At 50.0% G+C, this 70,062-nt stretch overlaps 2 protein-coding genes, 1 non-coding gene and 1 pseudogene across 3 annotated transcripts; 1 reads left to right on the top strand and 3 right to left on the bottom strand.

Moving 5' to 3' along the window:
- Nucleotides 1–711: 711 nt before the first annotated feature.
- LOC142458260 (E3 ubiquitin-protein ligase TRIM13-like) lies at nucleotides 712–2,157 on the bottom strand (annotated as a pseudogene).
- Nucleotides 2,158–12,091: 9,934 nt separating this feature from the next.
- COIL (coilin) lies at nucleotides 12,092–22,883 on the bottom strand. The gene is made up of 7 exons (XM_075561559.1): nucleotides 22,634–22,883; nucleotides 18,196–19,285; nucleotides 17,957–18,043; nucleotides 17,589–17,636; nucleotides 16,787–16,856; nucleotides 14,892–14,980; nucleotides 12,092–13,040 (listed from the first exon to the last, which is right to left on the bottom strand). Exons 1-7 carry the CDS (start codon nucleotides 22,876–22,878, stop codon nucleotides 12,954–12,956), a joined length of 1,716 nt encoding a protein of 571 aa, XP_075417674.1. The 5' UTR covers nucleotides 22,879–22,883; the 3' UTR covers nucleotides 12,092–12,953.
- An 882-nt stretch (nucleotides 22,884–23,765) lies between these two features.
- On the bottom strand, nucleotides 23,766–23,872 carry LOC142460391 (U6 spliceosomal RNA). Its single transcript, XR_012786603.1, has one exon. It is a non-coding gene; the product is annotated as a U6 spliceosomal RNA (small nuclear RNA).
- Nucleotides 23,873–33,364: 9,492 nt separating this feature from the next.
- Nucleotides 33,365–63,373, top strand: SCPEP1 (serine carboxypeptidase 1). The gene is made up of 13 exons (XM_075561558.1): nucleotides 33,365–33,521; nucleotides 37,235–37,383; nucleotides 43,967–44,056; nucleotides 46,039–46,194; nucleotides 46,481–46,555; nucleotides 49,831–49,903; nucleotides 53,192–53,229; nucleotides 55,068–55,196; nucleotides 56,207–56,300; nucleotides 57,041–57,154; nucleotides 58,404–58,541; nucleotides 59,568–59,731; nucleotides 62,796–63,373. The coding sequence occupies exons 1-13, from the start codon at nucleotides 33,455–33,457 to the stop codon at nucleotides 62,856–62,858; spliced, it is 1,350 nt and encodes a 449-aa protein (XP_075417673.1). The 5' UTR covers nucleotides 33,365–33,454; the 3' UTR covers nucleotides 62,859–63,373.
- The last annotated feature ends 6,689 nt before the right edge of the window (nucleotides 63,374–70,062 follow it).

Raw genomic sequence — 70,062 nt, 5'->3', positions numbered from 1 at the left:
GTCGTTAGAGTTCATTATATAGAGACTGGACAATATGAGAGAGATGATTTGTATATATTTTCTCCCCATTCGTGGGATGTCTTTCTTGGGGAGGAAGTTCAGTGTGCCATTTCTTTGGGGCCCTGTCATTTTGGTATCTGACCTAAGGAGCTATTGCCTAGTCGGACATCAGGCAGGTTTACATTTGTCTCCTTCTAAGAAGTCAGCACTGAAATTTAGGTGTCAGATTCATTTTGAGGAAATTTCTGTAGAAGGTGTAAGATACGGTCTAACTTCATGTTTAGGCATCCGGTACCATTCAAATACAAAGGAGAAACACAGACAGGAGGGTAGTATGAAGGTGGAGATAGCTTTCAAGATTTTAACTTGGATTTTTAGCATTCTTTTTTTTTCCTATCTCCAAATTGTAGTCTTTATTGTATGTAAGATGAACAAAGACCTCATTAATACATTAGATCACGGGTTCTCTCTCACATCCCAGTTTTTAGTATAAACACAACTCATTAGTGGGAAGGTGCTTGTCTCAGCACTTTTCAAAACAAGAGGTTCAGAATTGTACCATTAAATTACACCTTTACCTTTTAAGCACTTAACACGAACAACATACTATATAAAGCATTTTTGGAGGTATACTTTTGTACTTTTGAAGTGTCTGACTTGGAATTGTTAGCAAAACTTAACTAAGACAATAAAGGGCATCTGAAACAGATTTTATAATAGTTTGTATTTACACACAAATTCTGCCGCATTGTTCAGCACTATCAAAGTATAATTCTTGAATTGTTCACTGAAAATGAAAATTCCATCTGCCACCTGTTCCCAGTAAAAAATTGATTGTTCTAAAACATCAGCTGATTTCGTCAGATAGAGAGAACTGATGTTTGAAAGATGTCCTTTCCACGCTGCAAATTCATCCACTAGAGACCATTCCAGAGATATGCCAGGACCAAAGGAAAGGATAAGGCCAAAGAGTAAGAGTATTACAAATAACAGATAAAAATCCCAAGGAATTTTGCTAATAAGTGTGCCAGTGTCTTGAGGCAAAGAAAGTTTATCCACATCTACTAGTTTTATATCTTCCCACTGACTGGTATCAAAGTTCTTCATTAAAGGGTTTGTGGGCAGTTTCGAAGGAGGTAAAGGGGTTTCCTTGATTACTTTGATTTTCTCCCTGAATTCTTGCATCTGTTGTAGAAATACAATGGGTTTTGACGCATCTTCGAAAGCCTCGGCAATGTTAAAGGCCATTCGTTGCTCCTGCAAGATAGTATTGAGTTTGTTGATCTCTGGATCATAGGCTTGCGTAACTGCAAGTTTCATGGTCTCAAAGTCAGACAGGATTTCATTCTTCTTTTGCTCCAATGTATGTTGTAATTTTTCAAAAAAGTCCTTCCCTTTATCAGAATCTTTAGTCAGTAACTGTAGGGTTCCCTTTTGCTAGTTTCTAAGGTATCCAAGCGAGAGAGAGCATCTCCCCGACGCCAGGTCTCAAAACTCTGGAAGAGAGACTCGAAGGCATTCCTTTCCTGAGCATAGGCATCTTCCATAGAACAGAACGCATGCTTGGTGTGGTCATGCGAGTAACACAGGTCCCACACATGAGCTGCGTGTCAGTCAGGCAGAAAACGTTGAGAGGCTGCCCGACGTGTCCTTTGCATGTTGGCATTTTGGGAGAGATCTTGATTTTGTTATATTTTTCTACAATGCCCTTCAGGGAATAATTGACCTGCAAGCTATTGACTCCAGTAGCTGATGTTTCTTTACGACAGGTGGGGCACTTGAATGGAGACGGTCTCCAGAGAGAATTCCGCACATTCCCCTCTAAGAGTCCTTCTAAGCATTTTTTGCAGAAGTTGTGTGAGCAGGGCAAAACTCGAGGGTCATCAATCAGACTGCAACAATTGGGCACGTGAGGCCTTCTTCAAGCAACTCCATCACATCCTTTTGCCAGAGGAGCAGCTGGTGGGTTTGAAATGCTGACCTTGTTGATTACCTGACATCGCCACCATGTTTCCTCCGTTTCCTGTAGCACGTCTATGTATTCTTCAGGGTTACTATTTTCCAGGCCCAGACGACCAAGTTTCTTCACTTGGTAACTGTCACTCCTACTAGAGACTACTCCGGAGGAACGGCCGCCGGCCTAACAGCCACGGGGCTCGCCGGCGAGCGCCAAGCCCAGCCACGAAACGTGCCCCCCCTCCGGCCCCGCAGCTCCACGGCCCGCCTTTTTCGATTTTTAGCGTTCTATTCATGGTGTGCTTAGGTATTACTTTTTTTTTTCCATATTATTTCGGGTTGTTTGAACTTTTTGGATTTGTAACTTGAAATTTTTTCTCCAATTAGGACAATTTTTCAGGCTTTAGATAGGAGTTTCTGTTGATCTTATTTCCGAAATGGTGGAAACGGTATGGCTCTACCTCTGACCTCCTCCAATTCTCAAGGTCAATTGCCAGAAGGCAGAGGTCAGACAGGCCTCCACCTTCCATCCCTTTATTCTGAGACCAACGGTTCTTCCCCACAGCACTGCTTTTGTGATTGGGTTCGATAATTCAGTATCGTGGCCACAGAGAACTCACAGGCAATGCTCACAATGATGGGGTTTGTTTGGGAAATTAACAGATTATAATTCAGATGAGCTATTGCGCAGACAGGACTGTCTCTCCTTTGCCGTGCCTGCAGTCAGGTTTCTCTCTGGACCTCGGGCTCTACCCTGCTAGGTCAATGTTACAGAGCTCTTTTAGGGCTGCTAAGAAATGCCCAAAGGACATGCCACTCTGCTATAAGCCTCAGCCCAAAGGCACTTAGCTCCAGCCCTGTGAATCCGCACACTTCACTCCCCCAATCAGGTGCCCAGAGGCACCCCACTCCACTCCATAAGCCAGCCTCTTGTCAAAAAGCGTGCAGCTTTAGTTCTCGGTGGGCTGGGAAGTCCTCTGCTCTGCCTCACGTTCTGGCTCCTGGTTTTGTTCTGCTGTCACTGCCCCTCTGCCACTCCTCTGGGGTCAGAGCTGTCTCCTGGATCAAGGAGGTTTCATGTGCAGGATTCAGGGCCCGCAGCTCATGCCTAGCTCTTCTCCCTGGCTGGGAGTGAAGTCCTCCCCTGCCTGCTTCTGAGTTGATTGATTGTAGATGTACCAGGATGGCAGTCACAATGGTCTCGGCTAATAATCACTCCTAGCTGAATCATATAATAGAACCAGTATCTCCCCTCACCTTTTTACTCGGACTCTTCAAGAAAATGAAACTTGTTTGGTAGAATAACAAAAGTTATGGTTAGAAGAGTCATATTAAATAATTTACTCCATTACAAATATTTTTATTTGTAATTTAAATATTTTATTTTTCAGTTCTAGAATTTCTATTTGATAAATTTATATATGGCTTCCATTACTTTGCAGAGATAACCCATTCATCCATTCCTTATACTTCTATTTTCTTTTTACGTACTTGAAAGCACTTAAAATAACCATCATTTTTACCTGCCAATTCCAATATCTGATATTTTAAACTGTTCTTCTTGATCAGAGATCAAATTTTCGTGCATCTTCACATCTAGTAATGTCTTCACCGTAAGCTGCACCTTGGAGATGGCATTTTCCTTGGACGGTGTTGACTTTCGGTCTGTTGAATGAAAAGCAGATCAGATCCTTCTGGTGCTGCCATGCAGGTACATTGTATTTTTTACTTTAGCCGCAGGGCTTGGTCCTGAAATGAGGAAATATTCCCGGTCCCTAAATCATCCATTTTCTAGCATCTCATCAGAAGGTTCAAGGTACTCATAGACACCTCTCCACCAACATCTTCAAATATTGCACCCCGATGTCACCCTGCAGCTGCCCAGTCTCCCAGCTTCTCACCCTGCACCCCAAGGCAATTCCCCACGAATTTCTGAGTTAGCCTCGTGTGCACATCCATCTTCTTCAGCAACATACACGCAAATCCCCGGCTGCTTTAGTAGCCCCAAAGCCAGTAAACAGTATCACACCCTCAACTCACGAGACACCTCTCCCTGTGAGCTTTGTTCCCTGCAACACAAGTGGCCCCTGGGGCGGCTGTGAGGCTCACCACACACCACACATGCGTCCCTTCCCCCGATGCTGCGCTCCCTTCGCCCAATGCCTGAGCATGGCAGGGTCAGCTAGCATGTTCCATTCTGTAGTTCTTTCTGGTGGAAGGCAAGTCTGGTGCTAATTATCCTGTCATGGCACAGGTCAAAGATCACCATGCCTTTTTTGGGGGAGGGAGGGGGTATCAGGTTCTTTCCACACATTTTTGTTTCTCATGCCCTTTGCCACTTTCTGCTAAGACCTTGGCGTAGGCCTGGTCCAACCTGTGCGTAATCCGACAATGCTCTGCCTCCCAATCCACCTAGTCCTTGTCCCACTGTCTCCCAATCCATGTGGTCCTTGTCCCGCTCTGTCTCCTAGTCTGGAAAACGGGGAGTGTTGTCAGATGAAAGGGAGGCTATGAAGAATTTTCCTCAGTACACAATCTGTAAGGATGTTTGTAAGTGATCAGTGTTGTTTGATTGTCGTTGTAGATGAAACCAGCGAAAGCTACCCAGCTGCCGTTCCTGGAGAATTCAAACCTTGAGATGCTCTTCGTTGAAATCACGGAGGAAGGAAGGATGTCTACGAATCATCAAAGTCAGGGAGACCTGGAACCCAGCGGGCCCTGTAAACTGGAGGCCAGGGCTTGGTCATCCTGAGTAGTCTTGCTTTAGACTCATCTTTAAAATGAACTGCATTTCATACCATAAAAAAGTTATCCTTAAAAATGTTCAGGGAATCATTTGCATTGAATAGTAAAACCCTGGAAACGCCCTAATAAAGTGATTTAAATAAAGTTTAAAAAACAAACACAAAACCCCCTAGAAACCACCTCCACATCCACGCATGAGGGATCACTTAAATAAACCTGTACACCCATGTAAGGAGACAGTCTGGGAAGGGCGCACAGAAGAACACGGGGAAAGGAGAGTTTCGTGATATGAGCAGCTTGATGCTTCCATTTCGCTTGAACCTCATGAGCTACTTTGGGCGAAGGTATTATGGTCGCTTATTTAAAAATCATTTTATTGGGGGCACTTATATGGTCACTCATCTTTACAGTGTAATGTATTTTCTAAGTTCTTACAAAGAAAGTGAATAATTGTGGGGTACCAGCCCCCACAATGAAACGGGTCCATGGGGCAGTTGTGTAATTGAGGGGTCAGAGACATCAGACCAGATAAAGCATGCAAGCCCTCACCTGTGGGACGGCCATGATCTCAGCAGCCAGGTCCGCGCAGAGAGAGCACATATATTTCCAATCACGGCTTATATACATTTCAGGGACGTGCAAGCCCCCGATTACAGATAGCCACATACGTAACAGGAATGGATTGTACAATAGGCATACATACACTCGACAGGAAGGGGATGAGCTAGGGGTGTACACGTAGGAAGGGGAGGCACTAGGGACACACATGTGACAAGATGGGTGGATCCTAGATTCAAGATGGCGGCCTAACTTTGACCCTCCTTGAGTTGGCTTGACCTTGTCTCTGGGTTCTCCTTCAGGAAACAATCCACTAGCCTTATCAGCAGGGGGTGGACCCCACTTAGAGTGGGATGGACTATAATAGGATCTGACTGTTCTAGACGGCTGATAACCCTCCCTCCGGGAGGTTACGTCTAAGCAGCTGACCTCCTAGTGTACAGTCATTGAATATGTGCTGCATGCAGCATTTGACATATACTTGGGGGACAACGTGGGGATAAACCTTAGTGTATCCCACAAATATTGCTGATACCGAGAAAACTATTGTTTCTAAAGTGAGTTCAATGCCGTGAGCAAAAAGAAATCTTAAAAAGAAATCTTTTTAAAAAGTGGGAAATATGGTTGTTATTGTATCAACTCTTTGTACAGGAGACTGACTGTCCATAAGGTTAAGCAACGTCCTGCTCTTATTAAGGTGGAGACATGATTGATGTTCCTAATGTACAAACAAACAAAATTAAGTAAGCAGGTAACAAATGAATAGCATGTTCTAAAGTTTATCCCTTCTACAGGAAATAGAAGATTGGGGGGGGGGGGACGACAAGGAGCCTTTGAAGTGCATCAGGGGTTTAAGCTCCATCACTTAGGAATTCTCAGGACTCTGTTTCCCCTGTTCCTTCCGATGAGGAAAGTGGGGCCGAGAGCTATTAAGTGACAAAAAACGATGTTCTATGTTTCTGAAACGCATATCCAATGACTTAATGTGTTTCTCTTTTTAGTCAGGACAGCACAGTGGGTTGAAGCTTCATCCCAATTCTGTTAGCTCCTCTCTGAGTGTCTCCTGGACAATTAGCTTCCTGGTTCCTCAGCGTGTTAAGTCTGAAGGGGGACAGCACCTTTGGGTTCCTGTGACGATTGAGAGAACATACACCTAACAGCAGTAGGCAGGTGGCATAGATTGTCACCGGTTTTTTCCATCCTACGTGTTCACGAACGGTTCAGCTGCAGCAGTCATGGCTCCAACCACGCGACTACTGTACTTAGCTCCTGCCGACCAGTGAGCCCTGGCTAGGCTTAAAGTCCTATAGCCACTGACGTGGTGGCAAGAGCGGCCACCTTGAGTGTGCCAGTGTCCCAGCAGGGAGGACTGGAACCTGGGTAGGCGGTGTCGGTCAAATGGCCCAGTCTCTAAAGTGGACATTTTAGCCCGAGATCTCTGGATCCTGAGTATTCCAAATGTTTTCAGCACTGGGTTTGCAATTCTCCTCCAAGCCCACACAATACAAGGAGGGACATTATGGTTTCACTCCATTTAGAGATAAAATGGGCTTGTTCGGCTCCTCGGGTGGAAATACCTCGGTCCTTGGCCTCACGGGAGAAAGAGTTCACTCAGAAGCCTAGTTTGTGATCAAGTGAGTTTTCATACCGGACAGAAGGCGCCCTCAGGGCACTTCCCACTGGCTCTTGGAGACCTGAGGCCAGAGAACCTGCAGCAGGACCAGGGGGCAGCGGGGAAAACCGCTTGGTGACCTTGGATGCTAGCTTTTTCCAGGCGTGGTCGACCTTACTGCTTGACCCCATTGAATGAATTAAGCCCTCCTGGTCTGGATTGGGGCCCACCCAGGTGTACTGGCTTCGTGCCTCCCAGGCCAGAATGCATGCAAGCCTCTAGCGCCTATTCGCTCCTAACTTCCCATAAGATGCAAGGGCCGGGCCAGGGCCTCTGGAAGGACACCCCTGGTGTCTGCCTCTAGCGACCACACGGCTCGTCACCGCTGCCACACCGCCTGCCACCAAAAATCCAGGCCACGCTCCCAGGTGAGGAACCCAGAGCCCCTCGGCTCGGTCCCTGTTGTCATCGTCCCACAGAGGAGAAAACGTGATAGCGCAATGGGAAGCCTTCAGCAGTCTAAGGAGCTGCTTGTAACACGTATTTTTTAAAGGGAAAGGCGGGGTCGAGGCCGTTCCCAATGTGAGTCTTAAGAATCTGAGTTAATGGTCCCAAAGGGATCAATTACCAGGCATCAAAGAACAAAAAATCATATCATTGACTGCACACCTCCATGATAGGATCGCTGAAGACAAATGGGTGCATAAGCAAATGTGGTGAAGAAAGCTGATGGTGCCCGGCTATCAAAAGAGATAGTGTCTGGGGTCTTAAAGGCTTGAAGGTGAACAAGCGGCCATCTAGCTCAGAAGCAAAAAAGCCCACATGGAAGAAGCACACCGGCCAGTGCGATCACGAGGTGCCAAGGGACCAGGTATAAGGCATCATGCAAAAAAAAAAAAAAAGATGTAAGTGTGTGTATGTAGGTGTATATATGTGTATATGTATATATATACCATATTAAATGAAGGGGGAAGTGCAGAGTGGAGACCCAAGGCCCAAGTGTCGGCCAATGGAGATCCCCTCATAGAGGGGTTTAGGAGAGGAGATGGGTTAATTAGGGTGCGAGGTAGTACCGATGAAGAACACAGCTTTCCCCCAGATCCTGGATGCTTCCTCCCCCCAACTACCATGATCCGAATTCTACCTTGCAGGGCTGGATAGGACAGAGGCTGTACACTGGTACATATGAGGGCTGGAGGTACAGGGAATCCAGGGTGGATGATACCTTCAGGACCAAGGGTGTGAGGGACGATGCTGGGAGAGTGGAGGGTGAGTGGGTTGGAAAGGGGGAACTGATTACAAGGATTCACATGTGACCTCCTCCCTGGGAGAGGGACAGCAGAGAAGGGGGGAAGGGAGACTCCGGATAGGGCAAGATATGACAAAATAACGATGTATAAATTACCAAGGGCACATGAGGGAGGGGGGAAAGGGGAGGGAGGGGAAAAAAAAGAGGACCTGATGCAAGGGGCTTAAGTGGAGAGCAAATGCCTTGAGAATGATTGGGGCAGGGAATGTATGGATGTGCTTTATACAATTGATGTATGTATATGTATGGATTGTGGTAAGAGTTGTTTGAGTCCCTAATAAAATGTAAAAAAAGAAAAGAGAAAAAAATGATTAGGGCAAAGACTGTACAGATGTGCTTTATACAATTGATGTATGTATATGTATGAACTGTGATAAGAATTGTATGAGCCCCAATAAATTGTTAAAAATAAATAAAAGTAAAATACAAAAGTGAAAAAAAAAAAGAATCTGAGTTAAGACCAGGCATGACCCAGTGTGCATTCAGAGTTTATCTTAAGTGGGGGGACTTTCTTTTTTTTTCAACATTGCCTTCGTCCTTACAAAATTTGAAAAGAACGTATTCTTGTTGCAGACAGAGCAGATGATTCTGATGATGCGGGAGCGGGCCAGAGCGCATTCTTGGACTCCATTGTGTTTGGCTATTTTCACTTAAGGCCTTTGCGAAGGAGTGCACTCTCCGGGGGTTTGGGTCCAACCTTGGTGGAGTTTTGCAGGTGACCGGAAGGGGCGGGGCCTGAGCAGTCACCTGCAGGCAGGTCGTGCGTGGGTGCGGGTTTGCAGAGGCTGCGGGATGGAGGTCGCTGTCAGCCCCTGGGCCCCTTCCTGGGAGCCTCTCCGTGTCTGCCGCCTGCAGAAATCGTGTCCCGTGGGAACACAGCAGATCCCTTATTCTGTGCCCCCGCACCCCACCTCTTCTGACCCCGTGGGTAATAGCTGAGGAGCGGATCCTCGGGAAGAGAACCGTCCCGGCCATGCCTTCCCGCTGGGACTCCAGCAGGGCCACATCAGTCGCGACGTCATCCTTCTCTCGTCCTGCCCCCACCCCCAACTCTACAGCCTCGACGTCCTCTCGGGGGCCTTCCCACACGACACCACACACCTGGCCGAGGAGACTGGAAGGTATACAGGAGTAGCATGCCCCACCGGTCTCACTCAGGGTCATCCCTACACCATATCCAGAGCCTCAAAACAAAACTAAACGAAAACCCACCAAAAAAAAACCGTGAGTAGGAATTACAGTCCATAACCACACGCCATACGGAACGTCCTCTTCCGTATCATACTACATCCATTTCCTGCGAGGACAGCTGCCCTGGAGAAGCAGGTGGTGCGTGTTGGAAGCAGGTGGTGCGTGTTGGAAGCAGGTGGTGCGTGTTGGAAGCAGGTGGTGCGTGTTGGAAGCAGGTGGTGCGTGTTGGAAGCAGGTGGTGCGTGTTGGCCGCTGGGTGCCGTCCTGTGCTCGCTGCGTACTCGTGGGCCCGGGATTTACCCTGAAAGCAGAGCTGTTTCTGTCTCCGTTTTACAGAAGAGGAAATTGAGAGATTAACGTTGTTATGGCAATGCATGCATACCAACCTATGACTTTTTTGAGTGACAAGCTGCACGTTTTCTTTCTGGGTTTGTTTGTAATCTTACTGTTAGGGAGGGAGGAAGACGTGGCTTCGAGACCCAGGAAGCGTTACAGACTGCCCTCGAGGGCCACTGTGAGTCGCAATGGACTCAGTGGCAGGGAGACGGTAAGCTATACTTCATGCAGTGTGACAGCACGTAGTTTGCTGAGGTCTTATCTATAAATGTACATGTACTGTTTCCAAACCCGAAAGACAAAGATCAGATTTGCAAATATCATAATACAAAGCAATGATGAGAAAAATGCAATCAAGTATGTAGACCTGCTGCGTGACAGAGCCCTAGGGACGAATCCCTGCTGTACATGAGGGTCTGTGCATAGCACCCAGCTGAATTCGGGGTCTCAGCCCCCATGAAACCTCTGCCTTCTGAAAGCCCTGCACGGGATCGGCTACTCGGGGCCCTTTTTCCTTTAAAGGTCAGGCCCCAAGAAAATGCTTCATCCAGACCAGATGGAGTCAAGCAGAAATAATCAATTTAAGGTTAATTTAGTTGAGTCTAATTTAATTGACTCTAATTTAGTTGTCTTCCTAAATCAGTGCTTCTCAGACTTCGTTGTGTACGCTAGTCCCCTGGGAAAGCTGTTACTATGCACATTCTGATGCCGCATCTCCAATTGTACATTGCCAATCTGCTCTACAGAGCCACCTGAGCAGTGAGGTTCTAAGTCCCCCCATCCTGCCCTGTCCCACCAGGTAGACCAGGCTTCCTTGGCTCCCCAGACAGAAAAAGCTCAGCGGTGCCCAGTAGCAAACAGGGTGGTGCGGTCCCACTGGCGTGTGTGAGAGCTATATCCCGTCACGTCACCATGCTTATTCAGCCTGTATGCTAAGCAAATAGCCCCAGAAACTGGTTATCGGGCCTCACTAACAACCGGCGATATGCAGATGACACACCTTGGAGAGAATGGTTGCATAATTTGAAAAACTATAACCCGCCCCTGAATTGTACATGTAGAAACTGTTGGAGTAACCCAAGCTAGGTATAGCCTCAATAAAATTTACAACGAAATCAGAAATTCAAAGCTAATAGTGTCCACATCTCGAGGTGACTAGTTCTCATCATCTGTCAAGAGTTTTTGCGATGTCATCTTGAGACACAGAGGGGCCGGGAATGGAATGAGCCAGCGGACCCAAATTCGAAAGGGGTTTAAATAAAGCTCAGAGGAGAGCCATCAAGTCAGCAACCAGAGTTGGGCCCTTATGACGAGCAGTATGGCTAGAGCTGGAAAGCCAGTTTTCAGGAGGGAAAGATCCAGTGGGATACTGGACTGATGCCGTCACGGCCACAATCTTTTTATACAGTGGACTGTGGGAGTGGTGTAGTTTAGGACGCACGCAGAGTAGCGTCTGAAGGTGGGCCAGACTGATGGGGCAGAAAGGTCCACAGCCAGAGGGCAGGCTCCCAAGGATAATACCATGGAAGGTCAAGCATGAGGCGGGTTCTCCACTGCTGCTGATGCACAGAAGCACCCCAGGGAAAAGACTGTTCTCAGGGGACACCAGACTCTTCCACTAGCTGGCTATCCCTGGAAAGCTTTTGACACCGAGTTGAAAGGAGCTAAGTTTGGTCCTGTGATAGTTGCCGTGTGAGTACTTGCTACCTGCTTCATCTAGAACAGTGCCTCTGGACCCACCGGTCTAGGAGCAGAGGCAGAGCCAGCCCCTGGCCTGTACCTCTCACTGGGCACCGTGGTTTTCGCCTCCCCCTCTGTCTCACTCCTGGGAAGGATGGTGGAGCTGCTTCCCAGTCTGCGTGTAACACGACCACTGTATCCCTGTGCCCATTTGAAATAAGCGGTATGAAACCTGGTGTTGTCAACACACAGCGCGGGTTTCCTAAGACAAATGAAATTCACTGCATGTGGCGAAACTATTATTTCTCTGTCCTGTTGTGTTTTGCTACAGAAAGTTGGCTCTGACCAACCAAATTGACTTCATGACCTTGCTAATGATCGTTACTCCCGTGGAAACCACCCCGCTGTAGAGCAGAGGTGACTCACGTGGTGCAGATAGGGACTTAGAGAAAACAACCCCCGAGGCCCACGCTCCCCTTTGCTCTGGATCACACGCACTCACTCTCTTCCAAGGACGCCAGTGCTCACGCCCCCATTCACATTCTTCTCGCTCTTTCAGAATGCTGCTCATGGTGCGTCAAACCACGTGTACTTAGCAGTGCTCCAAAGACTCTCGGCCTCTAGGCAAAACTCTAGTCAAGGGACAGTCTGGTTGCAAGCCTCTAAAACAAGACCACCACTTCCTACACGGACATTTAGCTCAGTGTGATTTTATTCAGAAACTTGCAGAGCTGAAGGAGGGGTCTACACACAGAATACATTTAACCTTCTGCGCTTGGGTTGACCAGGAGGACGTGTCTACTGGCGCCCCTTGCTTCAGCACACTGGGCCAGGCGCTCAGGATCTCGTGGCGGGGAGCTTGGGCCTGGACGGAAGCTCAGTCAACAAACCCTCTGGGCCCGCGCAGAGCGCCAGTGCTTCCCCGGCACATACAAGAGGTCTTCGCGTAGCTTTACAGACGCTCTTACAAACCCTTAACTTAAAAACTGAGAAGAGCGGGGGAGCATTCTTTAATGCAATCCCTACAACAAATCCAACCACCTATGAACTCTTGCCATTTGCCAGGTATGAAATGCTTGACATTTAGAATGCGTTCCGGATTCAATGGAACAATTCAACTGTTCCGAAAAATTGGGTCACGTCGCAGCAAGCTATCCTGCTTCGAAGTGTTACTCAGTACGCCCTCGCGAGAGGAGGCAGGCAGCGCTTTCTCGGGGTGATGTTCTGGACTCCTCTGACGGTGCTGCGTGCTGGTCCGAGAAACCACAGAGAAGAAGCCATTCACAGTGGTAAAAAGATGATGCCCACAGGAATGTCACATTTAAACTTTGCTACTGAAGTTAAAGTGGGGGGGTGGGGGTGGAGGGGGAAGGTCCACAAAACCAACACCCATGTTCTTGTCAGTGAGGTAGATCTTTTTTTTCTTCCTACGCAGTAAGGTGAAGATAACAACAACAACAACAAAAAAAAGCATGCGGGTTTCAAATCTCTCTTTAAAAAAAGTCTGGTAATAGTCACTTTCAGAAAAAAACAGGGCATGTATAAACGGAGGTGGGCAGGCTGGGCTTAGGTAAGGTCGGTGCTTGACGTGGTGTTACTCGTAGAGTCAACAATTAGTCTTGGATCAATCAGTTCTCTCCAGAAAACCGTGATCTGAGGAGAAAAGTAAGAGTCAAATTCAGAGACTTCATTCAGAGATGACGTCAAAAACCAGACGTGCCATCCAGTGACCCCGGGGACAGAGTCGAACTGCCCCACGGGGTTTCCCAGAAGCAGAGGGCCACATCTCTCTCTCATGGAGCAGCTGGTGGATTTGAACTACTGACCTTCGGGTTAGCAGCTGAACACTTCACCACTGTGCCTGCAGGGCTCCTCTCAGTAAATTAAATCCGCAAGTCAAGTCCACTGCTATTTGTGCAGGATGGCTGAAGAACTAGATGATCAGCCGCAGTAAGCTCAATTAAGGCCTAAGAACTCAGTTACCTAATGTGAAGCTAAAGTTTCCATTTCACATATTTCACCTTCCTCTGGTTTAGCCAGGAAAGAGGAGCAGGGTGGCAAGTTGCATGATGGTCAGAAAGACATGCCCAAACCAAATTCCTGGATAGGCCTCTTGGGAATGAGAGGTGCCCAGATACCCGGTTATCACCAGACTGCTGGGTCCTCTGTTGGAGCTCTGAAGCCTGGGGGCCCAGTGGGTGCCCAGCCGGGCTGCTAGCCACAAGGTTCACACAGGGAGCCCCCTGGAGAAGAGGCGGCTTGCTACTCCTGAAGTGACAGCCTGGGGAACCCACACCGCAGTTCTTCTCTGCCCACAGGGTCTCCAAGTCAGAATGTGCTCCAGAGCAGGGAGTCTGGGTGCTGGAGAGTGAGGGGGGGATAAGTTCTGGTCCTTTGCTGTCCAAATACAGGAGGTTTCTCACAACTCAGAGAAGAGCAGCTCGCTCGCCTCTCTGAGGGAATGAAGGCCATCTAGTGTCAAGAGAGGTAACTGCAGTCTTCCTCCTGTACTTCGGGCCCAAGAGGAAGCCACCAAGGGGCAATTTTCCAACACAGCTTCCAGGGAAAAAGTAGGGCTGCCTATAAATTGAGAAGCTGCCAATCCCAATATATATTCTAAAAATGTGTTTCTGGCGTGAATCCCCCAGAGTGCCATCTAATTTGGAAAAAAATAGAACATTCTGCTTAGGGTTTCCACCAAGTATGCAGCTCAGATAAAGTGTAAGTTTGCAATGCTAAGTTTACTGAATGTCACCCACTCCCACTGCAAACATCCAACACCTTTAGAGAAGCGTTTTCTTAACGACAACCTCTGTTCACAGTGATGCTGCACAGACCAGTGAGCCAGGCCTGGTGGGAAACCTGGCGGCCAGCGGCGACTATGAAGGAACGGCCTGAGCCTGCTCTCCTACTTTCTACACTGGCAAGTTAGGGATTTAAACAGAATGCTCGACTTAAAAACTCACGGGCATCGACTTGATTCTGACTCAGGGACCCTGTAGCACGGGGAGAACTGCTCCTGTGGGTTTCTGGGACCGTAACTCTTTACAGGAGTAAACACCTCATCTTTCTCCCATGCAGTGGCTAGTGATTTCCAACTGCTAACCTCATGGTGAGCAGCCCACTGCAACACCACTATGCCACCAGGGCTCCAGGATCAAGGACAGAATGGCTAGTTTATGTCTGTCTTCAAAATCATGATTTTGTAAGTCAAGGCCGAGGTGGGGGTGACAGGAAGAGGGTGCGAAGGGGCTCCTGGGTAGGTATGTGGGTACGCTCATTTGTGAATGTCGCTCAGGCTGTATGCACACTTTCTGAAGTGCGTGACTCGACAAAAAAGCTTTCAGAGCACACTCCTCTGGGTCGTTTGTCTGCTCCCAGGCAGAGCGAGCCCTTCATTGGTTAACACAGGCAGTTCGGGAAGTTGCCATGTCACCTTCTAAACCACAGGTGAGCAGCAGCACAGGTGAAACCGAGCAGTCCTGAGAAGAGAAGGCCGCCTACCCTCTTCTCCTGTGTCACCGCATACTCCACCACCTCAGTTCCATTCTCGTTGTGATAAACCAAATCAAACTTTCCAGGTTCTTTCAAAGCTGAAAGCAGACAGGAAGGAGACAGTAAGGCCTTTCTCTGAGAACTGGAATGCCCCTCTCCAGAGAATGTACGCCATGAGGACAGGCACTCGGCATGAGGGATGCATGTGCGCACACGTGCACGCAGTTCAGGAGACCCGTGCACAGCACGCCAGGGCTCCTTGGCTGCTTGCCCGGGTGAACTGCCCTCCCAGCCGTGACTAGTACTCTTAAGATGGGGCACCAAAGAGTCTCAGCCACTGTCATCCCAATCATCGTTTCCAGGTTTCCTGGCGGACAGGCCACAGAGTACTGGGCAACCTTCGTTCATAATGATGCGTGCCCACTACGCAACAAGAAGGCCCTCAGACGACACTCCAGGCATCACCCCCTCGGGTGTCTAGGCTGAGCTTTCATCTCGGTTGACCCACACTCCGTTTCTGTGTGTCCCCTTTCCCTCCTCCTACTCTGTCCAACACCATGTGGCTCGATCACTGAGAGCGAGACAAGGAGACAACAGCCACGTGGCCTGCAGTCTGGGCAGGGACTGAGTAACAGACGGCAGTGGAATCACCCACGCGGACAGCAGTGATGGATGTGACTGGTCACTGGTCAGATGTTATTTACGGAGGGACTTTGAGGCTGAGGGGCTGGCTGCCCCGCACTCAGTGGTTCACACTAACAGAGCAGGTTGACTGACACTTGAGCTGTGCGGCTGAAGGACTGGTGTTGGTTAACCAAACCTCAGTAACTCAACTTCACATTGACTGGCACTGTGCAGAGCAAAGCCTGCCTGCACTTCTATTAGTAAAGGGATGTCTTGGAGCCCGAAAGAAGTATTCCAATTGGATGCCATCACTGGCAGACGTTTGACAAGCTGGGTCCAGAGCCCGACCACTGACCCACTTCTCTGTTCATTCACTGCCCCTACCAACGAAACCTAATCAGAACTTGGAAAGCCAGTATAGCTGATTGTTACTTAATAATCATTGAAGGGGATTGGCTGAAAATCCTTTTGATTGGTTCCTGTCTTATTGGAGTGTTTTAAATTTTTACCTTATTTAAACACAAGTAGAATACAATTCATGGCCTTAGAGTCTCTCCAAGAAAGAAAGCGTGATCTCCCCTGCTCCCTGGCCATTGACAGGGAAGGCCCTCTTACTCCAAGCTTTCACAACCGATCATGGCAGGGGAAGAGAAAGCAGGGCCACTTAACACAAGAGCGCCGGTGAATGTGCGCATAGTCACACACTTGACGTCACACACCGAAGGAGGCTGGCTTGCCAGTCTTGGGAAGTGGGATGGAGGTCTGTGAATACGAGACCATCGCACTGAATCGATGTCCCTCTTAGAAACCACGCCCCCCACTGTACCGTTGGCATGTTCTGCAATGTCTAGTTTGGGTTGAAAAGTGATGCACGCATGCAGTCATATGCGAGGCAATTTGAGTGCAGAATCTTAAGTTTTTACAGCAGGTTTCCTTCTTACAGCCAACTGCCCCCATAGAATTCCGGAGCGAATGTTTGTTATCAAGCCCCCTGAGTCTGCATTCAACTTAGGTCTCCAAAAATATGATTCCTGTTTGCAATCCATTTTCAGTTTGTGTGACTTACGGAACTGTAGTATTGAGAACGACTAACCTAAGAGTTTCAGGACCATGTCCACCACCGGGGCTGGGGAGCGGGCCCAGAGCAGCTGCATGCTAACAGCGGGGCTGGAGAGCCCCCGCCACCCAGGGCCAGCAGAGTAAACATCTCCCAGGCATGGGGCTGCTTAGTAACCGCTGAAGACATGAGGGTATTTGAGACACTTTTCTAAGAGACTCACCAGGTAAAGAAGAAAGGATTTCTATGTCGACTTGTTGAGTCTCTGGGTTGTGGCTTAATATTTTTCCTTCCTTTCAAAAATAAAAGTCAAAAATTAATGCACCCACTGTGAATCTACTAGGAACTACTGACATGTACACTTAATGCATGGTTAATACGACACATTTAATGTCATGTGAACTTCACTGCGAATTAAAAATAAATCAGCACATAGGAGGAATCAAACAGGCAACAGGGCTGTGAGGATCGCAATGGATGCGTGGAATCAGAATGGGCACCGATTATTAAATGGAAAACTAAGATTTTATCTAATTCATAATAAAAAGAAGAAAATCAAATGTCTGGGCTGAAAACTAGGTAGCATTTTCTTTTCAAGTTCAGACTCGTGGAGGAGAGGGTACTCAGGCATGTCGTCTTTAAAAACTAAGCTCATTATTTGCATGTTATACTCTTTCCGAGTATGAGGAAAATGACATGGGTGTGTGTGTGTGTGTCTATGTTTTACAGTTTACATATTAATGTTTTTAATCTTCTACTTTAAGACATCACTTGCTTACAAAAAAGGTGTATGTTACCCGTAGAACAGGAAATGGGATTTTGGAATCTGTACTACACTGCTAACAATTTTGTTGTTGTTAACAAGTGTGTTGTTGTTGTAAACAAGTGTTCTGTTGTTGACAAGTGTTTTGTTAACAAGTGTTTTGTTGTTGTTAACAAGTGTTTTGTTGTTAACAAGTGTTTTGTTGTTGTTAACAAGTGTTTTGTTGTTGTTGTTAACAATTATTTTGAAATAAAAGCCATACCTTGTAATCAGAGACGTCGGGAGAGTAATCGGATGTTAGTTCCAAAAGCTGGAGAGAAGTTGAAAATCTCTAAGTATACAAGTCCCTCTTAAAGTCAGGTATCCCCCTGGCTCCTCCTGCCCATGCTTGAGGGGGGCAGGTTGTCGGGGTGCCCACCTCCCCCACTCTGGGGATCCCACCAAACTCCGGCAGCAAAGCAGGGGTGCCAGTGACAATACCCACCGATCTCTTCTGACACTGAACTCACATACCAACCCCGATGTATCATTTCATCTGTGTGTTCCAGAGGCTCCGCCCTCCTCCCAGCACAGCAAGCCGATTCGGAGGAAACGAACCTTCACTCCTCTAGTTGGTGTGTTCATAGTTACCTTGAATGCAATCTTTTCTCCGACCTGGGGGGCAGCCGCCAACAATGGTAACACACTGTAGTCCTTCTGGCTTACCTCTGCCGGATTCTGAAAGAGCAGTATTTAGTTGTGCAACATGTTACTGGTGAGCAAAGCTGCGCCGCCCCCCACCCCCACCCCTGGCAACCCCCACCGGTGAAGTCAGTCCAGCCTCACAGGCGGCAGTGGGAGGCAGCAAACTCCAGATAAATCATCCTTACCTGGATAATAGTAGATGAGTTTGTTAATATTTCAGTTAACTGTGGCTGTTTCTGATATTCACTGCTTCTATTTAAAACACAGGAAATGGTTTGTCCTCGCCCTCGCCCTCGTCCCCGCACACCTCGACCCCTTGGTCCTTTCCAAGAAAGGTCCTCTCCTCTACCCCATCCTCGGCCAAAACTGGCTGGCAGGGACAGGTTGAGAGGAGGACCCTGTCTGCCAGTGCTGGCCTCAGAGTGCTTCCACCTAATAGCACTTGGCAACTGTGACGATGCTCCTGGCCCCAGACCACCTCTTCCTGCCACGAGGGCCCCTGGCTGTGGGACCCCTGCGGTACACTCCGCGGTGTCCTGGGACGGCATGCCTGGGCCGTCGGACTCAGAGCTGGAGTCTGAGCTGGAAGACGATGGTTTGGCTGCCTTGCCCTTGGCAGAGGCCAGGTTCAAGATGGTCTTTGTCCCGGGCACGTTTCTCACGACAGGCCCTGCCTTTGGCAACCCAGTGGGTGTTCTCTCTGGGGACTTCCTGGCCTCCAAAACACCGCTGCGACCCTCGATACTGGATTCCGGAGAGGACTCGGACTCCGAGGAGGAGCTGGGACTCTCTTTGGCGCAAAGGCCCACCCTGGCTCCTTTCTTTCTGACTTTGACAAGGCTGGTTTTGGTGGATGAAACCTTCAGAGGGCTGCAGTTCTGCAGGGCCCACTCTTTCAAAACCTGGGCTTTCGGCGACTTGAGAGTCTTGACCTGCCGTTTACAATCCCCTTTCTCCTTTCTCTTGGGCGACTTTCTTCTGGCCTCGTCACCCTCGGCACCTACTACCCCATAGGATGCTTTGGTCCTCCTCTTGCTTTTTTTCCTCGCACTCTGGTCTACGGCAGCTTTGGCCTCCACATCCGGAGCCTTCTCACTGTTGTCCTGCTCTTGCTTCTTCCAGTGCTTCTTTGAGTATGTGTTACCCAGCACGCCGTCTTCAGCTTCTTCCAAGGTAAAAGCCCGCTTCTTGCCTTTTCTAGGTAACCCAGTAGCACTGTCCCCATTCCTGGCTGCTGCCAAGCTCTCAGCAGTGCCGCTCGCTTCCAGCTTCACTCTGCCAAGAGAACGGGAGAGAGACCGGCTGCGGTGAGCCAAGACGCAGCTGTGTGCGAACAAGGTGCCGTCAGCCGAAGAGAATGTGCTCACCGGCTGACGGGAAAAGACTGACCCAATGGCCTACCTGCCCCTTGCGGTCAACTCCCGAGCGACAAGTCTTTACTGGCTAGATCCTGCGTCCCAAGCATTTCGGATCTGTTTTCTCTACTACAACCAGCCCCATGAGGCCAGCATCTTTCGCCTTCCAGGTCACAGAATGACTGTTCAGATGTGTCGCATGCCCAAGATGCGGCACGAACAAGGGCAGAAGCAGAAGCAGCAGCCGGGCAAGGTTCCAGCTAATCCCGGGCTCACCCTCCGTCTGTTACTACAGGGGATGGGCCCAAGGGGGCGGGGCTGAGGACTCATTTCCAACTTGAAATGTAGATCGATTTTTAAAACTCACACATGTTCACTTTGTTTAAATAAAAAACACTAAGCCAATGTGTATTCTCTGGGGTGGTAACTGCCAGCTGGACAATTCCACAATGCTTCCTCCCAAATATTTCACTACAGGAAAACAACGCTATTCCTCTGGGAGGTGGCACTAGCTGATCCTAAAACGTGCAGGATCCTGAAATGGAGATGATGAAATCACTACAGTACTCAAGTGAGCTCTTTAGAGCTAGAACTCCCGCTACCAGCCCTCCCAGGCCCTTCAGTGGGGCTGAGTTATCAGCCAAGTGAAGAGCAACAAGCTCCTGAGGGCCCAGCGAGGGAGGGATGCAGGGAGGGGCAAAGGACGCTCCATCTCCTTACAGATGAGAGCTGCCATGGCAACGGGAAGAGCAGCCTGGGCGCAACAGTTCATGCACCGCACTGCTAACCACAAGCCCAGCAGTCAGAAACCACCAGCCGCTCCTCAGCAGACTGGGCTTTCTCTTCCCATAAAGCAGCAGTTCTCAACCTGTGGGTCGTGACCCCTTGGGGGGTTGAACAACCCTTTCACAGGGTTGCCCGATTCACAACAGTAGCAAAATGACAGTGATGAAGTAGCAATGAAAATAATGTTCTGGTTGGGGGGTCCCCGCCACACGAGGAACTGTCTGAAAGGGCCACGGCATCAGGAAGGTTGGGAACCGCTGCCATGGAGGGGCAGGTCTACGTTGGCCTCTAGAGTTGCTGAGTCAGCATCTACTGCCTGACACTGGGTTTGGGTTTGGAAGCAATGGGGACTGAAGAAATTCAACTTCAAGGCCTAGCAGTGGTTCTCCATCTTCCTCAGGCCACGACCCTTTGATGCAGTTCCTCAGGCGGTGGGGAACCCCCCCCCCCAACCATAACATTATTTTTGTTGCTACTTCATCACTGTCATTTTGCTACAGTTATGAATCAGGTGAACCCTGTGAATGGGTTGTTTGACCCCCAAAGGGGTCTCACCCCACAGGTTGAGAACCGCTGGTCTAGGGGAATGGGCTGTGAAGAAGCTGGAACAGCCCCATAGGGCAGAGATGCCTCTCGCGCCTCCAGGCTCAGGAGGCTGCCTCAAATCCAGGTTCTCAGGCTGAGAAATGTGAGACTGGATCCTCTTCTCCTAATTAAACTTCTCTCGGTACCTGCAGTACCCACACCAGGACCCTTCTGCAGATCGACTTTGCCTCCCAACCACGTCAGGTAAGCTCTTCCCTCCACAACGATGCTTCGGGCCACCCACTTCCGCCCCCTCCTGGGCAGTCCCAGGGCACACTCATGTCTCCTTGCCCAGCCCTCCTCTGCACTGGGCAGTACAGCACAATCTCATGAAGCGCAATGCACTGCCATAGAGCTGATCCCAGCTCCAAGCGACCCGACAGGACAGGGCACACTTGCCCCGTGTTTCTGTGATTGTGGCTCTTTACCGGGATAGAGAGCCTCATCTATTTCCAACTGGTGGTTTCGAACTGGTTCATGAATTGAGTTATTTTGGTCCACAACAATACTAGGTACCTTGGAGGACAAGTAACTATCCTTCTGCTGTAACCCTGAAGAAAGGGAGCTTGTGAGAGGCGGGCAAGAGAATCAAGCAGGGGCCATGAAACTACGAAACAGGCAGTATTTTTCAAATCCGTATTTTTCTCCTGAGGGCTGCTCTGTTTGCCAGCAGAGACCTCTGCAGCTGTATGAACTGCTACCTGCAACTGTGCATTCGAAGGGTTTGGGGGGATTTTACCTGCCATTGTATGGTATACATTATAACAGTTTTCATAGCTTCTTCTGGACTTACCTTTATCACATAAATAGTGTCATTTCCAGATGACTCAGTCATTGAAGCTGACATGCAGTTAGCTGAGGCAAGCGAGCTTTCAATGGGAAGGGGGCTAATCCTTACAAATAGCCTCTGAACCACAAGGAGAAGGGAGAGCTATCTCACAGTTATGAAAAGACAAAGGAACTCTTTTAGAAACTGCCCTGGCTTCCCATGATTATCAGACAGAGTTGGGCACTATGAATAAATATGGAAATTTATAAGTAACTTGTCATTTCGTTTACAAATTTGTAACTCGGAAAATAATGAATGATATAAATATTAACAAATCAGAGTTCCTAATTGGAGGAAGAGAAATAGAAAGACTTAGCAAATTAAATCCCTGGTGTTCTGAAGTAATCTTGGGGCTCTGATTCATGCTCTGGGGAAAGGGCTAGCGAATCACAACCACCAACAGCGAGCAAGAAGTGGGAGCGGTTAAACGAAGCGGAAGCTTTGGAACCAGCAAACTAGCCTCGGATCCATGAGTCCAAAACGTGGATTGTCAACTGGCAGGATCGCGTCCCACCACGTGCTCAAGTCACACCACAATTGCTTCCTGTCGCTCACCTCGGTTATCTTTTTTTTTTTTAATGACTAGGAGCACACTATGTGAGTGACAGCGGGGGGCCCCCGCCCCCCAACACCCGGCTCAGGCACACAGGGCTATCTCCAGGAGTGTCACGCGGGAACTCCGCCGCAAACTGTTGCTCCGTTGACCTGGGTCTCGAGGACGGCCGCGGGAGCGGGGACCACGGGTCGTTCCCCCCGCCCCCCCCCCCAGCTTGTAGTGTTTTTCCAAGTTTGGTCCTCCAACCGCCTCCAAGGGAAGCCTCCGGGGAAAGGATGCTTAGCTAGCAGCTTCCCGGGGACGCAGGGGACTGCACCAAGTACACTCATGACCATCACCCGTCTCTAAGCGTGACGCTTCGAAACGCCCCCGCCAACCCCAACACGCCCCCACCTACCTCCCCACGCCCACCCCTTCCTCCCCACCCATTCGGGGGTCTGCAGCCCCCGGCTCCCTACGGCCCTGAGCGTGCGCAGGCGCGTCCCCGACCCGCTCCCCAACCCAGCGCACACCTGAGGCAGTCGTTGTCTCGAACGAGACGCGCGCTCTCGCCGGGGGGCAGGAGCCCCCCATCCAGGTAGAGGCCCAGGAAGGCCCCCGAACTGAAGCCAAAGCGCTGGCGGACAAGGCTAATGAGATCCGTGACAACTCGGCATCTGTTCAAGTCCACGAGAAGCCAGAAGACCGTGCAGTCCGGGGTGGCTGGCGGCGGGTAGTCGAACTGGAGCCGTAGTCTAACCGTCTCGGAGGCTGCCATCTTCCTCGGCGCTCAACGGAAGCCGAGAGCGGCCGCGCCGCGGGCGGACGCGCGTTCCGGGACCCGCCCCCTGGAGCCTGGGCGCGCGCCACCTGTTGGTGGCCCGAGGCCACTGCAGGCTGCGTGCCTGGCGGGAACGCCAGCACCCCCGAGGTCCGACTTGAAACCGACCGTCGGAAAAACGAGCGCCTCTCCTAAGCAGTGCCCTTCTTCTATGGTTAAGGATATCGCTGAATATTAAAAAGCTGCATCCTCTGCTAACTACAAAGTGTTTCGTTAGCAAAATGGTCTATCATACAGAGGGGCCACAGACATAATTCCTAGTTTATTCTGAGCATTGGAATAGTTAAAGAAGCCCATAAACCTGCGTTACAGAAATATTTTAGAGTCCACCGTGGTTCATCTTTTAAAATATAAAAATAAGCCTTTCCTCTTTCGAGCTGGAATAAATAAGTCAAAAACTGCACGTCATTCCTTTTTTTCTTTGAACGGAACTCTTCCTTCCACTTGACCCACAGTGTTGTTGTGCTGAGCCCGCATGAGATCAAGCAACCCACACTACTCTGATGAAGGTCCGCAAGGCTTTATTAGCCTGCAGTCCTGCGGCAGCTAGAGCGGCGGTTCTCAACCTGTGGGTTGTGACCCCTTTGCGGTTGAAGGACCCTTTCACAGGGGTCTCATAACAGTAGCAAAATTACAGTTATAAAGTGGCAATGAAAAAAAACCCACCAAGAAGTCTGCTTAACAGTAACTTTGTCTATGGGCTGAATTACTACTACGTGTCTGCGTTTAAGATTATGAAATCAGGTTCCTTGTGTTAAAGGCTGTGGTAGCCTGCTTTAAGTAGCTAAGTTTAGGTAATTGGAGTGGTTTGTTTTGTTTTGTTTTTTAATATGGAACGCTTCACGAATTTGCGTGTCATCCTTACGCAGGGGCCGTGCTAATCTTCTCTGTGTCGTTCCATTTTTAGTATATGTGCTGCCGAAGCGAGCACAAGTTTTGTTGTAAGTCTTTCTGTAACTGCTAACCCGTTGCCATTTATTTCTGTAAAGCCCCCTGTCTTCAATCAAGCAGGGTCAGTGTGACTTAAGCAATGGGTGACACTGTCCATCAGTTCATAAAACTTTATTCTTCTTGAAAAAAATTGCAACGAAAATAATTTTAAGGTTGAGGGTCCCCACAACATGAGGAACTGTATTAAAGGGTTGCAGCATCAGGAAGGGTGAGAACCACTGCTCTAGAGCCTAATTCTCCCAAGACCCAGAGTGCTTAAAGTGGGAGTTTTTTAGTATATGTGCCGCCGAAGCAAGCAGGGAAGTGGGAGCTCTTTATACCAGGGAGAAAACAAGATAGAGAGGCCAGGGTGGCATCACATTGTATGGAGAACTTGGATACAAAGGCATAGGGGGCAGGTGGCGACTCAATGTACAGCGTGTGGGGGGAGGGGGAACTTAGAGCAGGAGTCTGAGAAGTTTGAAAAATACACGACACCGTTCAGCAGTTACAGAACACGGCCGTGACCAGAGGAATTACAGGATTTTCACATCGGCCATACTTGGTCAGTACAAATGGCTATCCTCAGGCTACTTAATCTAGCACGGTCACATCGTTAAGTGGCTGCTCTAGACTGACTACTACACCATGGTTCCGTTGGAGTTCATTGCTATTGTTGTTAGAGACCATGGAGTCGATTCCAATCCATAGCAACCCCGTGCGCAACAGAATGAAACCCAGCGGGCTCCTGTACCATCTCTCAAGTGGTCCTCTGCCTGCGCCCGTTGTTGCACTGTGTGCTAACCCATCTCGTGGAAGGCCTGCCTCGCTTTCATTGCTCCTTACGTTGCCGAGCATGATGCCCTTCTCCAGGACTGGTTTCTCCTGATGCCAAGTCCAAAAGGCATGAGATGAAGTCTCACCGTCCTGGCCTCTTTCAGGAGCATGCCTCTGTCCTTCTCAGATGGCATTGTTGGTTCTTTGGGCAGGGCATGCTACTTTCAATGTTCTCCAAGAGCCCCCTAATGCAAACGCATCCATTCTCTTGTCTTCCTTATTCAATAACCCACACTCAAACGGATATGACATGGTTGAAGACGCCGTGGCTTGGGTCAGGTGCGCCTGTAATCCTCAAAGTAACCTCCTTGCTTTTCAACACTCTAAAAAGGTCTCGGGTAGCAGATGAACCCAATGCAAGGTGTCATTTGATCTCCTGACTGCTACTCCCATGAGCATTCATGTGGATTCATGCAAGGCAAAGATCCTTGGCAACTGCAATCTTCTCTCCATTTACTATATTACCTTTTGGAGCAGCTGTGAGAATGTGGGTGTTCTTGGCATTGCGTTGTGATCCACCCCGAGGCTGCACTCCTGATCTTCATCAGCAAGTGCTGCAGGCCCTCCTCACTTTGAGCAAGCAGAGCTGTGTCATCTGCATGTACGTTGTTTATAAACCTTCCTCCAATCCAGATGCCAGATTCTCTGACGATTTGCTCAGTGTACAGTGTGAATAAGTATGGGGAGAGGGTAGAACCCCAACACCCCTTTCCTGATTTTGAACCACGTCGTATTCCATTGTTCTGTTACACAGTGGTTCTTAACCTGTGGGTCAAAACCCCTTTTGGGGTCAAACAACCCTTTCACAGGGGTCACCCGGTTCATAACAGGAGCAAAATGACAGTGATGAAGTAGAAATGAAAATAATTTCATGGTCGGGGGGTCACCACAACATAAGGAACTGTATGAAAGGGTCACGGCAGCAGGAAGGTGGATAACCACTGTGTTAGGACAACTGCCACTTGATTCATGTACAAGTTCTGAAAGAGCACAGTGAAGTGTTTGGAATTCCCACCCTTCTCAGAGATATTCCCATTCTTCTCAAAACGATCTTCTCAAGAACCCTATTTGTTATGATTCACATAATCAAATACCTTGGCATAGTCCATAAAACACAAGGAAAGATATTCCTGGTATTCTCTGCTTTCAGCCAACATCCATCTGACAACAGCAGTGATATCCTTTGTCCCGCGTCCTTTTATGAATCCAGCCTGAATCTCTGGCAGCTCTCTGTCAAGCATGGTTGGATGATTCTTCAGCAAACTTTTACTTGCAAGTGATATCAGTGATATTGTTCTATAACTTGAGCATTCTGGTGGGCCACCTTTCTGGAATGGGTACAAATATGGATCTCTTCCACTCAATCAACCAACTGGCTGTCTTCCAAATATCCTGGCATAGACACGTAAGTGCTTCAAATACTTCATCAGTTTGTGGGAATATTTGAAACCGGTATTCCTAAATTCCTGGAGCCTTGTTTTTGGCTAAAACTTTCAGGGCAACTTGAACTTCCTTCAGCACCAGTCGTTCTGGCTCATGTGCTCCTAGAATGACGGAGTGTCAGCTAGTTCTTCTTGGTACAGCGACTCTGCTTAATCATCTCCTTTTGCTATTTTGCCCATAGACTCAGTACTGCAACTTGAGGCTTGATTTTTTTAAGTAGATCTTTCAGTTTAAGATATCCTGCACATATTCTTCCTTTTGGGTTTTCTAAGCCTTAGCGTTCCTTTTATTGTAATATTTTACTCTATCTTCGTGAGCTCCCCTTTAAAAATTTCTGTTCAGCTCTCTGACTTCATCATTTCTTTCAATTTCCTTAGCTACTCTATGATTAAGAGCGAGTTTCAGAGTCTCTTCTGCCATCCACTTTGATCTTTCTTTCTTTCTTTCTTTCTTTCTTTCTTTCTTTCTTTCTTTCTTTCTTTCTTTCTTTCTTTCTTTCTTGTCTTCTGAATGACCTTTTGCTTGCTTCATGAATGATGTTCTTGATGTCCTCCAAGAGCTCATCCGGTCTTCTGTCAGTAGTGGTCAATCCATCCAGTCTTTTCTTGAGATGTTCTGGAAAGTCCTGTGGGACAGACTCAAGGTCATATTTTGCCTTTAGTGGATTTGATTTCATTTTCTTCAGCTTCAACCTGAACTTATTTGTGAGAAATTAATAATCAGTTCCACATCAACCCCTGGCCTGGTCTCAGCTGCCGATAATGAGTTTCTCTATCATCTCTTCTAACAGATGTAGTTAATGTGATTCTGTGTATCCGATCTGGGAAAATCCGTGTGTACAGTCACTGCTTATTAGAAAAGGCATTTGCCGTGAACAAGTCATTGGTTTTGTAAAACTCTATCATGCGATCTCTGGCTTTGTTTCTATCACTGTGGCAGTCACCTAATATGGTGTCGATTAAAGGATTAAGAGTGTAGGGGTGGAGTCTAGGCTGTCAATCTGGAGATAGCCAATGAGATTTCTGTGGGCATGGCCTTCTTTTGAGAATTCTGATAAATCTGATACTTCCTCCTTGGAGGTGGAAAACCTCTCTCTCTCTCTCTCTCTCTCTCTCATTCCCTGGGAGACATTGCAGAAGACAAGCCACATGGATGCATCTCCTCGGAAGCTGGAGAAGCCACAGAGAGACCCCTGCCAGTGCTGAGATGTTTTCAATGACACTGGATCCAAAGACTTTCTACCCACTGGCCTGTGATCTTCTGCATTCGGTGTCATTGCATGTGTTTTGTGAGTCTGAAGAGGACTTTATAGATTGATATCAGAAATAAGGGCTACTATCAGACTTATGGACTTGATCTGGACTGGGCAGGGATGTTTTCTCATTGTTCAATTGCTCTTGTATATAAATCTCTTTCTTAGCCACACACTTTTTGTGTGTGTCCGTGGATTTGTTTCTCTAGTCTACCCAGACTGACACAATCACCAAGACTGTATTTTCCAACTACTGTACCTTCCTCTTTCTTTCCAGCGTTTGCATTCCAGTAGCCAATAATTATCTAATTATCAGTGCACCATTTAAAAAATTCTTTTATTGGGAGCTCTTACAGATATCGTAGCCTTTCATAGTTCAGTCCCATCAAGCAGTATTGTACACATTTTGCCACCATCAGTTTCAAACCTTCTCCTTCTTTATAACCGCCTCAATATCTGCTCCCCTTTGTCCTCTCTCTCCCCTCCTATCCCCCAACCTGTATTAGTGTTGATATATATATGCCATATCTCACACTATCTAATACATCCACTCACCTACAATTCTGTGGTTCACTTCCCCTGAGAGGAGTTACACAGTCACCATTTCTATCAGCTTCCCTCCCTTGCCATACCTTCAGGAAACCGTTACTCCTGGAACTTTTTCTGGGGGTTATCATGCTTGATGAATTTCTGGCTGGAGATGTTGGTAGAATTCTTCAAGTTCTTCATCACTAGCTTACGTGGTTGGGACATATGTTAACTCCTTAAATTCTCCTTGCAAATACTATTTTTCCCTCCCCCACCCCAACTCTAACAATACTATTTTGAAGATTAAAAATACCACGGGTCAGAAAGGTTAGATATATTCTCCAAAGTTACTAGACAAGTAAATGATTATAGTCTGGTACATTACTCATTGGGCTGCTAAACCAGAAAGTCAGCAGTTTGAACCCACCAGCGGCTCCACAGGAAAAAGATGAGACTTTCTATTCCTGTAGAGAGGTAAAGACATGGAAACCTAAAGGGACAGTTCTATTCTGTCCTATAGGGTCACTATGAGTCAGAATTGTTATTATATATATATTTTGAAGTGGTTGAAACCTGGTAGTCGATAAGTCCACTGGCAATTCCAGCTCACAGGAAGCCTATGGAACAGGGCAGAACGGCTCCTTAGGGTTTCCAAGACATAGTGGAGCAGACAGCCTCATAGTTCTTCTGTGAAGAGGCTGCTGGGTTTGAACCACTGACCTTTCCTACGGCAGCCCAACATTCACCTGTGCCACGCAGGCTCCTTCGGCAGTAAGTAGATATAGGGAAATTAGAAAGAAGAGGAGGAAGACGCTTCATCTTCCTATCACTCGTTGCTCTGAGTCTTCCAATTTCAATGATCATTTCAATGATTGATCGACTGACATCATAACGATTTTGACTCCGAGCTATCCAACAGGACTGAGCAGAACTGCTCTCTGGGGATTCTAAGGCTGTAAATTCCATCAGGAGGAATCTGTCTCATCTTTCTCCCTCGGACTGCCTTGTGGGGTCAAACTGCTGCCCCGTGACCCGCCGCCCCACGTGTTCGCAACCAGCCATGCCACCAGGGCACAACTCCTCAAAGGAGCGTACAAATAGTTACCTTTCTCCAGTTTTGATAGCAAATCCATCGCCATTGAATCAATTCTGAATTCCAGTGGTCATACAGGACAGCGCAGAACTACTCCCAGCAGTCCCCCGACTACTCTTCTTGGGAGCTGACGGCCAGGTCTTCCTTCCCTGGAGCAGTGGATGGTTTTGAACTGATAATTAGGTAATTATTGGTGATTGAATGCAAACGCTGGAAAGAAAGAGGAAGGAACCCTAGTTGGTATTATAATCTTGGGGTTATAATGCCACCCATCTGTTCACCAATGCCCCAGCAGGGCACTTTTCTGAAAGGTAGCTAGATATAGGGACCAGTGAGGTCTTCTCCCCAATGCCTGCAAGGGCCCATGTAGAGAGGTTAGAAAGAAATCAGGCACTAATTGGACACCCATGGGACGACCTAAATTGAGCATGCACAGACTAGGACCCCCCCATCCCCAAGCATAGACGAAAACTAAAACTTAGCTTCCTTGTAGGTCATGAGGTCTCCTAGGTGGACCTACACGCAGCCAGTGAGGTCAGCCAATACCTTCAACCATGCCTGCCAACCATAAGTACCATGGCTGCTGAAAGGCTAGCTCTCTGCCACGCTGCTCCTGTTCAGTGGCAGACTGGGGGTGGGGGGCACTCTCCCACATGCCGGCGCACACACGCTAGCATGCCCCCTCCAGGCCTGCCCAGGCCCACAGGCTCTTGACCTTTTGGTCCCTGGGGATTCCGCACGTATGGGTGTGCTTTTCCATGAGGTTTTTCATGCCCAGTTGTGAGCCCCAGCCTGGCTTAGCATGCTTTCCAGAAGTAGCGTGTACCTAGTTGGGATTGTAAAACCCGAAACTTTTCATTTCGTTCATAAAAAAACTCACAAAAGTGCTTCAGCGATGAGAATTCTTTCAGTGCTGCGTGGCAAGAACCGAGGTTGACCCGGCTCCAGAAACTCAGCATTTCCATTTGAAAGCGCAGTCTATAAGGACCTTAGAAATCAGAGGCCCTTAGCGTGTCCATTGTGAAGTCTTGACATGGGTCCAGAACCCATGTTGAACGTCCAAACCTGCCTTTCTAGCAGTAGCTCCTGGAGCCTACCATTGCTGCCCTAGCCATTGGCTCTGAAAGAGACCGTCTTGTTCTCTGAGGTCGGGCAGGTGCAGGGTCTCCTCATCTGCTCACAGAAGGCTTTTCCAAGGTGGAAAATGGTCCAACGGTTTGGGATACGTAAGATGTGATAACTTCAACCTAAAAGGTCATTTTTTAAAATTGTTTTATTGGGGCTCGTATAACTTATCATAATCCATCCATCCATCCATTGTGTCAAGCTGTCAAACACATTTATACATTTGTCGCCATCATCATTCTCACAACATTGTCTTTTTACTTAAGCCCTTGGTATCAGCTCATTTTTCTCCTCCCTCCTCACCCTACCTTCCTCACAAACCCTTAATAATTTATTAACTTTTTAAATGTCTTACACTGTCTGATGTCTCCCTTCACCCACTTTTCTGTTGTCTGTCCCCCAGGGAGGGGTTTATATGTAGATCCCTGTGATCGGTTCCCCCTTTCTATGCTACCTTCCCTTCACCCTGCTGGTATCGCCACATCATTATTGGTCCTGAGGGGTTTATCTGTCCTGGATTCCCTGTGCTGGTGAAAGGTCGTAATGCACAGCATTATAGATAAATCTTTACAGAGAACCCTTCGAAACAGGCATGGTTGAGAAAGCAATTTTTGTAACGCTTATGCCCCCAACTACTCTTCCATTGTCCCGTAGCCACTCCCTGATAAATTGAAAAGCACGTGTCCTTGCAAGTATGCACCTTTTACCCACTCGTGTAACCCCACAAATAACCAAATTGCAGACTCATTGCTATCAACTCGTAGTCACCCCATAGGACAGGGGAGGATTGTCTTTGTGGGTTTCCAAGACTATAAATATGTTCAGGAATAGAAAAGCCTCATCTTTCTCCTTCAGAGTAGTTTTGAACTGCTGACCTTATGGTTAGCAGCCCAACACATAACCCCCTTTGCCACTGAGTCCACTCTGTAAACCTTGTGCTCAGAATTTAAGGTCAAATACACATAATGAAAGGGTTTTGCCCTCAGGCAGAGTGTGTTGGCTGGGACTCTCTTGGCCAGTTCCAGGAGAGCCAGCCTCACCCTCAGGAACTTGCCTGAGCATATCCTTGGTGGAAACTGGGATCCTACTGTCTTGTGGTTCAGAGTCATGGTGGGACCAAGACGACTGGAGGGCCTCAGAACCAATTCTGTCAAGTTTGCCAATCCTCAACAATAGTTCATGTATTCCAGGCACTGTCCCTTCCCTATTTCTGTAGTCCCTCCGTTAGGTATCTCTCTCTCTCTCTTCTTCTCTCTCTCTCTCTCTTCTTCTCTCTCTCTCATGGGAGAGATATACCTCCATACTTGGCTCCAAGCAAGAAAGAATTCACGCTGAAGCCAGGTTTGTGATCCAAGTGAGTCTATAGAGAACAGAAGCGGCACAAGTGCGCAGGACATAGGCTCAGCCACTGGGAGAGCTTTAAGGGAGACTGAACAAGAATCCATGCACTTGAATGAGGGTGCTGGCAGAGAATAGTGAAAAACCGTGGAAGGCCAGGAGAACCAGGCAGTCTGCTTCGGAAGTACACCCAGAATGCACCTTGGACGTGAGGATGTTGAGACCTCAACTCACATATTTTGGACGTGTGATCAAGTCCTGGAAAAGGACAGCACGCTTGGCACAATGGAGGGGCAGCCAATGAGAGGAGGACACAGGGGCTGCAGCAATGGACTCAAACGTGGCCACAGCATAATGATGGCCCAGGGCCAGACAACGTTTGCTCTGCTGGGCATGGAGTCGACGAGTCGGTACTGACTTGCCGGCGCCTAACAGCAAACATGGATGGCATTTGAATCTGAAGTCTGTTTTTCTCTAGCACACACACACACACACACACACACACAAGAAATATCTGCCCTCTACTTTTTTCCCTGTCCCCCTTCCCAAGACCCTTTCCCTTCATTAAAGTGATTTTTTGTGAAGAAAATGTAACACAAAATAATGCTGGTGATCAACTATTGATGTATTTTTAAAAAAATAAACAATATTTTTGAAATTGTGTTTTTTATTGGTTTCTGTTTTATTGTGTGTGATTTAGGATTGTGTTTTTTAATGAATTAAAAAGTAAACCAGGCGAGGAAAAAAATCCAAATGTCACCAATGGTTATGGGCAAATGTTCACAGTGCGTGTAATTTGCAAAGTACAGGAATCTTAAAAACAAATTTCAGGGAAGGGAAACAAGCATACTTTCCAACCAGCAGCAGAGTCAGGCTTTAAAAGGATCCAGGGCTCTCATCCAGGAGCTTGCTGTAAGGAGAAGCAGCTAAGGCTTGCTGAGGGATAGAGATGGCTCTGACCAGAAACACATCTAAGTTCAGAGTCGCAATGGCCACCGTCACTGTGGATTTAGACGTCTCCTTGACGACCACTTTAGTCGCAACAGATGCAAGAAGTGATGCAAAGGGTCTTGAAACAAGGCCTTATCAATCCATCTTTACAATGGATCCCTGAAACAGACATGATCCAGAACGCAACGTTTATAGCAGGTTATCAGGGGAGAGAAGGGAAAAACCAACTGTTATTATCCAGCGACAACAAACACACAGAGCAGGAACTAAGAGTTACAAAAAGACAATCGGAGTCAAAGAAAGGATATCCACCTGGGCACTCAGCAGTGGCAGGGCGATGACACAGATGGGTTACATGCAGGGCTGGTTGGGCTGTGAACCGCAGGGCCAGCAGTTCCAGCAGCTAGGCTTTCTGTTTTACAGATTTACAGCCTGGGAAATCCAGAGACTGGTCTAATCTGTCCTATAGGGTCGCTAGGAGTCAGAATTTGAGCTGACTGCAGTGAGTTTGATTTCAGTCTCTTGGCCTGGTCACAGCAACGAATCCTGTGTCCTCAGGCCAAACTCAAAGGTACCAACTGTCAAGGAAGCTCAGCTCTGGGCAGTAGCTCTAAGCAGGCCGGGGGGTGCTGCGGGGTCAGCGTTGGGCTGCTAACTTCAAATGTGGTAGTTCAAACCCACCGGCAGCTCTGGGGGGGAAAGATGAGGCTCCTTTAAGGGTTTCTTTTACAACCTTAGAAACCCTGCCTGTACTGGCTGAGTCGGAAGGAACTACGGAGGGGGGTTAAGGAGCCAGTCCTCCGTCCAGCAGAGGGCTCGCAATATGCAAAGAGCCGCTCCGCCCAGGCCCCGCCCCGCCCTCCCAAGGCCCCGCCCCGCCATCCCAAGGCCCCGCCCCCAGCACCAGGCCCCGCCCAGGCCCTCCCGGGCTCAGGCCCCGCCCGCCGCTGTCACGTGAAGAGGCGCGGGGTTCAGCCTGTTGCTGCTGCTGCGGCTGCTGCGGCAAGGGCTTCGCCATGGAACTGGTGCTGTGGAGGCTCCGCGATCTGGGCATCCTGGGGCTCCTGCTCGGCCTCAGCGCGGGTAAGTTGGACGCATCGGGGCGGGGAGAGGTAGAGGGCTTGTGCTTTTGTAAACCAATCTCACCTGGCCGGGTCTTCGCCGTGCGTGTGTCTATTCATTTTGAACGTCCCCTCCTCCATTTCTGGTTTTAATTCAAAGTGCTTTTTCCACCCTGCCCTGGGCTCTGGGATACCTTCTTTCTGACCTGTGCCTAGTGGAAGCGGCCGTGCTGCTGCTCAGTGCGGTTCTCACCCTCTGGAAGTTTCACCTCCTTCTCCTGCTGTGATGGGCCTCTGAGTGAGGTTATAATATCTTTATTTTGAGCCGAACCCCACCCCGCAGGAGCCCTTCCATTAGCGGAAGGCTTTCCCCCAAGGATGTGAACAGAGCTATCCTCTCCCTGCACCGTGATTTAAGAAAAAAGAAGAAAAGATGGCTTGCAAACGGATTTCAACTCATTCACCAAAAATGTCTCCAGATCTTGAAACAAGCACACACACACACAAAAAGAGTATTTGAAGCGTCAGGATTTTGTCTTGTGACTTTAGGCACTTGCTTAATCTTAGTTTTTGTTTTTTAACCTTTTTCAAGTTGGGGATCATTTGACCCTTCAGCTGGTAGCCGGGAAATGATGTAAAATCTGTGGTCCCCAAGGCTTTGGCACTGGGCCCCAGGCAGTGAAGGGAGGGGTGCCAGGGGTGAGGTCAGCAGTGGTCCAGGTCTTGGGGTGTCACATTCAAGGAAACTCGTCTGTGTTAATTAACACTTATCTGAAGTGTGTGTGAGAGAGGTGTGCACCTTCTGGCCACACCTGCCCTGTCCTAGCCTTATTTCTCCTCAGGAGAAGGACGGAGCCTCCTACCCCTGGAAAGAGTTACAGTCCCGGAAACTCACCAGACTACCTTGTCCTATAGGGTCACAATGAGTCAGCATGGACTCAGGGCAGTGAGTTTGGGGGTTGGTTTGCAGATCCATGGTTTGCAGATGTTAGGAAAGCTAACCAAGGGAGGTTGGGTTTGTTGTTTATGTGGTGATGTATATGTATATGTATATGAAGGGACTTCAAAAAGTCCGTGGAAAACTCCATTGTTCCGTGCACTTCTTCAAGCCTTCTCGTGTGCACGTATGTAGGAGTGTCATTCTGGTGACACAAGTGGTTAAGCACTTGGCTGCTGACCGAAAGGCTGGCAGGTCAAACCCACCCGCTCGCTGTTCCAGGGGGAGACAGTTGGCTTCAGTGAAGGAAATCCTGTGGTTCGATTCTGCTCCCGCATGGAGGGCAGCTGAGTCAGAATGGGCTTATGGGTTGTTGTTGTTTTGATGTATGCATGTATCGTGTGCATATATGTATACACATTGCGTGTGTGTGTACAAACATACCCACCACTGCCATCAGAGTCAGTTCTGACTCAATTGACCCTGGATAAGGTCACCGAGGCGGTAGTTCTTAACAGGAGCAAACTTATACCTCCATCTATAGCCCAGCCACCATTCCTGGCTTGATTCAGACTCATAGTGACACTGTAGGACAACATAGCACTGTTCCTTAGGGTTTCCAAAATTTTACATCTTTACAGGAGGAGACAGCCCCTACTTTCTCTGGAAGGGGAGCAGAGGGTGGGTTTGAACCCCCGACCGTGGCAATTAGCAGCCCAGTGTACCACTGGGCCTCCTTACCTCGTGTGTGTGTGTGTGTGTGTGTGTGTGTAGAGAGAGAGAGAGAGACAGACAGACAGAAGAAGAGAGTTTCTGTTGGTTTGGGTACTTCTGTTTCCTGTCTAACAGTGCCGCTGGCCGGTGCAGGGGTTGAGGGGACACTAGTACTGCCATCATTTAAAAAATGGCCTCACAGGGGACTGCACCGGAGACACAGTGTGGGAATTGCACCTGACCTGATCCCACCACACCGAGGCAAATCACTGGGGGAGTGCAGCGGAACAGCAAGGGAATGGAGTGGCAAGGTCCCCAGGGAATGCTGAAAGTGGACTTTGGGGCCAGGGCGTGGTGCCCCAACAGACTGGACTGGAAAACGCTCCTAAGGGCCAGCAAACGATCCCTGAACTAACTACAAGCTTTTCTCTTGTGAAAAAAAAAAATGGCCTCATCAATTTTTTAATGCATCTCTTTGAACATTAGGGATGTTAACCAGACTTTGACTCCTTCACTAGATAGCAGTCTATGATGTTTTTCAGACTCTTCACTTAACAACTAGTGTTTCCAGTTTTTCCCTAACTAACCTACACGAGGATCCCTAGTTGTGTCAGGGTGATGTCTTAGGAATGATCCACAAGGTCTGCAGTTCAAAACCACCAGGCACTCTGTGGAAGAAAATGGGGCTTTGTACTTCTGTCAACATTTAAAGTCTCAGAAACCCAGAGGAGCAGTTCTACCCTGTCCTATCAGGTCCCTGTGAGTCAGAATTGACCTGACAGCAGTCAGTTTGGTGTTTTGATTTGCACTATGTGAGTAAGGAAAATTCCCCTTTCCCATACTTGTAGATTTTTAAAATTGCTTACTGTTTTCATTTTGTTGTACAGAAATCTAACAGGTTTTAAAATTTTATTTTATTGGCATATAACCCACATATCGTACACTGAAATTTAACAGTTTTCTCATTTTGTCTCAGTGAATATTTTTCATCATAACCCTCTGGGGCAGTCTTACATGCCTTCCTCACTCAGAGGTCAGAAAAAAATCTAGTTTTATTTTTATATTCTTTTGTGTGTGTTCTTTTCTAATATTTTAATTTTAAAATGTAAATGGTTGATCCATCCAGAATTGATTTTTACTTAGGGAGTTAAGATGAGGATTTAAAATGTGTGTGTGTGTGTGTGTATTTATATTCTAGTACCAGGTACACGGTCCGCGAGTTATTCCAGATCAAGTGATAAAGCGATGTCACAGTAAAGTGAGTCACACTTGTGTTTGTTTCCCAGTGCATATGCAAGTGATGTTTATGCTATGCTGTAATCGGTTAAGTGTGCGGCAGCATTATGAAGAGAATTGAAATACGCTAAGGGCAACCAACATGTGACACGGAGACACAGGGAGCACATGCTGTTGGGAAAAGTGCCATAGACCCCTGTGCCCAATGCAGGGTCCCCACAAACCCTCACCATACGAAACCTCCCTCTCTGCGGGGCGCCATAAAAGGAGCCGGGCCTGAATTGAACCATCCGGTCCTTTAATTTGCAGGGTCTTTGTGGTCCTGTGGGAATGCTGGAGGCTTAGTGGGCATTACTTTTTAGACCGCTCACCTCAAGGTCAACATTCAAAACCACCTGCTGCTCCACGGTGAAAGATGGAGCTTTCCACTCCCGGAAGGAGGGCCAGCCTGTCCTCTAGGGTCACTATGAGGGACAGGGACTCCGTGGCTGTGAGTTTGGTTTGGTTTGATGTTAGCCACGTGTTACTCCAGTATGCAAAACGGTGCTGCGTTTTGAGTATTTGTTTTTTTATTTCCCCCAAATATATTGTTTTCATAAATCCAAGCAGTGCCCAAGTGCATAGAGATGACAGTGAGAGTCGCAGGCTCCCGCCCCACCCCTGTGCTCTGTGTGCCTTTTGGTTTTCCTTACCCGAGTCCCTTCCCAACGGACATCGCCACTGGGCATCCTCTGTGGACTCTTGCTGGGGTGGGGAAGCCTGGGAAATGCACAGCGCCCCCTCCTTCACGCGTGCTTCTACCTGGGCTCAGGCTCTCTCTAGGAAATCTAACTGTGCTTCTGTTTCAGGCGCTGCCCTCAGCTGGCCCAGGGAGGAGGGCAAGGAAGTATGGGATTATGTGACCGTGCGAAAGGACGCCCACATGTTCTGGTGGCTCTATTATGCCACCAACCCCTGCAAGAATTTCTCAGAACTGCCCCTGGTCATGTGGCTTCAGGTAACAGTGGCGTGGCTGTCTGAGCCGGGGTTGAGGTCAGGCTCCCGACACCACCTCATTTCCCACTTCTCTTATTCCCTGGGAGCCAGAGACAACCACCTGGCTGTCTGTCGTGTTGGTTTTTGACTCATGCTGACCTCCCAGCATGTCAGAAGAGAGCTGTGCTCTGTAGTGTGTTCACGGACTGATTTTTCAGAAGAAGATCGCCAGGCCTTTCTTCCGAGGCACCCCTCAGTGGATTCAAGCTGCCAGCCTTTTGGGGAGCATTATGGTGCATTAGTCCAGCCAACCACCCTGGACCTCTCACTGCTGGCTAAGGGTTGAAATGGACAGGCTGCTCAGCCTTGATAAACCTGAGCCAATTGGCCAGCAGCCACCTGGGCATGTCCTCTGCCTGGGGACATCAGCGCTAAATGGAATGAAAATGTTCTAATTTGATGCACAAGGGCACCACGGGTACCTGAGTTGGGCAGAGGAAGTGTTGCAGCCTAAGGAGGCCAAATTGAAGAGTAGGGAGTTCTCGACATTGAATGAGGTCTCTTAATATGACCTCCAGACAGCTTTAGGGACCTTTACTGAAAATGAGACCTGGTGATGCAGTGGTTACACATCAGGCTGCTCAAACTGCCAGGTCAGCAGTTAGAAACCGCCAGCAGCTCCGGGGGAGAAAGGCGAGGCTTTGTGCTCATGTAGAGAGTTGCAGTCTCAGAAACCCACAGGGACAGCTCCTCCTTGTCCCATGCTCGTCATGAGTCAGCAACTCGACGGCAGTGAGGTACCGAGAGTGTGCGATGACACGCTTACCTGTGCACACACTCAGCTTCAGAAGCAAGCAGGCCCCTGACCGCCCGTCCTTTCCTGTTCTGTCCTCCTGTCTGGACGCTGACTTCATGCTCTTGGGGAACACCGATCTGTTGGCTTTTCCCAAAAAGTGTTCAAATTTTCTTTCTTTTCTCATTGAAAAACAAAAACCAGCCTATTGAGATAGACTCCCTTACCATATCATTCACTCAGTGGAAATTTGATGCTTCGAATCTTCCCATGTCCCTGCCGCCAATCTCCAGGTCCCATGCAGGGCATTTTCCTCCCCTTTAGCTTCCGCCTCCTTCCCTTTCCCTCTCTGCGCAGGCCCTAACCAGCCACGACTCTCCTTTCGGTCTCTGCGGTGCTGTTGTTAGGTGCTTCTGATTCGGAGCCGCCCCGTGGGCAGCAGAATGAGAGCCCATCCACACGGCTCCTGCCTCACTACTGTGTTATGTTGGGGCCCCTTAACCCCTGTGTCCTGAGCGCATGCATCTCTGTAGAAGTCCCTCCCCAGGAAGGATGGCTTCACTTAGTGCTTTCAAGGGATTTCCCAGTTGGCGGGGGTATCCATGCTTCCTTCCTTTCTATGGCTGATGGATACATTGTGTTTATTCACTCCTCCACTGGGGGCCATTTGGGAGGTTGCGATTTAGTCTTTCCTGAATAATGCTATGATCAGCCTGCATAAACCAATTTTTTGTTTTTCATCTTCAGACATTGAGAGATTAATGGAGGTAGGGGAGACTGAGGCAGGCCCAGTTATAGCAAACCTACAGGGGTGGGGAGGTGGGGGCAGGTGGCAAATTTGGTCTTGAACTTGGGGTGAGAAAGTAAGTATCCTTAAGCCTGGGGTGTGGAACACAGAGGGAAGAAGGCCTGGACTGAGGGGAGCCTGAGGGTGGTCCAGCAGGCGGAAGCTGCAGTGCCGAGGAAAAAGCACTTGGCTCGGTCTCCTTCGGCCCACAGTGGCCCATCTGCGGAGATGGGAGCACAGACCAGGTTTCGTGTGGACAGGTATTTCGTCTTCCTCCAGTCGGTCTGCCGCGAGTGGAGGAACCCTGGCCCTGTAGGATCACTGAGTCAGAACAGACTCCGTGTGCATGGATTGTTTTCATGATAGGGTCCCTAAGTTTAGTTCTTGATTTTTGGGGGGTGAGGGAGGGGGGATGATAGACTATTTTCCAAAGTGACTGCCCATTTTACAGTTCTACTCCCAAGCCAACTCTGTGAGGCCGGGTTGACTGGGGAAACAAATCCTACATGTGTAAGGAAGGGTTTTCTGTCAAGAAGTAGTTATATACTGAGAAGACATCCCAGCCCAGTCCAACTCAAGTCCAAAAGTCTGAAACTAGTCCATCGGTCCCTCTTCATCTCACGCAGCAACAAGCAATGACGCAGAATGCAGGGAGATCACGGGCCGGTGGGTGCAAAGTCTTGTGGATCCAATGGTGGAAGACACCTTTCCAGGGCTCTGGCCGCAACCAGGGTCCGCCAGCAGGCAGGAAGGTGGGGGCAGAGAGGCAGGGGGAGGTTCCCAGGATCCTCCTTAAGAGAAGGCCACGCCCACAAGTGGCACCATCAGACTGTGACCTGATTGACAGCTTGACCCCACCCCTAAACTTTTATATATCTCCAAGTTGACATGAAATTACGTGAGGAACACACCAGTCTTTTGAAAGGATTTGCCAAAAAAGAAAAGAAAGGATTTGCCACCAGCCTTTCTCATCTTAGTGTGAATTGGGGGCCCTGCCCTCCCTCCCTGTCCCTGAGTGTGCTCCTGCTTTAATCTTGATCTCTGCGTGTGGAATTGGGGGCAGCCAAAGCATCCTTCCTGGCATTCCTGAAATATCTGCCCAGACGGGGCCCACGGCCCTGCCTGGAAGACCCATATTTAGGGAGGGGTTGGGAAGTATGATCTTGCTTCAATCTCTGGAAAATGTGGACACAGTCTACCGGGGCTCTGGGCTGCTGGCCGGTACATAGGGCATCCTGAGGCTTGCTTAGCTCCATGCTATGCCATGCAGCTTTCTCCCCAGGTGGCATTAGGGAAGGTGCCTCCCAATACCCAGGTTTTGCCTCCTGGGCTCTTTGATTCGGATTCAGCTGGTGAGGTAGAACATAGTGGAGTCAGTTGCAGAAAGGGGGGCCCCTCCTCGGTGGGCTGGAGGGGAGGCCCAGCCCCAGTGGTGGTGGCTGTCATCTGCTATCTAGGTGACCCCAACTCGCTGTGACTCAAGGGTCACACATGGGGTCGGACCATGTAACACATGAGGTTTTCACTGGCTGGTTTTCAGAAACTGATAGCCAGGCCTTTCCTCCTAGTCCATTTTAATCTGGACGTTCTGCTGAGACCTGTTCAGCTTTACAGCAACATGCCAGCCTCCACTGACACCACTCCATGGGGGGCGGTGGTGCATGGGCCAGGTAATCAGACCAGTCTTCTTGGGGGAAGATGAAAATGCTGCGCCCACACCATCACTGCCCCCAGCAGCCTGACTGCACAGGTAGGAAGCCCAGATGTAGCTGCCAGTCCTGAGACCTGGCTGCCTTCGGTCACCTGCAGCTGTTGAAGACTCTTCCCTCCTTTGAACCTCTGCTCTATAATCTGGGGTTCTCTGTGGTCTCACACTGTTTCTTCATCAGCAGGATCGTTTGTCCCCAGGTGAAAATGTAACACACGGAGTCACAGCAGATTAAAGTACAAGTGCTATATCGGGAGGAGGTGCAGCGCCCCGAAGCCCCAACTCCCCACGTTCCCCTCTGCTCTCAGGCGCATAGTTGTAAAAGCCCTGCATTTCACGGGTTGTACACAGCACACTGAAGACACGGCCTGCAGAGTAGGTGGTTTGATTGAATCAGTGGCCAACATTTAAAAATCAGGAAATCTCCTTTTCGCCCAAATCGGGAGAAACCTCACCAGGTTAGCACACTCGCCTGTGTTAGGCTGAAGGTATGAGCACTTGCTGATGAAGTTCAAAGACTCCAACCTTCAGTATGGATTGCAACGCCATGGAAAGAGAACCCAGATCCTCACAACTGGTGCAGTAAACAACACGATAAACAGAAAAGGTGGTCAGAGGTCAAATGGCGTATTGCACTGGGCAAATCTGCTGCAAAAGACTTCTTTAACGTGCGAAAGACTACAGATGTCACTCTGAAGACTAAGGGGAACCTGGCCCGAGCCGTGCTACTTTCAGTCTCCTCACGGGCTGTGATTTAGGGGAGACTGGAGAGGGAGGGATGCATTTGAATCGGCATCAGAGAAGAGTATCGACCATATCATGGGCTCCCGGAAGGATAAACACAGCGGTCTTCGAAGGAGTACAGCCAGAATCTTCCCTAAGAAGCGAGACTTCGTCTCACACACTTCAAGTAGGTGAACAGGAGGGACCAGGCCTGGAGGAGGGCATTCTTATTGGTCAAGTAGAGGGTCAGCAGGAAAGAGGAAGCCCTTCAGCCAGCTGGCTGCAAGGATGGGAGCGATCGTGACGGCAGTGGTGGAGATGGTGCAGGGCCCGACCGTCCTTTGTTCTATGCTGCATCCAGTGGCTGTGGCTGTACTTCACGACCCCTAACAGCAACATGTGAGATCTAAGTGGCAACAGTAACTGGAAAAGCTGGATAGGAAACTCAGTGGGCAGGGAGGTCGCGTATATGTATGTATCAGAAAGGCAGGTGGAGCCAAGTTAAACACTGTAACCAGAGATGCTAAATCGACCAGATAGGAGATGTTGAATTGATGCATATTTTGCTGTGTATATTCTCAATAGCAATCACAAAATAAATAAAATTTAGGGGGAGGGGAAAAACCCTCTATAGCGTTCCATTCTACTCGGACACCTGGGGCTACACTGAGTCAGACCTGCCCCTAGGGGAAGCCACTTAGCCACTCTGGCCTGGATCCCCCAGCCCCAGAGCTTCAGACCAGGCAAGCCCTCTCTGAGGGCTTCCCAGCTGATTCCATGGCTTCATGGCAGTGCCAGCTGCTGGGACCCGTAAGTGTTCGGTTTGCGACCTCTGGTCACATGGGCTGAGATGCTGTCTGACGGTAGTCTACCGGGAGACGCTAACCAGCTCTGGCCCACTTCCCCACAGGCCCAAGGGAGAAGAAAGGGGACAATGATTAAGGAAGGAATGTGTAATTTTGAGGAAAAGGAGATTATTTTAGCAGCCTGTGAGGAGGCAGCAGTGAAGCCTCCGGGTATCTTTGAGAATCAGGTCATGACCCCGAGTGGCAATGTGAACTGTTGTAGGTGCCTTCCGTAGGACAGCTCAGTGGCACGGTTTCCATGTTTCAGAGCAGTGCCCCATCCCAAAGTTTTGGGCACAAAATAGATTGTACAAGAAGATGTTCTCGGACAGGACAGACGCATCCTCCATCCAGCTTCTCGTTGCTATTTTGGGGTGGATCATCTTCTGTTCCATCACGGCTTATCAAAAACAGCTCAAATGGCTCTTCCCCTGGCCAGGACCAAATCCCCAAGGATCCCAACCCCCCCCCCTTTTAATTTGGTTGTCCCCCTGATCATAATAAGTTTACCCCGCAAAAGGCTTTGTTCAAGGATCTATGCCTGGTTGCATGTGTGTGTTAATTACTGGTTTGGGTGAGAGTTCACACAGTACACTGAGTTCCTCTCTCAATGGTGCCTGCATATTTGCTGGGTAGCATCGTTTTCGCTTCCTCATTAGTTCCATTCTGGCTGTTCCTATCCCAGCCGTTTAGTTTCTCTACCCCCGTGCCCTCACTTCCTGTTCAGTGAATGTTGAAAAGAGCTTCAAAAAAGAAAAGACCATCCTATAGATGGTTTTCCGTGGGAGCCCGTGACTCATGGAAGGTATGGTTTATGGTATGAACTGACGTGTCAGCTAAAAGACGACCCCGTGGAGAAGTTTTGATTCAGGGGTGTTTCAGAGGATGATGTGGGGGACCCTCCAGTCTCCAGAAGTCCAAGAAGTCTGGACTTTTTTTTTTTCAAATAGCAATTTTATTATCACATAGTTCAACCATTCATTCATAGTAAGAAAAGTTGTACAGTCATCACCACAATTTTAGAATGTTTTCTGCTTGTTTGTACTACTTATTATTAGCTCCCCATTTCCCCCGCCACACCCACAAGAAACACTAATCCAGTGACTGCCTTCGTGGGTTTGCTCATCCTGTATCTCCTTTACAGAAAAACAAACAAGCCCCACAAGAAACCTAAAATAACAATAACAAAGAAAAACTGCAATCAAGAAGAAAGCAGAAAATATTGAAAACTAGAATCTGGGCTTTTTAAGACTTTGCCTTAAGTGCCACATTTTGCTTTCCATTCTCAGGACCCAGCTGTTGCTTCCTGGTCAGCAGGACACCACGAGTTCCTCTGATCTCAAGGTCCTACGTAAAGGTCGTGGTTCACGTGGACAATGACTTGTTTAGCTTCCTCAACTCTGCCTTGTCTGTTTCAAAGAGTTTCTTGCGCAGATTTCTGTGGGCCCCGTTTTCCTTGAGCGACAGGCTTCCATCCCTCTCCATGTTTGTGCACAGGGAGGCCCCAGGCCTGTCCCCTCACCTTAGCTGAGAGTCTTCTCAAGGTCTTCCCAGACTAGCTGGCATCCTAGATCCACCAGAGCACTGGCCAGCCGCCCCCCCCCCCCGCCTCCCCCCCCCCCCGCCCCTCGGGACTCTTCTCCACCTGACCCTATAGAGCCTTTGCCCGGGAGAGCCCCAACTCAGAACTGCAGTACCAGGCGTGACTACTACCGTCTCTAGGTTAATTTTTGCTTTTCTCTTCCACAGGGAGGTCCAGGTGGTTCCAGCACTGGATTTGGAAACTTTGAGGAAATTGGGCCCCTGGACAGTGAACTCAAGCCTCGAAATACCACCTGGGTACAGTGGGGATTGCCCTGCCCTGTCCTCCCAACTCCGGGTGGGGTCCCAGGCCTGTCAGGCTGCCCTGCTTCCCCTCTGCCACCATCTTCCCTGGGCAGACTCCCTGGGCATTCCTTAGACAGTTGCCCCTGGGCTGCTGCTTGCGACCCGCAGCTGCCAGTACTCACGACCCCCACCCCACCCCCTCTCGCCTTTCCCAGCCTGCGTCTGTTCTCTCCGCTTGCCTTCAGAAACCTCCTCCAAGTGCCAGACCGTGGCCTGGTCGTACCCTTGTAAGGGTCACTCTGGTGACCTGCGCACAATTTCCAACCCTTTTCCCTCTCTCCGGCCTGCTGCGTAATTCTCTCGGGTGTAGAGTCCTCTGGCTTCCAGCACGTTCACGGAGTTGTGTTCGGTGGGTTAGCTGTCTGTCACCCTCTCACCCCTCCCAGCCCCTGCACCCACCCATCGATGGAGCCATCCAGTGCCTGCTGCTTTGGGCCTGGCTTTTTCACTTAGCACAGTCTTTTCAAGGTTCATTCCATCCTGTTTTGTCGGCGAATGAGGTTCCACTGGACAGACAGACGGCACCCCTCAATGGGTGAGCTTTTGGGCTGTCTTCACATCGCGGTTAGGGTGGATGACCCTGTTGTGCACATCTGTGTACCAGTGTTTGTGTGCTGATGTGTATTTTCATTTTTCTCGAGTATCTACATAGGAGTGGAACTGTTGGGTCCTATGGTAACACGATGCTTAGCACCCCAATGGTTTTAGCCTTTGCCTTCAGTCCCCTCTTTTGTGGGGTCCTGGTGGCAGAGTTGGGTACAGGCTGGGCTGCTCCCTGCAAGGCCAGCACTTAGAACCTACCAGCAGCTCCAAGGGAGAAAGATGGGCCTTTCTGCGCCTGTAAAGGTTTTCCACCTCGGACACCCATGCGGCCAGGTCTGCCCTCTCCTGCCAGGCCACCAGGAGTAGGAATCCGTTCAGTGGCAGTGGTGCGGGTGGGTTTGGTGTAGTACTCCCTCTGCTCCATCACCACCACCAGCGGTTTTGGTTTTTTTCTGAGTGCCTTCTCCAATGCAAACCACTCCTTTGTTTCACACTTTCCAGTTACTGAGAAGATCAGATCCGTCTCCCGGGCATAACCTGGGCCCTCCCACTTACCCACGAGTATCCTACTTTAAGGCTTCTGCACGGGAAACATCCTTGTCTTGGGCTTTCACTCACACCCAGCTCACCGTGATCACAACCGCTTGTAGACTCTCCTCGTCAAGTCCTGTCTCCTTTGAATTTCTCCTCTGGCCTCAGAGCCCTTGCACATGGTGTGCCCTTGGCCTGGGAGACTCCTGTGCTCCGTTCTAACTACGTCATCATGTCACTTGCTGTACAATGCCCATTGTCCTATTCCAAGCTGCCGAGGGCTCGAGGGCAGCATGGACTCAGGTCCTAGTCTTGATGCTGCCGGTACCCACCTTGGACAGGTCCAGGCCCAGGCTCGTCCTGGGTTCGGATATCCTGGTCAGTCAAGGGTGTGGCTGGGCTGTCTGTCGTCTTACGAAGGATGCTTTCAGGTGTAGCATTCCGAAATGCTCGGCTTCGTTGGGAAAGTCGTTAAAAGGAATTCTGCTCTCATAGTGTACAAGGAAGTCCGGCTCATGTGGATTCCTCTTGGAGAGAACCAGCGTGGGGCCGCGAGGCCCGGAGACTCAAGAGAGCTCACCGCTGAGAGTCCCTGCGCAGACCCAGAGGGAATGGTTTCACAGCCTCTGACCTGTGACCTTTCACACCTGCTGTTGTGTGCAAAGCCACTTGAATTCTTGGATCACCAGTCTCCGTGCTTCCAGCCCATGTCCCATCGTTCAGATTCAGAGAAAACCCCTTTTAACAGCAGGAGCGTGGCCGCGTGGCTACCTGCACACGCGGGGGGGTTGCTGCACCTCTATCAGGTCACTGTTGGCTCATCGACTAATTGCATCTCGCTCTTGCTCTGTGGTGGGTAGCTCCAGTCGGCCAGCCTCCTGTTTGTGGACAACCCCGTGGGCACTGGCTTCAGTTACGTCAACAAGAGTGACGCGTACACCAGAAACCTTGACATGGTGGCTTCAGACATGATGGTGCTGCTGAAAACATTCTTCGATTGCCACACGGAATTCCAGGTAAACACAGACCGGGGAGAGCGGAGCCGGGGACGAGGAGCAGCCACCGGACAATGTCCCTCAGAATCAACCCAAACTTAAGCGATGGGATTCCAGGGGGGACCTTTCCACACCCAGAGCTGGGCTGTGGGCTTTCGTGTCTACAGTTGGCTTCTGGCTGCAAAGAACATCCCAGCGGTCGGTTAGTGTTTATCGGGTGGGAGGCATGGGGAAATTGAAATGGATGTGGGTGAGCTGAACGGCACCCGGGGAATCTTACCTCTTTGTCTATTTTTTCTCTTCCTAGACGATTCCCTTCTACATTTTCTCAGAGTCTTACGGAGGGAAAATGGCTGCCGGCATTAGTCTGCAGCTTTATAAGGTAACGAAACAGGAAGGGTGGCTCTGTCCTTGCCGTTTGGGGACAGAAAACGGGACCTGTGACTGTTTCGGGCTCACCTCGTAGTGAATGTACTTCGGATAGGAGCGGGCGCCCGAAGAGTAGATTTGTAACGATAGCCAGAAAGGTTTTTTAAATAACGGCGAATGTTGCCTTCTGAGATACCAAACAAACTTCAAAGCTTCAGTAAGGAGAACGGTATGGGACTGGCATCGCAGCAGGCAAAACAAGAGGGGCTGGAATGAAATAAAGAATTTAGAAACAAAAAGTGTATGTAGTATAGCTATTCACCCCGAAACCCGCTGCCATCCAGCCCATGACGACTCATTCCGACTTGATGTGTGATTTCTGAGGCTGTACACCCGGCCTCATGCTGCCCCCTTAAAACAGCAGGTGTTTGAACCGCTGACCTCTGGGTTGAGAGTCCAGTGCTTACCCGACAGCGCCACCCAAACTCCCTGCCACTGACCTGATGCTAACTTAGAGCCACCCTGTCGGACAGGGCAGAACTGCCTTTGTGGATTTCCGAGACTCACTCTACAGGAATAGAAAGCTCGGTCCTTCTCCCACAGAGCAACTGGCGGTTTTGAACTGCTGACCTTTTGCTTAGCAGCCTGTCACATAACCACGGTGCCGCCAGGGCTCCTGGGGAGTGGACATATCAGCAACTCCTGTGAACGCAAGACGGGTTAGGAGGAGACACATTAGCTGGCTTCCTGGTCCGTTGAAGGTACGCACGGGCCAGCAGTGACGGGTTTTAGTCTATCAACTGCGAGTTTGTATGAGCTTTATTTTCTAAAAAGGAGTGAACTTCAAAACGAAATCGTTTATTGAGGCCGTACACGTGCCTTACGAGAAACCGGAAAATCCAACCAGGCAGAATTCAATAGGGCAATGTCGCCTTCCCACCCGACGGAGCTCACCCTGAAGCCAGTCTGAGCGCCTCACTGCAGAGCTTCTGTCTAGCCGCCCATGCTGCTTCTCTGCCCAAATGTGTAACGTTTTAAACATCACAGCCAGGGTTGCTTGTACATGCAGTCTTCATCCATAGTGTTTGCACCTTTTCATTTTAGTCAATTTTCTCCTCAAATATGAAGGCTTCTTCAGGGGATCTCGAAATACTCCTCGCGGCTGGTCTGCCTAAACTAGCCCTGGATCCAGGCCTGCAGTGACACCCGATGGGGTGTGCCTGGAGCCTGTTTTAATCTAGTTACAGCCCTCTCTCTGCCACACTGGTTTGTTGAAGAGGTCAGACCCCCACTGCCCTGACAGTGTCCCATTTTCTGGATGGAGCTGATCGTCTTCACGGTGTTATTTAATTTACTCCTGTCCACTGTGTTTCCACACAACTGGAGGGCCTATCTACAGGCAGGGCAGATTCCAGGTAAATATTTTGAATAGACTATGGCATGAGCTCTAGTGGCGTAGTGGTTACGCGTTGAGCTGCTAAACCCAAGGTGAGTAGTTCAAATCCCCAGCCTCTGAGGGAGAAAGGGGAAGCTTTTAACTCTTGTAAAAAGAATTACAGTCTCGGAAACCCACAGGGGCAGAGGTCCACCATGCCCTACAGCATGGCTTTGAGTTGGCATGGGTTCCATGGCAGTGAGTTTTTGTCTGTTTTTGTTTTATGCCTTTAGATCAGTGTTCCCCCTGGCCCACCACCTCTGTCAGAGCAGCCCACAAACTAAGAATGGTTGTCACCTTTTGTTATTGGTTGAGGCGGCAGTAAGAAGGAAGCAGGAGAATGCTGGCTCATGACAGGAGATTCAGATGTCCATGTCCATGCATGTGCGCATGCGCTATCCTGTCGTCTGCGGCTGCTTCAGCATGACAGCGGAGAGTTGAGTTGCTGTGCGACAGGCCGTTTGACCCACAAAGTCGAATACGCACATCTGACGGGTTACAGGCCGAAAGACACGACTGTCCTAAGTGGTGGCGTGCATGGTTTTGTGTCTCAGAAGCCACAGCACGTCTAGAGCCAGTTGCCCGACTTTAGGTCTTAGCCATCCGCTCCTTCCATTGAGTGCTTCTGCCTCCCCTCTGGCTGGCGGAGTCTCCGTGGTGCCGGCTTCACGCTGCGTCCACGCCCAGTCCTCCGTCCACCGTGCACCTGTGGTTTGAAAGGCCATTCCTCGGTCTCACCTCCGTCGGCCACTCTATTACTGGCTTCAGGCTGGATGGGTGTTCTCTCTCTCTCTCTCTCTCTCTCTCTCGTTCTTTTATTAGAGGCTATATTTCGTTACCTGGTACTATTTAGGTTACATTGAGGTTTGAGCTAGTTCCTAATGGAAAAGTCAAACAAATGCACGCTTTCCCCCCACCTTGAATTACCAATATTTAGAGCAGGGTACTCACCGCTTTTTCTCAGTGTGGGAGCTCTGTGAAAAGCTGACACATGCGCATTCATAGATCCACACTGAGCATGCGTAAATGAAGGCTATAAGAATGCTCCCTTTGCCTCTCCTCCCAACTCCCCCAGGGCAGCCTCTGTTAATGGTTGGTCCACAGGTATTTCCGGTATTTCCATAAGCATGTATATTCTCTTTTTCCATTTGTGCACAAATAATAGGACTGTGACATACTATCTAGTACTTGTATTGTTTTTAAATTTCATGTAAAATGGACCTTGGAAATCTCTCCATGTGGAGTCAGAAAGCAGCTCCTTCATCTTTTGGAGGAGTCGGTGCGTGTGTTGTGGGGAGACCGTCAGTCCTTGGGCCAGTCCTGCGGGCGTCGTGCTGCTGTTGTGGAGGGTGGCGGCCCAAAGGCTATGGGTTTGGCTTGTAGTTTTCCATGCTGGGGAGCTTCTGTGGACGGTTCCCAATTACTTTTCATGTCGGTGGAGGACAGAGGGTCAGGAAAACATCCATTTTGCCCAGGGCAGCTCCTGTAGCTCTTCAAGGTGCCTGCTCAGACAGGGTGGTGCCCAGGGCCCAACCCAGAACCCTGTGAGAAGTCGCAGGCCTTCGTGGGGAATGAATGGGCAGCAATGTCCCTTCCCAGGAAGCCCCGGGGCTGCACCAGGCCCTGCCCGCATCCTGTGACGGGGAAGAGGGCCTTTCAGGTGCTCCTGTGCACCTAGCAGCAGGAAGGGGGGGTCTTACGTTTTTTTCGATGCCCTGGAATCCTGGGAAATATGGGCAGAGGCTGTGCTCAGAAGGCGGAGTAGAAAGGCCGGCCTCCGTTCCTCTGTTGGAGGGCAGGGGTGGGGGCTGCTGTGTGCATCGGTAAGCTGATTCTCGACTGCTCCCTTTCAGGCCGTTCAGCAGGGGACCATCAAGTGCAACTTTGCTGGGGTGGCTTTGGGCGATTCCTGGATCTCACCTATCGGTAAGTACCGGTTTTCAGGCATTTAAGGACCCCCTTTCCCTCCCTGTGCTGCTCTGGGACTTCGGAGATGTGTTGCTCCAGCCAAAGAACAAGACAGTTGGCGTTTCTGGACCCTCGTGAAGCCAGCACAGGAGGTACCGGTCTCAGTGCATCTGCGAGGGTTGGGGATGAGAACTCATCTTCAGAACCCCACCCCGGGGCCTCCAAGTCCGAAACTGGGTTCTCTCAGAGCCTTCTCCCAGCAAAGCATCCGGTGGCAGGCATCTCCAGGTCCAGAGGGCTGCTCCACTTGCCCTCTGACGCAGAGTGAGTGGCCTTGTCAGGATTCAAACCAAGTTCCGTCCTCATCTGCTCATTCCTCCCACCACCCTGATGCTGGGACAAGCCTTTGGGGTGAGATGCCCAGCTGTTGCTCATGTTGATGGGACAAGATTGCCATCAGGCCTGTAATCAAAGGCTGGGCTTTTCATAATGAGCATCCTCCTTGGGAGCAAAGATAGGTTGTTTATCTTGCAGCCATCGGGGTGTAGCTTCAGACACTAGATGTAATCATCTTAACTGGGTTAACTGACTCAGAGTTTCCCAATCTGGACACAGAGTTTCCCAATCTGGAATGGAGCCATATCTTTCATTCTTGGAGGGGACTGCCCTGTGCATTACAGGGCGGTTCGCAGCATCCTAGATCGCTGGCGGCCGTGGTGACAGTTGGAAATGTTTTCAGACTTTATCCAGTGTCTCTTGGGGGGCAAATGACCCCTGATTGAGAACTACTGCTCTAGCCTGGCAACAGGTGGCTTGCCTTTCACAGACAAAAACAAGCAACTATGGGGTTAGAAGGGGCTGCTGCTGAAGGAAGCGGCGGGAGGGGAGTGGTGGAAAGGGGCACGAGGGGCCTTTCTCTGGTATCAGCTCTGCATCTGTTGTCCCAGGTGGCAATTGCATGGGTTTAGGCGCTGACCAAAGCTCATCTCAGTACACATTTATGATCTGTGATCTGTAATGATGTTTCCACCTTATCAATCATGATCAAAGGTGACGCTTCCTTCGTACATGAGAGGGAGACGTGATGTGTGCCCAAGCAGTGGCCCTGATGGATGTGGACATTATGGTGCTGAGCGGCGGACTCCATGTCCTAAAACAGACGAGACGGGCTGCCCTGTGTGCTCCCTGCTGGGTGGCCCCCATAGGACATCATGAAACTGACGAAGCCTGGACTGGAAGTTTGAGGGCCCAGCAGGTCTTGAGGCAGACGTCCGGCTCCACATCACAGTGCTGCCTGCCCTCCCACACGCTCCTCAGGAGTTGCTAAGCGCTCTTTCGTGTGTTCACCTCGTTCCTCCGGATGACAGCTCCAGAGACGGATGCTGTGATTATCCCAGTATTGCAGATGGTGAAACCGAGGCTCAGAAAGGTCAGGTGGTGGCAGAGCCAGGACTCAGCCCAGGCAGCAGGCTCTGGAATAACCCATGCACTTCGCCACCACACTGCATGGCACCCAGCAGCACGTGCCGTTCGCTCTGCCCTGCTTGCCAGGATTTCTGTTTTCTTGTGAATCTGTCTCCCCGGATCGTAGTTCATCTTTCCAGGTCCCCTTTAAGTATCACCCTGCCAGCTCAGAGGCATTCCCTTTTTGAAAGGAGTGCTTTGTGGTGGCCAGGGAGCCCTGGTGGCGTCGTGCAGTCCGTGTTGGGCTGCTGCTGCTAACTGCAAGGTCAGCAGTTTGAACCCACTTGCCACTCTGGGTACGCTGAGGCTGTCAGCCCCCATAAAGATGGGCAGTCTAACAAACCCGGAGCAGGGGTGTCCTGCAGGATTGCTGGGAGCTGGAATCTAATTATGGCAGCAAGTTCGAGTTTGAGGTGCTTAGCAAACAAAGGTCCGTCGCAGGACACACTCGCTGCCTTCCAGAAGGTTTTGATAACATCATCCAATACCAACAAGACAATTAGACAGCTTCTCAGTTGTACCAGCCAGATTGTAAGGGCTCAATGACCACGTGAGGCAAGAGGGTGCAGAAGTGGGCAGTGCCACTTTAGAATACTTCCACCAGAAAGGACTGTGAGCTACTGTCCCTAACCCAGCCCGCCACCTGCTTTTGAAGGTCCCGAAGGATCAGACTGTGTACGAGTGGCTTTGTGCAGCAGCGGCAGGGATGAGTGGTTAAAACAGACCTTCCTCCGGCTGGCAGCCCAGCAAGATGTGCCTCTGCCCCTTTATGCGGGTCAACCCCTGGTCTGGATTAAGCAGGACATGGGCTGCCTCGGAGGAGTGGCCGAGCCTGTCTATTTCAGCACACTAGGCAAAGGCGCAGGTTTGACGAGGAAGCTGCGGGGTGGAAGGATAGGTGGATCTCTGGGCCTGGCATCCCGGCATTTCTCAGGGTGTATGCTGAAGAACACCAGTCCAGTGAGCTGGTGTGTCAAGAAGGGCATCAGCTGGTACATGCTGAACACCGGCCCCACCTCCGGGGGTTCGCAGGCGCTGTCAAGTCATGCAGCCCAGAAATGGGTCATCTTGCGCCCAACTAGTTAACCAAAGGCTCACGTGATTTCCCTTCTATTACCTGTACTAGAAGCCAGCACTGAGTAGTCTAGCACAAATACTTTGAGGAAGTCGGTCCCAGGGAGCTGCGACAGGCTTCTGAGCGCCAGAGTTGACATAGGCAGGTGTGTGTACAGACGAAAGCCCTGAGCACCTGTAGGCACGTGTGTCTGGGGGGCACTTGCCTTACCCAGTGTTACGGACATCGTGTGCCTGCCTGAGCCGAGCCCATCTCCTCTGGGCGCAGGTCTTGTCCTGCTCCTAGTTCCATCTTCTGAGCACCCGGCTGCCTTCAGATCTTTAGCTTTCTTCCGTAATTAGCTGCTCCGCAGAGCGAGTGGCCCCAAGCAGGAAGAGCAGATAGGATGCACAGCAGAAATGGGAGGGCGGCGAGGTATTTTCAGCTGCCAGAAAGCCTAGAAGTGTGCAGATCAGAACCTCCACCTGTCCACCCACAGCCTACCTGCGGGGATGCCGTCGCTGGCTGTGACAAGCTTGTTGGGCCAGTAGCAGGCCAAATTAACATGTCATCAGTCCACGGAGTCAGCCCAGCCCGCCTCCCCCCATCTTGTCCCAACCCCCAGCTCCAGCCAGCAGCCATCTCCTCTGCAGGCACCGGGGAGTTGAGTGCCTTCGTATCCAAAGCCTCTGGTCTCTGTGTCTGTCTCCTTCTGCGTTGAGAAGACGGCTCCTTGGGGCTTGCTTTCTTTGCCAAGCCTCATTTTTCCCAATGTCTCTTTCCTATAGATTCCGTGCTCTCGTGGGGGCCTTACCTGTACAGCATGGTAAGTAGGTGCATCATCCCTTCTGCGCCACTGTGGCGAGCTCCCAGCCATAGGCGGCTCTTCCCGAACGTCCACGTGGTGGCTCGCAAGTAAAATGGAAAAGCCGAATATTCAGATAATGATGATTTCTTTTGTTTTGTAAAAAATATATATTTATGGCTCTTGAATCCTTTTTAAATTGTTATGAGGGACAGGGTTTGCTCTTCCAACTCAAAAGTTTGCCCCTCCCTGGGCTAGCTCAACTCTCTGGCTCTGCCCCCCATCCAGAGGAGGCTGGCCAGCTGTGCCTGTGTGGGGATGGATGCTGTTCACAGCTCGTGGCTTCTGTTCTTGAACTGCCCCCTGGGGACTCTTAGGCCATGTCACACGGAGGATCCTAGGCAACAGCCTCAGTTGCCTATAGTAAATGTCAGCTCCATTAACCCCCTTTTCTAGACACAAGAACCCTTTTTGTTTTTCATTGTGGTGAGAACTCCCGTGACAAAGCTCACACATGCGCATCACCCTCTGCCAAGGCATCCGACCGGCATTAGCATGAATGCATTGCCCCCCCCCACCCCATTGCACCACCCCCACCCCCACCCCCACCCAACCCCCGCCAGCAGCAGCTTGCCCGCTCCCTACTGCCTGTGAACGAGGAGCAACCTTCCATCTGCTGATTTCAGGTGGGGGGGTCAGGCAATAGTTGACCTTTGCAGGTGACTCGTTTTGCAAGCATGAGGCTTTTCAGGGTCATCGGATCATAGCCTACAACAGACCTTTTTGGTTTAAGCCCCAACTTAAAAAAGAAAATTTTTTGGTTGTTTGAGCATATACACAGCAAAACATACACCCAGTCCATCTGCCTTTGCGTATACAATTCAACGATGAGCTCCCCTGGATGCTGCTGTCTGCTCTCTGCAGTGGCTGTTGCCACCGGAGTCCCACAGAGAGCCCTTCAGGGAGCATGCCGCTCACTTAGGGCAACCCTTTTTTTTTTAACCAGGTAAGCCATCTGACTTGGTGTTCAGATGACTTCAGAGACTAGTTGGGGGGTTAAGGTTTAAAGGGCAACCATTGCAGGGAGTCGTCCAGCCTCGATGACTCCAGGGAGTGGGTGGGGTTCACCAGGATTTGAAATTCTGTCCTGCGTGCCCTCCCTTTTCATCAAGATTCTAAGGAGCCTGTGGTCGAAAGCGCAGTGATGGTAGCAGGGCACCATTGGCAGGGGCGTGAGGGTCATTGTGAACACCCCCACCCAAAGGCCCATCAGCTAGATCCCGTGAGCATCTTACTGTAGGGCCCTCACCAGTAAATGTCTGTGTTTTGAGGTGAATTTATATGTGCAATTTGTTGCTCAAGTATTGAAAGATGATGTGGCAGGCATGAATTTTTATGTCTGGTTGGTATCACTTATGTCTCCCCCAAATGAGGCCATCCTCCGATGTCAGTACGGTCCTGTTTTTATCCCTAAGAAAATGAACAACGGCTTTTCAGTATGATTGAAAATCCAGTCCATTTGCAAGCAACCCCACTTTCCCCTTAAAAGGTATTTGATTGCTCAGCTCTCCCAACTCGGTCTCCATTCAGATTCCTGACTTGCGTCTGGTGGCTGTGAGGTTCTTACCTCCAAGAAAGCTGGCAGGGAGCAGCTAGATTGTAACACACTCTGTACGGTCCAGAGCCCAGTAGCCAGTCAGTGATAACATGGTTTTTACTGCTGAACTCTGCACACGTGTGTGTGTGCGTGCGTGCGTGCGTGTGCGTGTGGTGGGCGGTGGTCTTTGCTGGGGGAGGGATGTGCTTTCATAGCCGGTGTCCCTCCGTGGAACCCTTTTTGTTCTGAACTTGCCTTCTAGTCTCTTCTGGACGACCAGGGTCTGGCCGAGGTGTCCGCGGTGGCCGAGCAGGTCCTGGATGCTGTGAACAGTCAGCGTTATAAGGAGGCCACACAGCTGTGGGAGAAAGCAGAAATGGTCATTGAACAGGTAAAGGGGGCCATGCTTGGGGAGGGCCTAAGGGGGCGAAATTCAGGTGGCCGGCGCTGACAGGATTGGGGTCCCCCTCCTGTTGCCGGAAAGGATTGCATAAATAAACGGTGCGGCTCACACCTGTCGGGCCTGCACAGTGACGTCCTTAGGTGCTGTAGAGTGGATTTAGACTCACAGAGAGCCCACGGGGCAGAGTAGAGCTGCCTCACAGGTTTTTTCTTGACTACGGTCTTCCAGAACCAGGTGATGTGGTGGGGCGAACACTGGGCTGCTAACCACAAGGTCAGTGGTTTGAAATCTCCATCCGCTCCATGGGAGAAAGATGAGGCTGTCTGCTTCCATATGAAGATTCCCAGACTCAGAAATCTTGTCTTTGGACACCATGGGCTGGAACTGACATGACTTGATGTCAGTTAGTTTGTTTTATGGGGTGTTTTTATTTTTTTTAAATCTTCAGGAAGCAGACCACCAGATCTCCCTCCTGGGTGGGCTCCAATGGCCAGCCTTCAGTTTACAGTCGGGGGCTCAGTCTCACAGCACCCCCAGGCCTCCTGGGTCACTTTTTTCCCAAATATGGAAGCCACCCAGGCCTTCAAACCTCTCTGCTGCCTTGAATGCGTGTATTCTATTAGAAAGAACGGAGTCTGCAGGGGCGAGTGTGCCCCTTTGGAGACAGGCTATCCCTTATTTTGAGACAAAGCGGCTCCAATGAGCCCAAAGGGAAGAACGCCCAGGTCAGGACTCTGCTTGGGGGCGGGGCGGCTCTGCAGCACTGTGCTCGGGGAGGTTAGCACCCAACCCCTAGGCGCTCTTCTGCAGGAGGTAGGTGGGCTGACCCAGCTGCTTTCTGGGCCTTCAGGGCTGTGTCTCTTGCTGTCGGAGCCAATGGACAGAATGAAAGCTCGCCTTTGATGAGCCAGCGGGCCAGGCCTCTTGTCCGCTCTGCACGTTGACGGGGATGGGCAGCTGAGGATAGCACAGCGCAGGGTACCCTTTCGGTTTTTCAGAACACCGATGGGGTGAACTTCTACAACATCTTAAGGAAAAGCACCCCCATGTCTGCAAAGCAGTCGAGCCTCGAGTTCACGCAGAGACACCTCGGTGAGTGGGCCTTGGTGCCTGGTAGACCCTGCCCCAGCCTGTGCGCACAGGGAGACGGAGGACGGCTCCACATCAAGGGACTGTGTTGGCCTGCGGCGGACACAGAGCTCCACTGTTTTCAGCATATTCACCGCGCTATGCAGCCTCCACCATAATGCAGTTCCCCCATCCCTCAAACAAGATCCTGCCTGCCTCTCTGTGGTGGGTTCTCCTCCCCAGCCTCAGCCCCAGCCCCCTCCTCGACCCTGGTTCTGTCCCCATCTGTCTGTCCTTTCTGCACAGTGGCTAGAAACAATCCTAAAGCAGATCGACTTTGGGTTTCATCTCCCTTCCTTCGCGGAACTTGCTCTGTGCCAACAGTAGAGACGAGATGGACTGCCCTATGCTGGACTGCAGTGTCAGTCCTCCTGACCTGAGATTCGGCTACCGTGCCGCTGGCCCAACATGCTGCTTCCATGAGAGTCCTCTTTCCATCTGAAGGTTGCCCGGGCCGTTGCTTTTCAAATTCTTAGGCGGTTTCCTGGGGCATCCAGGGAAATCCGGATGGCCCCAAGTCCACAGACGGCAGGGGTCAGAAAAAATCCAGCATCTCTCCTTTCAGCCTGCTTCTGCCTTTGCTTCCCCGCTCTGGGGTGAATCAAAGTGACCCTTTCACGGTACCGCCTCTTCAATCGCTTGCGAAGGACGTCCTCGTGAGTCTGCCTCTGGTCCTTTGACTCACTGCACCCGTTGGGTTTCAGCTCCCCTCTACCAGCGCCACGTGAGATACCTCCAACAGGATGCCTTGAGTCAGCTCATGAACGGCCCCATCAGAAAGAAGCTCAAAATTATTCCCGCGGAATGCTCCTGGGGAGGTAATCCTGTGCCAGCTGCTGAGCTTGGGGGAGGGGGAGGAGCAGACACGAGGGCCTGCATCTGTGGTGTGGGGTTTGGTGGTGGCGATGGAGTGCAGGAGAAACGGCATGATTTATTTCCCCCGTCTCAGAGACGGGTAAACCTTTGCCGAAGGGCTAAATGGCGTGTGGAAGTCTGGTTCGGAAGAGAGGGCGGGTGGGAAGAGATGAACTGTGACTGGTTGGGTCTGCTTGTCTTTCTTTCTTGTTGCACTGTTCTCTGGAAGTGGCGGTGGACAGAGTGGGCCTACATTCATACCTCTCCCAACTGGGCCCTGATGCTTCCCCGCAAGTCTCGTGAAGACCCTCACCTTGAAGTTGCTTAGCAAAGCGGCTTGTGCCTAAGTGGGAGCTGCTCTGTTGTGGACTGTGGGGCAGGGACGGATGGTCGGGAACCTGCCCCCCACCCCCAGGCGTGATCTGTGTCCCAGGGCTGGTCAGCCATGTGACTTCCCTGGGCTGGCCCAGCAGTGATCGAACCTTTGCTTTACATATTGGAGACCCAAGCCCTAGTCCTTCCCTGCACACGTTGTGCGCATCCACAACTGGTCTGTCGGTAAAGGCCTGTGTGCTGCTGGGATGCTCAGCGGGTCTCAGTGGGCACCCCAACTAAGAGAGACTAGGAAGAAAGGCCTGGTGATCGCTTCTGAAAATCAGCCCGACTCAGCATTGTCCAACTCCCAGTGTCTCATTGGGATGGGGCAACACTGAGTGACATAGGAGGGGGCCATGAGTTGGGGCCCACCCCATGGCAGTCCAACTGCAACGCGGCATAGGGGCTTCTGAATTATATAGTTGGCCATCCAAGTCAGCCTCACCTGTTTCATGGGTAAGCTGTATTACTCAGCAGAAGAAGAAGAGCGACATTAGCTTACGGCCTGAGAGGGCTGGCCTAAAGAGTATTCCCTAACCCTCTGCCCACCCTGTGCCTGTGGGCAGTGGTCTCCACCAAGCCTCGGTTCCTCCGGAAAGGGAGCGGCCATCCTCATGGCTCGTGGGTGGATCAGCCCTAGGTGCTGTGTGCACGATCCCCACTCGGCACCAGCCCAGGGAGGCTCAGTTCTGTGGAGGAGGCACCTACCCTGTGGAGTCTGCTGAGGGCCACATGGTCCTGCGGCTGTGCTCAGGCTCCATGGCCAAGGCTGCGCAGTGTGGGAGGAGCTTCAGGTTCTGGGAGGCTCCAAACTGCTCTCTCTTTCTCCACGTGCAGGTCAGGCACCAAACGTCTTCACGAACATGGAGGAAGACTTCATGAAGCCGGCCATCACCGTTGTGGACGAGTTGCTGGAAGCAGGCATCAATGTGACCGTGTATAATGGACAGCTGGACCTCATCGTGGACACGATGGGTAGGAGGGGGACACAGGAACACTTGCATGCATTGAGCTGGAAGGGCATCATCCTTGGGCCTGTCTGTCCTGGTACATCCATCTGCGTGCCCCTGGCCTTGACTTTTTAAACCAAGGGCAACTGCTTGTGGCTGTGACCTTCAGAGAAGCCTGAGTCCTTTCACTCTGTAAGCCTGTAGGCCTCACTAGAAAGAGAGAGGGACGGAGGAAAGACAGAGTCAGAAAATAAGAAACAGCTTGCTACCCGCACACAAAGTAGCACAAAAAAGAGAAAGATTTCCCTGACTGCTGGGCAGACGCGCTCCTTGACTGAGGGAAAACCTCATCTGTGCGGTCTCACGGTTAAATGTCAAGCTTTGTAAAGTGAATTGAAACTAAAGTCTAAGAGACTCCGTAAGCCCGGGACTTGGGGCCAGCCAGGTGTTCCCTTCTGCTTTGGGCCTGGCTGTGGGCAGTTCAGAGCCAGTTCTTAGACCCACAGTCGAATCGTAGTTGGGGCCAGGGCGGTGTGGTATGCTTCATGAAACCACAGGTACAATGTTTTTGTGACTTGGGCGCACAGGATGCTAAGGACGGTGTGCAGAGATTCTGTGCTTGGCCATGAGCTGTCAGGTGATCCAGCTGGCTGTCTCCTTCCTCCTGAAACTCCCCAGACACACCCAGCTCTGGACATACTCCCCAGGCTTCAGACCTCTGGACGTACCCACTGGGTCTCACAGAGGCCCCTGGGCAGAGAAGAGTCGGAGGCAAGACACAGCTGGGCTGCCCTCCCTCCCATCCCCCCCGGAGGCCTTGGCATGTAATGTTTGCTCCGAGAGCTCAGCATCGGCATCCTTGAGAACCTCCTAGAAATGCAGACCTTTGGTCCCTCCCTGGGACTGCTGGGCCTGAATCTACAGTTTAACAAGGTTTCCATGCACATGGCAGTGTGGGAAGCTCCAGGTGATAAGATCGAAGTCTTCCCCCACCCCGCCCTCTCTCTGCCCTGCTGCTAATGCCCAGCCTTCGTCTGGTCCCTCTCACTAGGCCAGGAGTGTTGGATGCGGAAACTCCAGTGGCCGGGGCTGCCCACGTTCAATAAGCTGAAATGGAAAGCCGTGTACAGTGACCCGGAATCTTCGGAAACATCTGCGTTTGTCAAGTCCTATAAGAACCTGGCTTTCTACTGGATTCTGCGAGCGGGGCACATGGTAAGTGTCAGCTCTGCTTGTCCCCTAGAGGCCACCGGGCACGTGCACTCTAGTAGCCTGGACCAGAAATGCCACATTGTGGGGTGGCCCTGGGGAAAGTGCCCTAACTAAAAACCTGCACCTGCGGGACTTAGCGCTGCATAAATTCATTCTCCCGCAGTCCTGGAAAGATCTACAAGCAAGATGCTGGCAGGGTGGGTTCCTTCTGAAGGAAGCGTGGGTGGACATGCTTCTGTCCAAGATTCTAGTGCTTTCCTGCCATCCTTGACCTCCCTTGGCTTGCATATTGTGCATCACTCCCTTTCAGCCTCCGTCAACCCTGGCCTTCTTTCCCGGGTGTGTCTGTCTCTTTCCTCCTTATGAAGACACCACCGGTCAGAGTGGATTAGGGCTTTCCCCGCTCCAGGATGACCTGTTAACTTCATTGCATCTCCCGGACCCTGTTTCCAAATCAGATCCTATTCACAGGGACTGGGGGCCAGGACACAAGTCACCCCCTACCAGGTAGGCAGCCAGGCTCGGGGACCTGGAAGACTGGACTTGGAGGAAGAATAGCAGTCAGTTTGGGCAAGCGGCGGGGGAGCCGGGAGCATGGAGAGCAGTTTGTCTGCAGGTCTGAGGAGCTTCTAGGAAAGGAGAGTGAGCCAGGGCCCAAGAGGAGGCTGGAAAGGCGGAGGTCATCTAGGGGGCTTAGAATTCAGACTTTCTCCTAAGGACAGCAGGGCAGCAGGGAGTGGGGCTTGAGCAGAGGGGTGAAAGGATCAGATTGTCTGAGCAACAGCATTCTGGCAGCAGAGGGCCTAAGGTAGGATCTGCTGGGGGCCTCCCGTCTAAGAGACCATCAGATGGATAAAAGCTTCCAGAAGGAGAGTTGTCAGGCCCTGGGAGCTGTTTGGGGAGGGGAAGAAGTGAAGGACGGCTTTCTGGTTTGCTCTCTGGGGGACGGGGTGTGGGGACAGTTTGCTGTCCAAGGTGAGTTTGAAGCACCTGTAGAACCGCCAAGGGGGGGGGGGTGTCAATAGGCAAACAGGTGTATCTATGCAGAATGCTACAGATAGAAACAGTATATCTAGATCTGGAATCAAGATGCAAGTGCTTGGAGATGGAGGCTTGTGGGAAACGCCTGGAGTGGGGGCTGAGGAAGGCTTAGCCAGAGGAGACCGAGAGCCAGAGGTCTCAGAGGGAGAGGAGGGAAGGTGTGGGGAAAGAGGCAAGAGTCTGCAGATGGTCAGTGCTGCGGGGTCATCGGTCCCACCGTGTCCGTAGCGCCCGTGGCTCACATGAGCAGCGGCTGTCAGGCTCAGACGCCCGGTAGACAGGCTGCAGAGAAGAGATAGCAACAAGGGAGGGGAGCGACAGCTTCCCGTAAGAAGTTTGACCAGAAAAGGGAATGAGCAAGACGGCTGGACACAGTGGAGCATTTTCCCCCCCAACAGTTTGATGAACATACAACTCACGTATCCCACAATCCCAGAGTTCGTCACATCAAGCCGCGGTGTCCAGTCATCACTTTCTTCCTTGTACGCTGGGTGGCGTGCTCCCTGTCTCCCTCCAACGTCCCCCGCCATACCTGTCAGGACCGTTATCCAGTCACTGACTCCATGGTCTGGGGTCCTCAAAACAGGGGGCCAGTTCTCTGTCCCTCAGACACGTTGGAGGGCCGGATTATAGTTTAAAAAAAAACTATGAACAAATTCCTATGTACACTGCACATACCTTATTTTGAAGTAAAAAAAAAAAGGGGGGGGGGGCGAAAACATCTGGCAGGCCGGATAAATGTCCTCGGTGGGCCGCATGTGGCCCGTGGGCTGTAGTTTGAGGACCCCTGCCATAGATATACTTCTGGCTTTCACATACAGAGAAACATTGACGAACAAACGACAGCAAAACTAACGAGTAAAACAGATAGAGACCTTCGCTGAAAGAAAGCAAGAGGGGGAACCTTTTCTTTTTAATGGCTCTAAGGTCTGCGTATGGACTGAGTAAAAGTTGGTAGGCCGTCTCAGAGCAGAATCATCTGCTAGAGAGCACTCCCCACTAAGGCAGAGGGAGGGGCAGGGGGCCGGGCCACGCCCATTTCCTCCGAATGTCACCTCCAGACTGTAAGAGGACCCTCCAAGGCAACCTTCCAGTGCATTAAATCAGCCCACACCGCTTCCCCTTCAACTCAGTCACGGTGACTGGAGGAGTCTCCCCCACCCTGCCTGCGTCTGCCGTCGGGACCCTGGCCTGGAGGGAGAGGGGAGGATGCAGGGGCCACAGACAAGTCTTGGGCCAAGGCCTTTCAAAGCTTGCATGCCCTCTTGTCTACCTTCTTCTCTACCTTCTCCGCCTGCCCGAGCCCTTTGATGATTGTGTGGGGAGGAGATTTGCCCAAAGACCTGAGGGGAAACAAAATTTAAAAAGCAAACACTGCCAAGGAGTCGATGCCCACTCATAGTGACCCCGTGGACAGGGTCGAACTGCCCCTGTGCGTTCCCATGACTGTGCCTGTTGACGGGCGAAGAGAGCCTCGTCTGTGCCCCCCAGGAGCAGCTGGTGGTTTCAAACCGCTGACTGTGTGGCTCGCAGGCCGGTGGATGACCACCAGGGCTCCCCAAGAGGGGAAACCAAAGAAAGCTGGAATTCAAAGATGGGGTTTCTTTGTGGACAGCTATCTTAGGAGCGTCTCCCTTGGACTTGTCCCCTCATTGTTCCCAACCTGGGCGTCCTCTTACATAGAGAATCCTTCCCGATGTAGAACTGCTTCCTCCTTCCTTGTGTGGCGGGGTCCCACAGAACCGTCTGCTCTGTTTGGGGCCTTTCCCTTCTCTTATTCTGTAGGGACAAAGCAGTCCCTCAGTCCCAGTGGAGCAGGAGGTTCAATCCTAAAGGTTGACTTCTCCAGGCCCTGCCACCCCCACACAGTCAGGGCCCAGAAGAGCATGGTGTCCATCGCAGGGGTCATTCACAGAAGAGCCACCTCTTTAAGGGACGCCCCAGATGCAGTGTCAGGTATCCCCTGAGCCCCGCCCCCGGACATGCCACTGGGAGTCCTAATGCAATGCTGCCTGCTCGGTTCCAGGTTCCCTCTGACCAGGGGGACATGGCGCTGAAGATGCTGCGGATGGTGACTCAGCAGGAATAGTCTGCTCTGGCCTAGAGAAGATAGAGCCGCACTCAGGACCCTGGGAGTCTCTGCGCCCTGGGCTTCTCTGAGCCTGACCTTGCCCCCTGATTGTGAAGGCCCCTGCCAGCCTCTCTCTCCGTGGGGAGCAAACGTGTCGCCTGCAGAGCAACTTGGATATCATTTCTGCTGCTTAGAAAACCTAAGATTTTTTTTAATGAATTTATTTTCAGTAAAATGGAGGGCTATGATAGATTAACTTTCGTATTACAAAAGCAATCATGCGAATTGAAGACAAAGTGGGCAATTGCCAGGTAAGCACAGAACAAAACGATCCCCTACCTCCCTTTCCTGGGGGGGAGGCTGAGCTGCCCCCTCCCTGTGGAACCCCACAGATGGTCTTGCTGTGTGTGCACATGTATTTTTTACCGAAACGAAATCATTCTTGTATCTCATTTGACCGTCGGGTTTGTGCCCCTGCCAAGATGTCACAAATACCGTTTCATGTCAATAAATACTCTTCTGTAACATTTTAATGGCTGATGGACATCCCATGTTGTGGAGGTAGCTGATTGTAGTCGATTAACATGACTCTTCCTGCCACGGTGCCTTACATGACGATGTGTAGATCCCAGATGCGAGGCTTTGTCTGTCCTCCCCTCTTGGCGGGTGCTCTCTGCTATTCCGATGGACAGGACAAGGGTGGCTTTGCTGGACCTGAGTGGAGAGGGTGAAACAAGGCGCACTTGTTTCCTTGGGGACATCCAGACTACCTCTGCTGGAGGGCGTCACTTCAGATACCGCCCCGTGTTTCCCTTGGTTGGGGCACAGATAGATGCTGGCGCCCCTACGTACTTCTCACACACATCACCTCGCCTGGAAAGCCAGACTGCTGTTTCCTGACTGAGCTGTGGGAGAAGCAAGAAGAACTGCTGTGACCTTTGGACGTGTTTGGCTTTGGCTCTGGACGCTGCACTTGGCTCTGAGACCGAACAGCACCCAGCACCATGTGAGACATGCCCGTGAGTTTCTGTGGGACGTTGTGCAGGAAATCACAGGACTCAGGGACTCCCGATACTCCAGGGAGGGAGGTGTGGGGGTGGGAAATGGAGCAGAGTAGCATGCTGGGACATGTTTACTCACCAACTCCTTGGGATTAGTCCGATACTCATTTTTCTAAAAGAAATTATCACCACAGTACCTTCCTTCATTTGTATAATCCAAGCAGTGCTCAGGCAAGTCGGCATGATGGTCACTTTTTTGAATACATGCCTTATTTCTTTACACTAAATTCCTAAAAGCATCATTGTTTAGTCAAAGGATTGTTGAATTTCTATAAAAAAATTTTAAGAGCAACCGAATATATAAATCATTCGTGAGTCACCCGGCTCATCGTACAAATTTCATTATCTTTTAAATTCAATTTCCGTTCACACTTAGGAGCCCAGAGGGTCCTCTCAGCTGGGAGACTTTAGAGGACTAATTGCCAGTCCCAGGGGAGCTACCGAGTGGGTTTGAACTGCCAACCTTTAGGTTCCTGTTGTCAATGTGTGTTGTCGAATGTAATAGAACGGCCCCAGTACGGTTTTCTTGGCCATAATGTTTGTAGGGTGGGGGAGATGGAAGGAGCGAGCCCAGGTGGCACTGTGGATCAGGTATTAAGCTGCTAACTGTAAAGTCAGGGTTCAAATGCACCAGCCACTCACTCAGTAAAGATTCAGACTCTCGGGGACCGCGTATCCAGTCACTGTGAGTCGGATTTGACTCAATGGCAGTGGACAGTGGCTTGTGAGTGGTACCATTGAGGTAGCACTGTTCTGGAATGATATTGTGGGGAGGATTTTTAATCAAGAGAATGTGACTGGGACTCTTCCACTCACAGTTGCGAAGGCCTCCCTCCACCCAGAATCCTGGCCTCTTGAAGTCATGAGCCGAGAGAATTTGTCTGCATACACTCTCCTCAGTCCTCAGTTTCCCCCAGGGCAGCTCTGCTCTGTGCTGTGGAGTAGCTGTGACTCGAAGGCCACTGGAGGGCAATGAGTCGACCTGGGCAAAACATGGACCCCTGTGCTTCCCAAAGTGAGACCCCAGAGAGCCACACAAGCAGATACCTACACTTTATCCGGGTGTACAGGCTACAGTACAAAAGGCTTTCATCGCCTGGAAGGCAGGGGGTCTTTTTTTTTTTTTTCTGCAAAGGCCAAGTAAGTTTGGCCACCTATGGCTTATACCCCCCGGAGATGTAATCTCATGGAATGAACACCCATGCTGCTAAAGGAAACATGACTCATCCTTAGCCAGCCCTCAGGAATGTGACCCTTGAAGTATTCATCTGCGTGGTTGATGTGTTTCTTCTGGTCATGTGTAGCAAGTAACGAGTCATGCCATTGCCCTGCTGAGAACCGGGCTACTTTACACGAACATCCAGGTTGGTGGCGGCGGTTTGATTTTATTGATGGGCATGCGAGTTTCAGTTCCCATGGTTGATTAGATAACACAGGGTACGGATGGGACTGGCCCCCACTTTGACCCCGAGACACCCCACACACATCCCTATACTTTGCTGCGTAGAGAGAGCTCTCTTGTCTGCTCTTGGACAAGAAGGAGCATTTGGTGCCTGTGGTAGTCCAATGTGGATCCTTTCCCAGTGGCTTTTGTTTCGTAGCCTTAGCTGGAACCTGAACTTTGAGCAGAAGTGCCACAGAGGGTTATGAATTACTGAACAAAAATGAATTGCCACGCAAGTTGAGTTGCCAACCTTGCAGGTAAAGTTAGGGCATTGGCTGGGGGGGAATGTGATCTTGATCATTGGGATGAGTCCTGTGGGAAGATGTTAACCAAGCAGGGGCCCTCAAATCCTTAGTTAATAGAAGCAGCCCTTCCACTCTCAGTCCAATTCCTAACCTTGCCCATGGCCCCTATTCTCTCAGCTGGCACCTGTGGCTGTGGCTGGGGGGGGGGGGGGCATTCCCTGTGACAGTTGGCTGTAAGGGAGGCAGCACATCACTGAAAGTGGGCAGTCTAGCGCTTTGGCCAAGCCCTGAGTGGTTGTTGCATGCCATTGAGCAGTCCCGGCCCATAGCAGCCCTGTGTACAACACACTTAACCCTACCCAGTCGTACACAATTGTTCCTGTTCTACAGCCCATTATTGTTGTCATGGTGTCAATCCATCTCTTTCAGGGCCTGTCCCTCCTTCCCTGCCCCTCTACTGTACCAAGCAGGATGTCCTGCTCCCAAGACTAATCAATCTCTCGCAACAACATGTCCAAAGTTTGTAAGATGAAGTCTTCCCATCCTTGCCTCTAGGGAGCACTTTGGCCATACTTCTTCCTAACAGATCGGTCTGTCCGTCTATTAGTTCATGGTACTTCCAGTATTCTTCACCAGCACCACAATTCAGGTGCATCAGTTCTTCCGTCTTCTCTATTCGGGGTCTAACTTTCACATCCATATGAGGCAATGGAAAATACTGTGCGTGGGTCAGGTGAACCTTAGTCCTCCAAGTAACGTCCTCGCTCTGCATTACTCTAAAGAGGTCTTGTGCATTTACCCAATGCACTATGACTTTTGATCCATGAGCATAGATTTTGAATCCCATCAAGACAAGGATCCTTTTGACAACTTCAGCCTTTTTTTCCATTTATCATCATGTTACCTATTGATCCCGTGGTGAGGATTTTGGTCTCCTTCACATTGAGTTACATCAACAAATGTTTCAAGTCCTCCTTGTTTTTAGCAAGCTAGGTGGTGTCATCTGCATATCGCAATGCAGATTGTTAATAAATCTTCCTCCAATCCAGGGAAAAACAAGCGATCCAAATCTGTGGTGAGAAGGGTATAGGAGGCCTGGTTGGGCATGATCAAGGGTAATGTAACTAAGGGGAATTGCTGAAACCCTGGTGGGGACTGAGCATGAGAGTGGGACAGGAGGGAAGTCAAAGGAAATAGAGGAAAGAGCTGGGAGGCAGAGGGCATTTATAGAGGTCTAAATAAGTGTACATATGCAAATATATTTATACATGAGGATGGGGAAATAGATCTATGTGCATATATTTATAAGGTTAGTATTAAGGTAGCAGAGGGACATTGGACCTCCATTCAAGTACTCCCTCAATGCAAGAATACTTTCTTCTATTAAATTGGCATTCTGTGATGCTCACCTTCCCGACACAACCGCTAAAGACAAAGTGGGTGAACAACTAAATGTGGTGAAGAAAGCTGATGGTGCCCAGCTATCAAAAGAGATAGCATCTGGGATCTTAAAGCCTTGAAGGTAAACAAGTGGCCATCTGGCTCAGAGGCAATAAAGCCCACATGGAAGAAGCACACCAGCCTGTGTGATCACGAGGTGCTGAAAGGATCAGTTACCAGGTATCAAAGAACAAAAAAATCATATTATTTTGTGTTCACCTCCCTGATTTGATCGCTAAAGACAAGTGGGTGCATAAGCAAATGTGGCAAAGAAAGCCGATGGTTCCCAGCAATAAAAAAATATAGCATCTGGGGGCTTAAAGGTAAACAAGCAGCCATCTAGCTCAGAAGCAACAAAGCCCACATGGAAGAAGCACACCAGCCTGTGTGATCACGAGGTGACAAGGGATCATCAGAACAAAAATCTTACCATAGTGAATGAGCGGGGGAGTGCGGAGTGGAGACCGAAAGCCCATTTGTAGGCCACTGGACATCCCCTTACAGAAGGGTCTTGGGGAGGAGACGAGACAGTCAGGGTGCAACGTAGCAAGAATCAAAAATACAACTTTCCTCTAGTTCCTAAATGCTTCCTTCCCCGCCCCTCCCGCTGTCATGATCCAAATCCTACCTTGCAAGCCTGACTAGACCAGAGGAGGTACACCGGTGCAGGTGGGAACTGGAAACACAGGGAAGCCAGGGCGGATGATCCCCTCGGGACCAGTGGAGTGAGTGGCGATACTGGGAGGGAATAGGGAGGGTGGGTTGGAAAGGGGGAACCCATTTCAGGGGTCTGCATGTGACCTCCTCCCTGGGGGACATACAACAGAAAAGTGGGGGAAGGGATACATGAGACAGAGCAAGATATGACAAAATAATAATTTCTAAATTATCAGGGACTCATGGGGGAGGGGGGTTTGGGAGGGAGGGGCAAAATGAGGACCTGCTGCCAGGGGCTTGGATGGAGAGCAAATGTTTTGAGAATGATGAGGGCAGCAAATGTGCTTTACACAATTGATGTATGTATGGATTGTGATGGGAGGTGTATGAGTCCCTAATAAAATAATTAAAAAATAAAATAAAATACTGATTAAAAAAAGACTGGAGGAAAATGTATTCACCACCTAAAATATGCGCACTGAAAGCAAAGAGGAACTGAAGCATTTACTGGTGGGTCTCAAAGCCTACAGCTTTCAAATGAATTCCATCTCAGCATCGAGAAGAGAAATATCACCACAACTAGACCAATAGACATGGACAAAATGAATGGAGAAAGATTGAAGTGGGCCTCAAGTAGAAAGAAATTTTTTGGAAATGATGATGGCAACATATGTGCAAATGTGCTTGATACAATTGATGTATAGATTGGTTTAAAAAAATTTTTTTTGGGGGGTGCTCATACAGCTCTTTTCACAACCCATACACCCATCCGTTGTGTGGAGCACATTTGGACATTTGTTGCCATCATCATTTTCACAACATCCTCTTTCTACTTTAACCTTTGGTATCAGCTCATTTCCCCCCTCCTTCCCTCCCTCCCTCCCTCATGAACCTTAGATAATTTATAAACTATTATTATTTTTTCCTGTCTTATACTGACCGATGTTTCACTTCACTCACTTTTCTGTTGTCCATCCCCCTGGAAGTGGGTTATATGTAGATCATTGTGATCGGTTCCCCATTTCTCCTCCACCTTCCCCTTACCCTCCTGGTATCACTACTCTCATTATTGGTACTGAGGGATTTATCTGCCCTGGATTCCCTGTGTGACCCTTCTTTGAGGGGATGTCAACTGTCTACAGATGGGCTTTGGGTCTCCATTCTGCACTCCCTCTCATTCACAATGATATGATTTTTTTGTTTTGGGTCTTTGATGCCTGATACCTGATTCCATCCACACCTCATGATCACACAGGCTGGTGTGCTTTTTCCATGTGGGCTTTGTTGCTTCTCAGCTAGATGGCCACTTGTCTATCTTCAAGCCTTTAAGACCCCAGATGCTACTATATCTTTTGATGGCCGGGCATCATCAGCTTTCTTTAACACAGTTCCTTATGCACCCATTTTTGTGTCGGGAAAGAGCATCATAGGGAATAGCAGGTTGTTCAAACACAGTGTTCTTGCTTTGAGGGAATATTTGAGTAGAGGTCCAATGTCCATCTGCTACCATGATACTTAACATATAAATATATGTATAAAAATCTATTTCCCTATCATTATATATATTTACATATGTACATGCCTTTATTTAGACCTCTATAAATGCCCTTTGCCTCCTAGTTCTTTCCTCTATTTCTTTTACTTTCCTCTTGTCCCACTATCATGCTCAGCCTTCATTTGGGTTTCAGTAATTCCTCTCAGTTACATTTCCCTTGGTCATGCCCTACCAGGCCTCCTGACCTACACCCACCTATTTCGGATCACTTGTTGTTCCTTTGTTCCTGTTTTTGTTAACACACACTTCCTTTCCCCACCTCCGCCTCTCCTGTGTCCTCCTGGAACCATTGACCCTTTTGTTTTTTCCTTTGGATTGTTTATCTCACCTATCTTATCTAGATAGACACGCAGAGACACTAATGAAAACAAAAACAAGGCAGCGCAAATCAACAAAAGAAAAAATTAAAACCAAGCAAAAATCACAGCAACAAAAAGAAAAGCCTACAAATAGTTCCAGGTCTGTTTGTTGATCTTTAGGCATGTTTTCCGGTAGAGTCTGCTGGAGTTCCATGCCCTGACCCCAAAGTCTAATTTTGGTATTCCCTGGAGATTTCATTGCTTTGCTCCCCTTGCTGCTCTGTTGCACGCCCTTAGCATTTCACCCCAGTATCATAGGGTCTGATGCATGAATTGTTATAAGAGCCATAAGGGCCAACAATAAAATTATTTATTAAAATTAAAAATAATAGTAATAAAAATAAAGTTACCAATAATTTTATTTTGCTTTCATCCACAATCAATACTCACAGAAGCAGCAGTCAATCACACATTGGGCAAATCTGTAGCAAATTATATCTTTAGAATCTTAAGCAGTAAAG

This window comes from Tenrec ecaudatus, chromosome 10 (genome assembly GCF_050624435.1).
Source record: "Tenrec ecaudatus isolate mTenEca1 chromosome 10, mTenEca1.hap1, whole genome shotgun sequence".
Classification (NCBI taxonomy): Eukaryota; Metazoa; Chordata; class Mammalia; order Afrosoricida; family Tenrecidae; genus Tenrec; species Tenrec ecaudatus.
The sequence above is the reverse complement of the archived record's forward strand: the minus strand, read 5'-3'. Positions and strand labels throughout refer to the sequence as shown.

Excerpts from the sequence above, each read along its gene's own strand:
- COIL (XM_075561559.1), bottom strand. The coding sequence starts at position 22,878 with ATGGCAGCCTCCGAGACGGTTAGACTACGGCTCCAGTTCGACTACCCG. Across the intron at positions 17,637-17,956 it reads GAGAAAAGATTGCATTCAAG|CTTTTGGAACTAACATCCGA; the intron begins GTAACTATGAAC and ends ACTTCTCTCCAG. Across the intron at positions 13,041-14,891 it reads CGGTGACACAGGAGAAGAGG|ATCACGGTTTTCTGGAGAGA; the intron begins GTAGGCGGCCTT and ends TTTTCTCCTCAG.
- SCPEP1 (XM_075561558.1), top strand. The coding sequence starts at position 33,455 with ATGGAACTGGTGCTGTGGAGGCTCCGCGATCTGGGCATCCTGGGGCTC. Across the intron at positions 46,195-46,480 it reads ATTGCCACACGGAATTCCAG|ACGATTCCCTTCTACATTTT; the intron begins GTAAACACAGAC and ends TTCTCTTCCTAG. Across the intron at positions 53,230-55,067 it reads GGCCTTACCTGTACAGCATG|TCTCTTCTGGACGACCAGGG; the intron begins GTAAGTAGGTGC and ends CTTGCCTTCTAG.